The 72,089-nt window shown below is 41.7% G+C and overlaps 2 protein-coding genes across 3 annotated transcripts; both read left to right on the forward strand.

Annotated features, from left to right (window-relative positions):
- The first annotated feature begins 432 nt into the window (after positions 1-432).
- On the forward strand, positions 433-26,235 carry nmi (N-myc (and STAT) interactor). Of its 2 annotated transcripts, none has more exons than XM_060827085.1 (10): positions 433-575; positions 1,354-1,407; positions 4,892-4,981; positions 7,592-7,750; positions 12,777-12,893; positions 16,634-16,808; positions 17,881-17,987; positions 18,245-18,431; positions 21,941-22,050; positions 22,655-26,235. In XM_060827085.1, the coding sequence occupies exons 2-10, from the start codon at positions 1,366-1,368 to the stop codon at positions 22,871-22,873; spliced, it is 1,206 nt and encodes a 401-aa protein (XP_060683068.1). In that variant the 5' UTR covers positions 433-575; positions 1,354-1,365; the 3' UTR covers positions 22,874-26,235. The 2 variants fall into 2 exon arrangements, with proteins under 2 accessions (XP_060683068.1, XP_060683069.1); XM_060827086.1 differs by lacking the exon at positions 433-575 and adding an exon at positions 611-713.
- A 6,586-nt stretch (positions 26,236-32,821) lies between these two features.
- LOC132817397 (uncharacterized) lies at positions 32,822-53,446 on the forward strand. The gene is made up of 4 exons (XM_060827817.1): positions 32,822-32,928; positions 41,441-41,644; positions 46,838-46,926; positions 51,402-53,446. Coding segments are annotated over exons 1-4 (1,272 nt in total). The 5' UTR covers positions 32,822-32,927; the 3' UTR covers positions 52,380-53,446.
- The last annotated feature ends 18,643 nt before the right edge of the window (positions 53,447-72,089 follow it).

A 72,089-nucleotide genomic window follows, 5' to 3' on the forward strand; every position in this document is an offset into this window, starting at 1 on the left:
GCAGAAAGAGCGAACAGGGAATTCCCAGCTGGATTTCCGTGTCTGTCTGCACGCGTTTAAACCCAATCGTTTCAGTTTGACCCTTTTGGGGGCTGAGGCGGATTAATCTACAAAAAAAAACACTTCCTTCCAATAACAATGTGGGTCAGGGCTCTGTAAAACCTTAGCAGGAATATTACCCCGAATTCTGAATCTTTGATTGCTTAATTGGCAGGCTGGCCAGCATTTAAATCAAGAGCAATTTTAATGCTTATATTTATAGATTTGCAAAATACTTCATTTGGTACACTTGGGGTCCAAGATGAGAGTTGAGCCCTTTTTTTTGCAAAATTGGGGGTTTAAGTGAAAATAAATAAAGGTATGTGCACACGTCTGCCTCCCTGTTTAAAGTATAATATTTCGCAGTTGTCAGATGATTTCCAGTAAGTAGCTCTGGAAAGTGAAAGTAAAGTTGCGAACAAACAGCGGAACAAGGCGGTGTAAGCAGTTGTATAAAGCGCTCCGGTAAAACTCGTCGATCGCGTTTCGTCGCTTGATTTAAGGGCACCGGGAGGTTGGGTGATCCTCCCTTCAGGGTGAGAAAAACTCTATTCCAGCCCCTTCCCCAACATTTCAGGCTGAGACACGGGATTTCACGCTCGACGGCGTAATCATCGGGAATGTTTCTACTTCTGAAATGACCGGAAGGGTTTCACTTTTAAAAAAAAATAATCGTAAGCGTGTCCTTTGTACATTGCAATTCACATTTGACGATATTTTTGACATGATGTGGAGGTTGCCGGTGTTGGACTGGGCTGAACAAGGTCAGAAGTCAGGTTGTAGACCGCTCTGAACGCTGGCGATTTCAAGTAAACCTCTTCGCTGGTGTCGAACGACTTCTGGCAGTCCTTCTGAATTGAAGTTGCTTCCTTGTTTCTGATCTTCGTAACAATGCTGTTAAAATATTTTTCACACTTATAAATGTGTGGCCAGCCGAAAATACGAGTGTTTTCTCCTTCACGTTGGGCCAAATGTACCTCTAACGTTGCCTTGGGTAGGCCTGAACAAACTTGGGGTTTGGCTACTGAGCTTAGTCCTGGCCTAACTTTTCCTGTTTCTTGTGACCCACTGTTTCAATCAGAATTCAAACATCAATATGAGTCGGCATGGCTTGGACAAATTAATTACACTTAGGTGCTTCCTTTTCTGACCTCAAATTTAATCCACACTGAAAGTTGTAAGAATGCTGCCAAACCAACTATATTGACATATTCCGTTGTGGAAACATGTTTATCATCTCCTATCACATTTGATCTGTGCAAGAAATTCAATTAACATTTATATAAATTGATTTTACTGCGTTGTTTTCATCAGGTATGGAAGAGGATGACAGACATCCCAGCTGCAGAATTTAGTATCTCACATTCTGTAAGTATGATTTGGAGATGCCAGTGCTGGACTGAATGTACAAAGTTAAAAATCACACAATACCATGTTATAGTCCAACAGGTTTATTTGGAAGCACTAGCTTTCAGAGCATGGCTCCTTCATCAGGTGTCCACAACCACCTGATGAAGGAGCAGAGCTCTGAAAGCTAGTGCTTCCAAATAAACCTGCTGGACTATAACCTGGAGTTATGTGTTTTTTAAACTTTCTAAGTATATTAGTCAAAAGAATGTATTATGTTAAATAAAATTCTCTGAACACAGCATCTTTGGATGATTTGCAATATAGCAATAACCTTTTCACCATACTATAAGAAAATTAGAACTTGGAGAAAAATTGAAGGCTTTGTGCTTGTGATTAACTATCTTGCCAGATTTATGGCCAGACAAGACTGATTTTATTTCTGCACCTTCCACAGTTCGATACCTCGCTTTGTATCACTTGGTATTGAGTTTAAAAGAAAGAGAGAATACCTCAGAAATAGTCCAGAGTGTTTCACATGGTCAGTTACTCAGCAATGAAATGCCTGTTTTATGTTGATGAATATGGCAGCCATTTCACCTATATAGCCTACAATGAGATGAATTTCCAGCTGATCAGTTTTGGAAGGGATGACGGGCTTGTTGTATGAGGAGCAATTAAGGAATTTAGCTCTCAACTTAGTGGAGTTTAGAAGGATGAAGGGGGATCTCATTGAAACTTACAGAATATCGAGCAGCCTCGATAGCCTGAACACGGAGAAGATGTTTCCACTCGTGGGAAAGACTAGGACCTGAGGCCACTGCCTCAGACTGAAGTGAGGTGATAAATAATTTCTTCAACGAGGGATTGTGAATCTGACACAAAGGCTGTGGAGGCCAAGTCTTCGAGTAAAAAATGAGGTCTGCAGATGCTGGAGATCACAGCTGCAAATGTGTTGCTGGTCAAAGCACAGCAGGCCAGGCAGCATCTCAGGAATAGAGAATTCGACGTTTCGAGCATAAGCCCTTCATCATGAAGGGCTTATGCTCGAAACGTCGAATTCTCTATTCCTGAGATGCTGCCTGGCCTGCTGTGCTTTGACCAGCAACACATTTGCAGCTGTGGAGGCCAAGTCTACATGCAGTTAATGTATTTAAGACAGATAGATAAGTTCTTAATTGGTAGGGGGATCAAGGGTTATAGGGAGAAAGCAGGAGAATGGGTTGAGAAACATATCAGCCATGATTGAATGGTAGAGGTGACTCAATGGGCCGAACAGCCCAATTCTGCTGCCATGTCCTATGTTCATGCGGTCTTATGATGCTGGTTACGACATTGAAAAGCTCAATATTTTTCTTGACATAGCTAACTGGGATATTTAATGTGTATTGAACATATTGACAGAACCTTGATTTAAAATTTGAAGAGTGGTGGGACTTCCAACAGTGCAGCACTCTGCCAGTGTCAAAATGAAATAGCCACTTTGATTGAGATGCTGGAACGAAGTTTGAGCTTACAACTTTCATTTTCAGAATCAACAATTTATTTATTGAATGGAAATTGATTATAAATTGGATTAGATATGGAATTATCCATTTAAATATAACATTCTATAAGAACATTGTCCCTATTTCTGAAGATTTAAATGATCAATGGCAATATTACCATCTACTTTATTGAAAATGTTGTGACATTTTTGTCTTTAAATCTGGAATGTCAGAAATGGAGGGCTTGGAGGCCTTCGTCATGGCGGATTGATGTGTACTGGGTATTGGTCGGGTACGTGGAACAGTCCATCTTCTGCAGCTACACTGGCACCATTCCCCACCTTTTCCTCTGTTACATTGATGACTGTATCGACGCTATCTAGTGCTCCCACCAGGAGGTTGAACAGTTCATTAACTTCACTAACACCTTTCACCCTGACCTCAAGTTCACCTGGACCATTTCGAACAACCCCCTCCCCTTCCAGGACCTGTCCATCTCCATCTCTGGTTACCAACTAACCACAGATATGTACTATAAACCCATTCTCTCCCACAGCTATCTGGACTACACCACCTGATGAAGGGCTTTTGCCCAAAATGTTGATTTTTTTTCTGCTCCTCGGATGCTGCCTGATCATTTGTGCTTTTCCCGCACCTCACTCTCGACTCTACACCCCCTCCCACCCTGCCTCCTGTAAAAATGCCATTCCTTATTTCCAATTCCTCCGTCTGCACTGCACCTGTTCCCAGGATGACCAATTCCACCTCAGAAAGTAACAGATGGCCTCCTTCTTCAAAGACTGTAATTTCCCCTCCCACGTAGTCGACGGTGCCTCCAGCGCATCTTCTCTACCTCCTGCATCTCTGCCCTTGAACCCCACCCCTCCCTAAGTAACAAGGACAGAACCCCCACCCCACCCCACCCCACCGATCTCTGGATACATTACATCATCCTCCGCCACTTCCTCCACCTCCAAACGGACCTCACCACTCGAGATACATTTCCCTTCCCATCCCTATCAGCATTTGGAAGAGACCATTCCTTCCGCGACTCCCTTGTCAGATCCATGCTCCAACCTCCCCACCCCTGAGCCCACACCCCACTCCCGGCACCTTCCCCTGCCACCACAAAATCTGTGCCAACATCTTCCTCCTCACCTCCTTCCGAAACCTCAAAGGATCCTTCCAGGTCCAACAGAAATTTACTTGTACTTCCACCAATGTCATCTACTGTATCCATTGCACCCGATGTGGTCTCCTCTACATCGAGGAGACAGGATGCCAACTTGCAGATCATTTCAGAGAATATCTCTGGGACACCCGCAAAAACCACCCCCAGCGGCTGAACACTTCAACTCCCCCTCCCACTCCACGAAGGACATGCAAGTCCTGGGCCTCCTCCATCACCAAACCCTAACCACCCAACGCCTAGGTGAAGAACACCTCAATTTCTGCTTTGGGACCCTGCAACCACAAGGGATTAATGTGGATTTCACCAGTTTCCTCATTTCCCCTCCCCAACCTTATCCCAGTCCTAAGCCTCCAACTCAGCACCACCCTCTTGACTTGTCCATTGTCTTTCCCATCTATCAACTCCACCCTCCTCTCCAACCATCACCTTCTCCCCCACCTTGACCTACCTAGTGCATTTTCAGTTAACTTCCCCCCAGCCCCTACCCCCTCCCATTTATCTCTCAACCCCCCCCCCCCCCAACTTGGCCCACAAGCCTCATTCTTGATAAAGGGCTTATGCTCGATTGTCCTGCTCCTCAGATACTACCTGTCTTGGTGAGCTTTTCCAGCACTACACTCTTGACATTTAATTGTTCAGTAATTATTTCCATTAAGTTTTCAACAAGTATTGGTTTTGTACTGATAACATAATTGGTTCTATTTGTGTTTAAAGTATAGCCAAAAATAATTGATTGATGAATACGCAAAAGAAAACTTACGTATTCATTTTCTCAGTATACTTCTTCATCTTGTCCGTCAATAATCTTTCCCAATCTGTTTTTCAGGATTTTGAAATTATTCAAGAGAACGTGCAGAACAACATGAGCCTTTGCAAAACACTTCAGCAAGCAGAAGAAGAGTTAGAATTGTGGCAGGTACAGAATATCTCACAGCCCTTCTATGACTTGACTAACTGGTCCTATCTTGCTAGGTAATTCTAGATTGACCTTAATCTAATCATTAAAAACAGTTTTTACTGGTGTGTCATTAGTAAGAAGAAGAGAAAACTGAGGTTCTCCTGAATAAGGATAAGTCAGTTAACTGATTTTATGCATTTGTTGTGATCTTGTCATCATAGCTGATATTATGTTTCTCAGTCACGACTGCATTAAATTGTAAATTGCTTTTGTGAATTCAATTCATTGTCAAAAATTTATAAATAGAAAATTTAAGCAAGAAGAATTGAAAATTTCCAACTTGAATTGGTTGAACTCCTTCAGTTTATTTGTGTGAGGTGATTTTTTTTGTGTAGTATCGAATGAAACCAATATGTTCTTGTGAAAACTTTTCTGAGATTATAATAAAGACAGTATTCCTTTTGTAAAATGTAGTCCCCAATAAAGAAATTTCATGCATGACACAATTCATTAGTTATTAATATCTCCCAATTTCAAATTATACTAACAAGAAGGTGTTGATTCAACCCATTATGTCAACCAGTTATGTCTCACTTTCTTACTCTTTCCACATAACCCTACAAATTGATAAGATGAGTAGCCAAGGTCTTTTTCCCAGAATAGACGAGTCCAAAACTAGAGGGCATAGGTTTAAGGTGAGAGAGGAAAGACATAAATGGGACCTAAGGGTAATGCTTTTATGCAGGGAGTGGTGCGTATATGGAATGAGATGCCAGAGGAAGTGGTGGAGATTGGTGCAATATGACATTTACAAGGCATTTGGATAGTTACATGAATAAGAAGGATTTTGAGGAATATGGACCAAATGGTGGCAAATGCGGGACTGAATAATTACGATGGAAGACACAAGTAATATCCCAAAAATTCAAGAGAATGAGGGGGGAGAGCTGAGTATGGTGGCCATCACCAAGAAGGAGGTGATAGAAAAATTGAATAACCTGAGGTGGACAAATCACCTGGACCAGATGGACTGCCCCCAGAGTTCTAAGGGAGATTGCTGAAGGGATAACGGAGGCGTTAGTCGTGATCTTTCAGGAATTGCTAGAATCCAGGAGGGTCCCAGAAGACTGGAAAATTGCTAACGTGACACCCTTTTTAAAAATTGAATGGCCTGGATGGAGTAAATGTTGGGAAGATGCTTCCATTTGTTGGAAAGATTAGGACCTGAGGGCATAGCATTAGCGTAAAAGGGAGACATTTTTGAACAGAGATAAGGAGAAACCTCTTCAGCCAGAGAGTGGTGACTCTATGGAAGTCATTGCCACAGAAGGTTGTGGAGGGCAGGCCATTGAGTATATTTAAAACTGAGAATCGAGGGGATCAAGGGTACTGGGAGAAAGGGGTTGAGAAACTTATCACCCGTGATTGAATGGCGGAGCAGACTCTGGGTTGAATGGCTTAATATCTGCTCTTGTGTCTTATGGTCCTATTGTCAAATGTGACTAGATTCATTCAGGATTTCTGGTCAGCGTGGACAAGTTGGACTGAGAGGTCTGTTTCATGTGGTCCAACTCTGTGACTCAACCCTGAAGTATGCTTAGATTCTGTGTAACGTTATGATAAACATCATTGTTTCATGTGCTTCTACTGTTTGGCCCACTCCCTATTTTAAACTTTGGCTTAGGTCACCGCTTGAGAGTTGTTCTAGAGCCAACATGTTTTGAAAAAAGTATTCCTGCTGCGGTTCTCTGTTCCTCAAGGTCAGGTCCCTCCAAGTTACTTCTCATGCAGTTCCTAACTCTCAGTCACAGCGACTGCCTCCAAAATTTATTTGCAGATAAGGAAAGTAATTAGATAATTATTTCCTGATCTTTATCTGAATTGGAGGTCTACTCAAATATCCATATCCCTCTTGCACATGGCCATAACATACTTTGAATCTACAGAATAGATAATGAAAAGATGAGACAAAGCTCAAAGGGAATAATAACTTTAGCATTGGGGGTGGGGGGTGGAGGGGGGGGGGGGGGGGCGGTAGTTGGTGACAAGAACTCCAATTGCAGAAAGCTGAGGGAGAAACAATTTAAATTCTATGGGTTATGCAGAGGTGATGCTACTTACCTTTAGAAAAGATTGGTATGTGGAAGAATTAGGGATTGATATATTTCAACATGGTGAACTTGCCCAATTCTCCACAATTTCTGGGAATACGTTTTGGAAGTCATTGGAAGAGATCATGCAGATATCTGCCAACGTTGACCATTTTGTCCTCTGAGAAACTCCAGCAGATTGTGGCAACTCATTTCAGTGTTTTTTCTTGATGGTGGACAGATGTGTAGTATTCCATTGTCCACATCTGCAAACATTCGTTATTAGCACTCTGGGAATTAGTATTGGTAACTTCTATATGTGCACTCACTTTATTCAGGATACATGAATAGAGTGAAATAGCCCCTTGTTCATATTTAATGAAAATCGATTGGTTCAAAAGCTGGTTTCAGCCATTTAATGAAGACCTAGTCATATGAATTCTAAACAAAAGGCTTAAATGTATGCATTTTTAAAAAATGTAGTAGATGTAGAACATTTTTTGGAGTTATATTGTGCCTTGTGCTTTTTTTTTAACAGAGTAGAGTTGACAACTTAGAAAGCATAAAATCAGGTTTAATCTGTGCAAAGCTGGATGCAGAGGAAAAAAGGAAGAAAATTTCTCATGAACTGTACAAGCTGAATAATGAGCATGAGAAGCTCCAGGGAGAGATTCAAAAGACAAAGGAGTCCTTTAAGGTAAATATAATTTTTTTTAACTTTTTGTTTATATTTTGAAGCTTTAAAGTCAATTGATGAAATACATAGTTTCAAAGACTTGCGTTATAACTCAGAAAATCCAACTGGAAAAGGAACATTGTTTACTGTTGAACACCAAAATAGAGTGACGACTTGTGACTTTCATTTGCTAGTTCTAGCAAACCCATCCCTGGGTCTCCTTTATACTTATTTTTTGGTATCAACTATGACGAGTAAATGTCAGTGTAGCCAAGTGGATATTTAAAATCAAAGCCCATTACAGGCGATGCAAATCATCAAAAGTGAGGGAGGGGTTGGGAGAGCGGGAAAGGGCTAAATCAAAATGGAGTTGGAGGGGGAAATAAAGCACTGTATTCCCCACTGGCATCGAGTGTGTTTCTAGACGCTTCATGCTCCGTTTCTAAGGATGCCTGAGCATGAACATAACCGCAGAAGACTGGCAGGCAGTTGGCAGAGATGACCCCCTCCACACCCTGCTTCCTGGATTTGTTTACTGCCAGCCTGGTAGACCCAGAAGTAAATCTGCCAATTCTTCTCCACCCTAGATATCCAAAGATCAGGAGCGTGGGGCTGAAGTGCATCCAGAAAAACCACAAAACATTTTTCAAATAACTTAAAAAAAAGGTGTGCAGTCGCTCCACAACCAATATATATTTGGTTCACTGACTCCACTTCATAAACATTTGGGCTGGGAAAGATAAATTCACCACAGTCCCAGACAGCTACCCTCTAATTAGATGGAAACAACTGGTGTTGGATTTAATCTGAGGATCATCATGCTTCAGACAAGGGGTGAGGTTAAGAAGGCAGAACCTTCATGGTAATCCCAGCCAGTGTGGCAGCTGAACCCCATGCTGTTAGCATCACTCAGTACCACAAATCAATCAACTGAGTCAATTGAGCTAACCAGCTCTCACAGAGATGACTGGTTGTGAATTTAACCTGAAGGTCCCCTTGGGTAAGGGGCAGTGTTGAGCAGAGACCTTCATGGTAGCCCCAGCAATTGCAGGCACCAATGGAGTACAAGGTTAATAATTCCTAAAGGAATAGCTACTGAGCATGTACAAAGGAAACGTTGTCATGGTGACATGAGATCACATGGAACTGGAGCCGGAGACAAGAGGATTCCAGAAGATATCTCTCTTACCATCGTTTATATGATGGTATAGTCATGTTTAGCAAAACCTGTTATTGCTTACTCACATGAATCTGATCCCACTAACTGATAGCAACTGTGATTAACTGGAGTCAAGTGGCTCAAACAACTTAAAATGAAGCCTAGCAATGTCACAGTACACTGGGCAAGGGACTTTAAACCAACCCAAGCATCAGACCAGTCTGACAGCCAATAGAGACAGCACTGTGGAAAACTTGAGCTTGAAGTATGTGAGCAATTAATTCTACCCTAGCGTGCCTAAAATCTTCTAGATGATCCAGGAGCTCAGACAGTCAGAACATCACAGAGGGTGCAGAACCATAACATACAGAAAAGGCATAAAGACTCAATTAAAAGTGTTCTGACATTACACAAAGAAGGTCCACAAACAGGAAGACAGTCTCACCAGACTGCAGAATGCCATGGTTATGTACTCTTTTCATTATAGAATTCCATATTCAGAAAATACAAGGCAGCCAATTTTAAAAGCGACTGATACACTTAATGTTTTCTCCTGGGACATTCATAGACCAGGAGAGTCAAGACTGGAGTGTGAACATTGCCGTAAACAGCCAACATACACATTTTAAACTGGCTATCAGCTGTGAACGCTGTTCTATCAGCCTTAATTAGCTGGGGGTGTTTACCCTACAATCTTTGTCTGTCTAACTGCATGGCTAGGTTGAACAAAGTCAAAGGCTAGCTCCAGGCAACCTAACAACACAAAGTCAAGGAAATTGTTAAAACACAGTCTTTTATCTGTGACCAGCAGGAGAGCCTGCTTAGCTCTTAAACACTTCCTCAAAGTAAATGCACTGGTCAGTTGGAAACCAGCAAATGAGTTTAAATAACAATTTCCAAAACTCTTTAAAGGCTTGGGTATACGGAACATAGCATTTCACATCATACTGATGGCAGATGCTGATCATATCCGCTTGTTCACATCCTAGAAGGTTCCACACTAGTTACCGGTAAGAGAGGATGATTTGGAGATGCCGGTGTTGGACTGGGGTGTACAAAGTTAAAAATCACACAACACCAGGTTATAGTCCGACAGGTTTAATTGGAAGCACACTAGCTTTCGGAGGGTCACTCCTTCGAAAGCTAGTGTGCTTCCAATTTAACCTGTTGGACTATAACCTGGTGTTGTGTGATTGGTAAGAGAGGAGATTGAGATGATGCACTAAAAAGATATTTTTTTCAAAAGTCACACAGCTAACTGCATGGTGTGCTGCGATGCTGCCTGTTCCTAAATGAAGTATATCAGTGAAAATTTGTGTCAACTGAACATATTTTAAACAAAGAGATAGAATTGGAATGCAAGTGAATGTCTGAAGCTTGCAAAGTGCATAATCTTCACTAAGCTGGATGTGAACTTTTGCTAACTTCTCTCTGAGGACTCCACACTGTTGATCATGTTTATAACACCATCTGACATTAATGTTTTTAACTGTCTACCCTTTAGCATCACATTCAGACCCGAAACTTTACAGACAATGACATCTTACACGTTGGAAGACATTCTCATCCATGGTTCACTAAAGCCCAACATGATGACAGTGTAGGAAAGTTTTGAGAATATTAGAGGATTCTGGTTTCACCCTTTTATGATAAGTGTGAATTCTCAAAGCTGATAATTTTGGGCCACATTGTTCAGACACAAGAGATGACAGCAGCCATTAGGCCACTTCCACTGGCAGGATTATTACAGAACTCCAACAATTTATGGGAATGGTTAACAAGTTACCAAAAATTAGCCCAAGTTAATGAGTCCTGATAGGCAACGTTTGAAGCAAGGTCACAATAGTGTTGAATTGAGTGTCAACTACAGTGTTTGACTGAACAAACTCATATTAGTTTTGTCCAAGATCCTTGTACATTATGATCCTGACCTTTCAAATACAATAACATGGATGTATCATCCATAACTCATTTTAGGAGCAATCTTCTATCAATGATGGCATCAGGCAGGCTAGTATGATTCCAAAGCTCTTATTGGCTCAGATTACACAATACCTATTAATGTTCTCTCATCTGAGGATAGAGCTGATCGTACTGCAGACAACACATTCAAACCAGCAAGCCACCTAGAGGGACAAGGCCAGCAAATGCAGAATACGACGTGCAGTTTCTGTCTAAGCCATGCACCATCCTGATTCGGAACTGTATTGCCAGTCTTTCACTGTTGTTGGGTCTAAAGCTTGAACTCCTCCTCAGTAACAGTTGGGTATATCTACAGCAAATGGACTGCAGTGATTCAAAAGGCACCACCGTCTTCTCAAGGACTGTTATGAAGGGCAGTGCATGTTGGCATTGCCAGTAACAGCACTTGCTTCCCAGAAATGAATAAAAGTCTAAGCACAGAAATAGAAATCCTAATGGCAAAGAATCAACTTTTCTGTAATATGTTTTCCAAATTTTATTGAACATTCCCAGAATTTTAAATTAATATATTCATGGATTCAATTTCAACTGGTCAAGCTGTAAGTGTTGCAACTCATCCAGAATGTACCTGAGTAAGAAAAAAAGCTTCTAGGAGAAAGTGAGGACTGCAGATGCTGGAGATCAGAGCTGAAAATGTATTGCTGGAAAAGCTCAGCAGGTCAGGCAGCATTCAAGGAGCAGGAGAGTCGACGTTTTGGGCATGAGCCCTTCTTCAGGAATTCCTGAAGAAGGGCTCATGCCCAAAACGTTGACTCTTCTGCTCCTGGGATGCTGCCTGACCTGCTGCGCTTTTCCAGCAACACATTTTCAGCTAAGAAAAAAAGCTGCACTTTTGTCAGTGACTTTTAGAAGAGATATCAGTTATGAGCAGAATTAGGCCACCTAGCCCCTTAAGCATACCTCATCATTCAATAAGATCAAGGTTGCTCTGTTTGTATTCTAAATACCACATGTCCATCGTTGATAACCTTTGGTTTTCTTGCCTAACAAGAACTTATCTACAGTAGCATTAAACAAAGTACTCTGGATGCTGGAAATCTGAAACAATACCAGAAATTGCTGGAGAGACTGAGCAGCTCTGGCAGCATCTGTGGAGAGAAAATAGTTAATCTTCCAGGTCTAGTCACCCTTCTTCAGAGCTGAATCTATCTACTTCTGATTTAAAAGTATTGAGATCCTACATGCACTGTCTTTTGAGGTATAGAGTTCCAAAGTGACACAACCCTTTTGAGGGAAAATAAAATGCCCTCAGCTCTGTTTTAAAAGGGCAACCCAGCATTTTATAATGGTGTCTTCTATTTCTAGACTGACCCTCAAGAGGAAAAATCCTTTCAGCATTCTCCTTGCCACAAGAGTTTTCATGATCTTGCTTGGTTGGCGGGATGGTTGTTGTCATGGCCCCAACAACATGGGTTCAATTCCTGCTGAAGTGACCGCGAAGGGCTGTCCTCCTCAAGCTCTTCCCTCACCTGAGGCCAGATGACCTTCAAGGATCTTGGACAAAACTAATTTGAGTTTGATTCAGTCAAACACTATAGTTGACACTCACGCTAAAACCACCATCAGTCACCTCTTTCTTTTTCCAGTCAGAAAGCAGTCCTATGGTCTGGCAACTTTAGGCTTTCATCAAGTCAGTCCACATTCTTCTAAACTTAAGTTAAAACATGCTCAGCCTGTCCAGTTTTGCTGATAAGACAACTTCATTCTGGCTATCATTGTAGTAAACCTCCTTTGAATCACTTCCAGTAGATTTACATTTCTCCTTTAATAAAAAGTCCAAAGCCACTAACAGATCAATTTTAGGTAATGGTAGAGTTTTTTTTATTGTGAATATTGAATCTGTGTATCACTATTTTGAAAACAGATTTAATTGCAAGTTGTTTTGAAGTATGTTTCTTCCCATAGGAGAAGCTCTTTGATAAAGAGACTGAATGTGAACAACTAAAAGGACGACTGATTGAACTTGAAAAACAACTCCGAATTAAGCAAGAGGAATGTGGCCTACTACATGCTAAATTCAAGGTAACCATTACGAGTTGTGTCATCAAGAAAATTGCATCCTTGCTGCTCATTAAATCCTGCTTTCTTTTCAAATAGATGTAAGTACACCTTGTCATTTTTCATTTGTCTGAGACTGATTGGATAATGGTTGCTGGAGTTACTAAAGATTACATAAGACATACAGCACCAAATCAGGTCCTTCAGCCTAATCAGTCCATTAATGCTCCTCTTGAGCCATCTCCTATTCTTTCTTCATCTAGCAATATCTCCATTAACTGGAATCCCTTCCAGATCTTATTCCTAACTAGCCTCTACTTGAATTATCTATGGTATTCACATTAGCCACTCCCTGTAGTATTTGCGACAATCTAAATAAAAAAGATTCTTATGAATGTTTTTTAGTTTCTTAATGAGGATATGAATTTAATGGCCTCTTCTTTATAGTTGCAAGAATCCATTCTCTCTATTTTATTAAAACCTTTCGTTCTTTTAAACAACTGTATTAGGTCACCCCATCAGGCTCCTTTTTTAATGGAGAAAGTTTCCAGAATTTTTGCAGCTCAGAAAGAGGCCATTTGGCCCATTGTGTCTGCACTGGCTCTCTGAATGAGCAATTCATTTGGTACCATTTCCCCTGCTTTCACCCTACACACTCCTTGTTTCGAGTAACAGTCAAATTCCCATTTGAAAATTTCAACTGAACCTCCTCCCACTACCATGTTCACAGGCAGTGAATTCCAGAACATAGCCATTTATTGTGTGATTTTTTTTGCTGTTTTTTCTTCAGTTATCAATTGTTTAAAATCTGTGCCCTCTTGTTCTCAATCCTTTCACAAGTAGGAAATTGTCCATCACTATTCTGTCTGGATTCCTCCTTGATTTTGAATGCTTCCATCATATCTCCTCCTAGTTTTACTTTTTCCAAGACAGACCTAAGTTCTCCAAAGTATGGAATCATTCTCGTGAATCTATTTTGAGGTCTGTCCAGTGTCTTCATATCTTTCCTGAAGTGTGTGAATGTAGGAAATGTATTCAATACTCCAGTTGAGGCTGTACTAGTGTCTTATACAAGTTTAGTTTAACTTCCTTGCTCTTGTACTCTATTAATGACCTTATTAATAAAGCCAAGGACACTGAATGATTTATGAACTGCTCTCTCACTTTGTCTTACCACCTTCAATGACATAGGCACTATCAAACCAGGTCTCTCTGTTCCTGCATCCTCAAAAGAATTGTATCCTTTCTATTGTTTCCCCTGTTCTTCTTACCAATATGAATCACTTGGCGGAAAAAGGATGTAGCTTGTTCATCCTTTTCTGATAGGTTTACTCTCCACATTTCTGGTATTGCCCTTGTAAACACTTATCTTTCACTTGCTCCATTGCTCTGTATCCTTTTTTATAATGTGCTGATCAAAACCATACACAGTACTTCAGGTGGGATGCGATCAAGATTGAATACAGAGCTTGCAAAACTTGTGTACTTGTCATTTCATTGAAGCTGTCTACTCTTCCCTGCTGAACATTTTGAACTAACATTTGAATTTTAGCAAACAGAGGTGAGTGGAGGAGATTTTATTGTGAAGGAATCTGTGTCATCTTTTTGCCCTTCTACTTTCTCCCTTTTCTGTTCGCTCATTTAAGTGAATGCAGCTGATAATTCCCACCTTAGTTTTATATAAATGAAAACAAAGTCACTACCCAATGTTTGTGGTTACATACAAACTAGAGAAACCTGAACAGACCAGCTTTACAGATGAAGTCTTGTGCCTCAGTGGTAACGTTCTTTCCTTTCAGGCAGAAGCTCTAAATTGAAATGCCAGCTACGGACTTGATGTCTTGTGTTTTAATATGAATAAAAGGTTAATTATCAATCTGTAAGTCCATCCAATAAACCGATGGCAAGTGGTCAGACTAGGAGAGTTTCCTGGATAGCCTGAACTGTGTGGTAGCTACACAGCAGTTCACTCCATGTATTAAAAGGCCATATTAAAAGACCATGGGCATGTTCCATTTTTCAAGGAAATACTTCACGCACATCCATTTTACTTAAAGCATCCCAGTTTGTTTTCGCGGGCCTTAAACATACATTCGGGCCCTCATTCATATGTGCATGAGGACTAATTCCTGTTTTAGGGTGACCACCAACAGAATGTTTTTGCTTGGGTCATTTTGTGATGCAGAACACTGGTCCTTGAAATTGTGCTGATTTTGAGTTCATTTTATATCAGTGAAACAGATCTAACTGGGTCAACTTTCTAGCCCCACATCTACATGGATGTAAACATTCTTGTCTTTCATTACGTACAAAACAGTTTAAACCTGGATTTAGAAACCATTAAGGATGAGGTTTCTAAATTCTTGGAAGAGCAGAGTCTGATTAGAACAAGTTAACATGGATTTAGTAAGGGGAGGTCATGCCTGACAAACCTGTTGGAATTCTTTGAAGAGGTGACAAGTAGGTTAGACCAGGGAAACCCAGTGGATATGGTCTATCTAGACTTTCAAAAGACATTTGATAAGGTGCCACATGGGAGGCAGCTGAGCAAGGTGAGGGCCCATGGTGTTCGAGGTGAGCTACTGGGATGGATTGAGGATTGGCTGTCTGACAGAAGGCAGAGAGTTGGGATAAAAGGTTCTTTTTCGGAATGGCAGCCGGTGACGAGTGGTGTCCCGCAGGGTTCAGTGTTGGAGCCACAGCTGTTCGCATTATATATTAATGATTTGGATGAAGGGACTGGGGGCATTCTAGCGAAGTTTGCAGATGATACGAAGTTAGGTGGACAGGCAGGTAGTACTGAGGAAGTGGGGAGGCTGCAGAAGGATCTAGACAGTTTGGGAGAGTGGTCCAGGAAATGGCTGATGGAATTCAACATGAGCAAATGCGAGGTCTTGCACTTTGGCAAAAAGAATAAAAGCATAGACTACTTTCTAATTGGTGAGAAAATTAGTAAAGCCAAAGTACAAAGGGATCTGGGAGTGCTAGTTGAGGATTCTCTAAAGGTAAACATGCAGGTTGAGTCCATGATTAAGAAAGCAAATGCAATGTTGTCACTTATCTCAAGAGGGTTGGAATATAAAAGCAGTGATGTGCTACTGAGACTTTATAAAGCTCTGGTTAGGCCCCATTTGGAGTACTGTGTCCCGTTTTGGTCCCCACACCTCAGGAAGGACATACTGGCACTGGAACGTGTCCAGCGGAGATTCACACGGATGATCCCTGGAATGGTAGGTCTAACATATGAGGAACAGCTGAGGATCCTGGGATTGTATTCATTGGAATTTAGACGATTAAGGGGAGACTTAATAGAGACGTACAAGATAATACATGGCTTAGAAAGGCTGGACGCTAGGAAATTGTTTCCATTAGGCGAGGAGACTAGGTCCCGTGGACACAGCCTTAGAATTAGAGGGGGTAAATTCAGAACAGAAATGAGGAGACATTTCTTCAGCCAGAGAGTGGTGGGCCTGTGAAATTCATTGCCACAGGGTGCAGTGGAGGCCGGGACACTAAATGTCTTCAAGGCCGAGATTGATAGATTCTTGTTGTCTCGAGGAATTAAGGGCTATGGGGAGAACACTGGTAAGTGGAGTTGAAATGCCCATCAGGCATGATTGAATGGCAGAGTGGACTCGATGGGCCAAATGGCCTTACTTCCTCTCCTATGTCTTATGGTCTTATGGAACTGCTGGAGAAGTTTATTTTAATCTTCTTTAAACCTTTAGGAATCTAATTGTCAGTCTGGTCTTTGTTCTGTACAGATGAAGGCAACTTTGCCTGACAAGAATATCAGATTCACCAAACTCAAAGAAAGTGTGCCAACAGCTGAAGAGGGAGAAGACTTTTTGAAGATCAAGTGCTGCTATGTCATCTTACCTCAAGTATCACTGGCTCTTCAGAATGGACAAGCCTTAATCACCTTTGAAAATGAGCAAGGTAATTAGCTACCCTTAATATAAGACTACAAGACTCTGGGAGTTCTCGATTATCCTTTCACAGTATGCAAAAATGACATTCCTGCGCTAAAAGGATATGGGCCTCATTTTATTTAGAGAAATATAAACCATTACATAATGGGTTTGCTGCACTGGAGAGAATGTGACGCAGTAATAATGTCACTGGACAAGTAGGAGAAAGTGAGGACTGCAGATGCTTCTGATTCTCCTGCTCCTCGGATGCTTCCTGACCTGCTGTGCTTTTCTAGCACCAGACTCTCACTGGATAAGTAGTCTAGTAGGGCTAGGGTTCAAAACCCACCATGGCAATTGGTAGCATTTAACTTCAGTGAATTAACAAATCTAGAATAGGAAGCAACTCTTCAGTAAAGATGAGCATGAAATGGTTAGGATTATCAAAACCTATCTGGTTCACTAATGACTTTATAGAAGGAAATCTGGTGCCCAACATTCACCTAGTCTTTACACAACTCTAGATACACAGCAATGTGGTTGACTCTTAAATGCCCTCTGAAGTAGACCAGCAAGCCACTCGGTTCAAGATGAGTTGGGGATGGGTGCCAAATGCTGGACTTGCCTAGCTCAGTTCGCCGGGTGGCTGTTGAGTGATGTTAGTGACATGGGTTCAATTCTAACACTGGCTGAGGTTACTGTGAAGGTCTCACCTTCTCAACCTCTTCCCCTCATCTGAGGCCTGGTGACCCTCAGGTTTATGTCACTGACAGTCATCTCTTTCTAATGAGAAAGCAACTTATGGGAGTATGATGACTTTACATTACCTTTTTAAAGGCACAGATAGATTGATTTTTGAGCAATAAGAGAATTAAGGGTTCTAGTTAGAGGGCAGATAAGAGGAGCTGAGTCCACAAAAAGATCAGCCATGATCATATTGAATGGCAGAGTAGGTTTGACAGGCCAGAAGCATTCTCATGCTCCTATTTCTTATTTTCTTATAGGTCTCTAATCTTATCTCTTCACTCCTTCTTGAAGCTGCTGAAATGATATCTTCCCATTTAATTCTCTCTAATTTTTTTTTAATCTTACATTTAAAGTTGCTAATACAATTCTGAAAATACCCAAACATCACATAAACCTGGATCCTGGGAAGCTAGATGTGAAGCTTCATCCTGTCAAACTGGGCACAGCAAGGAAGTTTGAGGTAAATGCATGTAAAGCAATGTCAGAATATTGCCGATTGAATTGTCCTGAAATATTCTCAGAATTTTAGGTCTTCATATGGTCTCTTATTGAACTATTCTCTATTGTCTGTTATAAGATCAATACATATATAATGAATAAAATCAATTGCTTCAGACATATGTTCATTGATTTCTCGTGCATTCAGAGCAAGGACAGTTAATTAATCCACCCCTTTGACTCAAAGTTTTACTTAAAATATCTTTATAATACTTTCAGGTACATGTTGACATCTGCAGGAAGACGGTTAAAGTTTCCCAAATTCCAGACAACCTTCCCGAAGAACAGATGAGAGACAAGTTGGAAATTAGCTTTTCAAAGCCCAGTTTAGGTGGAGGGGAGGTGGAGAATGTAAGTTATGATCGTAATACTGGAACTGCCCTGGTCACCTTTGTTGAGAAAGGAAGTAAGTGAAATATTTTCCCTTTTCACTACAATTGTTGATTGGATGTGTGAGAGAGAAAGGCCCCTATAGCAATTCAATTTGCTGTTATTGAGGATACAAACAGGGAGAAGTGAATAGAGAGTCAGAGCACATCTTTAATATAGAATTACTTGCCAATGTCATGAAGTCACATGATGCAATAGAAACATAAAAAGTAGGGGCAGGAGTAGGCCATTCGATATGCTCACGGTTGATCATCCAGCTCAGTACCCTGTTCCCACTCTCTCCTTTGTTCCTTTTAGCTGTAAGAACTATAGCCAACTCCTTGAAGACATTCAATGTCTTGGCCCCAACCACTTTCTATGACTGACTCACCACTCTCTGGATGAAGACATCTCTCCTCATCGCAGTCCTAAATAGCCTACCCTTAGACTGTAACCCATGGTTCTAGACTTCCAAGTGTTCAGGAAAATCCTTCCTGCATTTAGCCTGTTAGAATTTTAAAGGTTTCCATGAGATCCTTTCTCATTCTTCTGAACTCCAGTGAATATAGTTCTAACTGAATCAGTCTCTCTTCATGTTTTTCCTGCCATCCCAGGATTATTGATCACACAAGACAATAAATCTCAGTTGATTACTTTCCAACACAACCAGAAATGACTCAGGGAAAATCCAAATAATGGGGGATTTTGGAAACCATAGCTTTAAAGTCCTTCCAAAAATGCTACATTTACCACATGGATTGTCTTAAATTACTTTTATGCTGTATACCAGAACGCTATATCTATTTTGTTTGCATCTGAAATGAATTAAAGTCTTCTCTGACCATCTCCTGAGAGAGTTCTGCTCCATAGATTGACCACCCACTAGTCAATGGACACAGATTTAATTCACTGGAAATCTACTTACTTAGAATTAAGTTAAGCCTGTTGTGACTGTGTGTTTATTCAAACACAAACTATATATGCTGGTTCTGCAGTTTCAGGACAATTTAAGATAGTCTCTTATAACCTGCTTTATCTACTCTGCCCAAAATCTTATAAAGTTAAAAGCAGCAATCATCCTGTCCCTCAACTGCTTTACCAGGTCTGACTTAAACACTCCTGATCTCAAGCTTCCCAGTAGTAGAGTTAACTGGACAGATCAGTGATAATTAAAGTGCGGGTCTCAATTATTAATTGAAGATCCCAGAAACCTTTTTTCTTTCCAATTTTGTGTCCTCATCCTATATTTGGTGAATAGTTCAAAAGCAACATTTGTAATTGGGCCCAGGGAATCACAGGATAGTCCTCATGTGTTAAACAGTAAATGTGTTAATAGAACTGATAGCAAGCACAGTGTTCCCCCACCACAAGCTTTGACTTGAGTCTAATAGAAATACAGTGAGGATCTTCCCTTCCTGGAAAACAGTTGGGAAGTGGAAAATATTTGAGTAGGTTCACGCCAGGAATCTGTAGCATTCTATCCCAGGAATTAACATCTCAACCTTCATTGCAAAGATTGAGTAGTGACCATTTAGAAGACTTCGCACCAGCTGCACTAGGATGGCACTGTGGCTCAGTGGTTAGCTCATAGTGCCAGGGACCCAAGTTTGATTCCAGCCTTGGGTGATTGTCTGTGTGGGACTTGCATGTTTTCCCCGTGTCTGCGTGGGTTTCCTCCAAGTGCTCTAGTTTCCTCCTACAGTCCAAAGATTAGGTGGATTGACCATGCTAATTTGTCCTGTAGGTGAGTTAGCCATGGTAAATACAGGGGTATGGAGATAGGGGGGGCTATGGGATGCTGTTCAGTGAGTCGGTGCTGACTTGATGGGCTGAACAGTGTCTATCTGTATTATAGGATTCTATGATCAACCTCACTGCAGGCAGCCCTTTTGGCAGAGCCATTGAAAACCATCTCTCTGTCCTTGCTGCTAAAGGCATTCCCCCTGCAATTCCAAAAAGTCAGCTACTTTTCCCTCTGCTCCCAGAATTCCACGTTATGCCAACAGCAGCCGTGGTCTCTAAAGTGGTGTGGAGGCTGATTGTAGCTGCTGGCTTCTCATTGGCTGACAGTTATAGGCAGAGCAGGACATCGCTGTTTTAGGGAAGTGATCTCAGCAAAAAGCCCAACTAATGGTGAAGACACATACAGAGGATGCTGGACATCTAAAGTAAAAATAGGAAATTGTTGGAAAAGCAGCAAATATGGAGAGAGAGAGAGAGAGAGAGAAGAGTTTGTGAGCTTAATACTTAGTGTATAGTAAGGCCAGAAGAATTGAAGATTCCAACAAGGCTGAAGATGACAAAGTCCTGCCGAGCTTAAAGCAGAAAATTGCTATCCTTTCTTGAATTTATTTCATGCCTGCCAACCAGCCAAACTGAATGTCAGTGACAGGAGGCTGCAGCAAGGGAACCATGTGGATGTTCATAGAAACAGAGAAGGATTCACAACATGAAATTTCTTTGTGTCTATACTGATTCCTGGCAATCAGATGAAGGAAGCTGAGTGATATTCCCACCACCACTGACGTTTTACCAGTGGCACACAGTGGATGGCTGCAGCTTACAAGCAAAGTGAGGCCTTTATGTGGCCAATTATGAGCCATCTTTAAGGTCATCTTCCCACTGCCATTGTCATTCTACGGTAGGCTACACCCCACCGGCATGTAGGGTTAAATGCTGACAGCATCCTTCATGGGAATGTCCTCCTTATTGGCCATCCTATGACACACGGAGCGTTCACCTAGTAGTAAAGACCAAACCCATAGTAAACCCACACCCCACCTATGCCCTTATCAACCAGTAAACCCCAACCCTTCACATTGATGGTGTCTATCTGAATAGCCTCAGTGATCCTGACCCCACCAGCTTTAGTTCTGCTCCTGGTTAGGTGAATTAGCAGTGGTCAACAGTTGGCCAGCAAGCTACATGAAGCACCCTTTAAAAGGACAAGATCCCTCTCATCAAGTAGTTAATTGGTCAATGGACATATAATCCAGATGTCACTCTTGGAAACAGCAGAGGCAGTCTCATTGATGCTGCCGTAGAGTCTTAGAAAATCATGAGGGGCATACATAAGATGAACATCAAAGGTCTTTCCTGACGGTAGGGGAATTTAAACTAGAGGGCATAGGTTTAAAGTGAGAGGGGAAAGGTTTAAAAGGGACTTGAGGGGCAACTTATTCACATAGAAGGTGATTTGTATCTGGAATGTACTGCCAGAGGAAGTGATGGAGGCCAGTACAATTACATTTAAAAGTTATTTGGACGGGTACATGAATAGGAAACGTTTAGAGGGATATGGGCCAAACGCAGGCAAATGGAATTAGTTTAATTTGGAAAACCTGATCGGCCTAGACAGGTTGGACCAAAATCACGCATTGCCACTATTTCCATCGATATGGATATCAAACTGAATATTGGATAGTTCTTTTCTTTGGGAGCAATTGTAAGTTTCTAAGAAAGCGCTGAAGCTTTGTGTGAATTTGGCCACCCCTATGTCACGTATTAATGTTGAAGAATTCCTCATATCTTGGATTTTTCTTTCAGCTGCCCAGCGTGTTGCGGAAAAGAAGAAATTCACAATTACCCTAAATGGGATAACAACCTGTTCAGTGTCTGTTGAATCTGTGCAGGATTATTCATTAGAGAAGTTTCAGGTGAGTATGTTGTTGTCACCTCACTAAGGTACATGTACAAAAACTGTATCTGTAAAAATTCAAGTGTGATGAACCGAAGACTCAGAAAATTGTTTGTTGAACGGTTAATCCTTGTAGTCTAAAAATGTACCCAGCTTTAATTTATTAGTGAGCAATGTATTCTGCAACAAAAGCACCAATAACTGGGATTTATGTAGTGCCTTTAATACAGTGCACTCTCCCAATGTGGGAGAGGGGCTATCCCATGGGGGGGCTATATTGGTGGCTTAATGGTTACCACTGCTGCCGACCAGTGACAGGGACCTGGGTTCAGTCCCAACCATGGGTAACTGTGTGAAATTTGCACATTCTCCCTGTGTCTGCATGGGTTTCCTTTTGGTGATCCAGTTTTCTCCCACAGTCCAAAAATGTGCAGGTTAGGTGGATTGGCCATGCTAAATTACCCATAGTCTCCAGGGATGTACCCGCTAGGTGGAAAAACTGACTGTGAATGTGCAGGCTTCAGTCAGAATCTGGACTTTATTAACATTATTATGTCTGGAGTGTTACCCCAATACTTTTAAACATTGTAGTGACAAACCTCATCCTTCCAATTTTCTTTCAGACATTTAATGGAATTTGCAAGCGAACTGTGATGATATCAGATATCAAAAATGCCATGGAAGAGGAAGAATTACAGGACAAGCTTGAAATTCATTTCCAGAAACCAAGCAACCATGGTGGTGAAGTTGAGAACATAAAATATGTCCCACAAAATCAATATCTAACCGTGTACTTTGAAGAAAACGAGGAAGCCATCCAGCCATTTGGTTTCAGTCTCTGAGCTGCATGTTCTTTTTAAGGCCACATTTCTCTTTCTGTCTGTTGAAATAGTTTATTTTTGTCACTTCTGGCAGGACATTTTATGCATGGTGCAATAAAAGTTATGATTATTGTTATCATTATTTTTGCTTATGTATGTATATTTAGTTTAATCACTCACGGAGATGTTTTGTATTCTGTATAAAACCATTCTGTTTGTGCTTCTACCTGTCATACAAGGAGTATGACAGGTACCTAGATTCCCTGCAATTAGACCTACCCCAGCTCAGGACAACACTCTCACAGACTTGCAAAGGACCTCGACTGTTCTTCATCCACAGAAGAATCCTTACACTAAACAGTTCTTTCTAGCCATATCGGAAATTAAAGACAGTAAGTACCAAAAACTTTCATGTACTTACCCCCACACTCTGGTTCTTCAACCGTTCCAGAATCTTCCATCAGCTTCCGAAATCATTCTGGCGCTATTAACCATGCGGCTGCTACAGCGCCTGCCACGAACCATGACGTCACTTCCGCCCCCACCGACCTTGCAGCCTCCGCGATCGCCACCCAGACAACTGCCTCCAAGATCACCAGGAAGACCATCGCCGACAGATTCGAGGCCTCCGCGAGGTCCACAGCTGTCAGGAACACCATTTCTGCCCCCAGTGACATCACTAACCTGCACGACCACCACGCCGCATGCGTCTCCGCCCCCATGCCAATCTCTGTCACCATGACTACGCCCCACGCTGATCGCTGTCACCATGCCTAACCCCGCCCCCACGTCAATCTCCACCCCCGCCCGCAAGTCTAACCCCGCCCCCACGCCCAACACTGTCCCCACTCCAAGCTCCAGCCCCACAGCAGGTCCTAGCTCCCAGCCCTGCCATGTTTTCACCATCCCTCCAGACCTCCCCCTCTCTGAGGATGAAAGATCAGTCCTCAGCCAAGGCCTCACCTTCATTCCCTTATGCTCTCGGGTTAACGAGTTCAACACGCGGCAACATATTGAACAATTCTTCCGCCACCTTTGCCTCTGCGCGTACTTCTTCAATCAGGATTCTTGCCCACCCTCTGACGACCCCTTCTCCTGCCTCCAACACACCCCATCCACCTGGACACCCCATGCTGGCCTGTTACCTGCCCTCGATCTCTTCATAGCCAACTGCCACTGCGACATTAACCTCCTCAACCTTTCCACCCCTCTCATCCACGCCAACCTCTCACCCTCGGAACATGCAGCCCTCCACTCCCTCCGTTCCAACCCCAACCTCACTAGCAAACTTGCAGACAAGGGAGGCGCGGTGGTAGTTTGGTGCACCGGCCTTTACACCGCTGAGGCTAAACGCCAGTTCATGGACACCTCCTCCTACTGCCCCCTTGACCATGACCCCACCTCCCACTATCAAACTGTCATCTCCCAGACCATCCATAACCTCACCACCTCAGAGGATCTCCCATCTACCGCATCCAACCTCACAGTCCCACAACCCCGCACCGCCCGTTTCTACCTCCTGCCCAAAGTCCACAAACCTGACTGCCCTGGCCGACCCATTGTCTCAGCCTGCTCCTGCCTCACAGAACTCACCTCTGCATACCTCGACACGGCCATGTCCCCCTTAGTCCAAGAACTCCCCACCTACGTTCGGGACACCACCAATACCCTCCACCTCCTCCATGATTTTCGCTTCCCCAGTCCCCAACGCCTTATCTTCACCATGGACATCCAGTCCCTGTACACCTCCATCCCCCATCACGAAGGACTCAAAGCCCTCCGCTTCTTCCTTTCCAGCCATACCAACCAGTACCCTTCCACTGACACCCTCCTTCGACAGACTGAACTGGTCCTCACCCTGAACAACTTCTCTTTCCAATCCTCCCACTTCCTCCAAACCAAAGGAGTAGCCATGGGCACCCACATGGGCCCCAGCTATGCCTGCCTCTTCGTAGCATATGTGGAACAATCCATCTTCCGCAGCTACGCTGGCACCACCCCCCACCTTTTCCTCCGCTACATCGATGACTGTATCGGCGCTGCCTCGTGCTCCCACGAGGCGGTTGAACAGTTCATCCACTTTACCAACACCTTCCACCCCGACCTCAAATTTACCTCGACCGTCTCAGACTCCTCCCTCCCCTTCCTAGACCTTTCCATTTCTATCTCGGGCGACCGAATCAACACGGACATTTACTATAAAGCGACCGACTCCCACAGATACCTAGACTACACCTCCTCCCAGCCTGCCCCCTGTAAAAACGCCATCCCATAATCCCAATTCCTTCATCTCCGCCGCATCTGCTCCCAGGAGGACCAGTTCCAATACCGTACAACCCAAATGGCCTCCTTCTTCAAAGACCGCAATTTCCCCCCAGACGTGATCGACGACACCCTCCACCACATCTCCTCCACTTCCCGCTCCTCTGCCCTTGAGCCCCGCCCTTCCAATCACCACCAGGACAAAACCCCACTGGTCCTCACCTACCACACCACCAACCTCCGTATACATCGTATCATCCGTCGTCATTTCCGCCACCTCCAAACGGACCACCACCAGAGATGTATTTCCCTCCACTCCCCTATCAGCGTTCCGAAAAGACCACTCCCTCCGTGACTCCCTCGTCAGGTCCACACCCCCCCACCAACCCAACCTCCACTCCCGGCACCTTCCCCTGCAACCGCAAGAAATGCAAAATTTGTGCCCCCACCTCCCCCCTTACTTCCCTCCAAGGCCCCAAGGGATCCTTCCATATCCTCCACAAATTCACCTGCACCTCCACACACGTCATTTACTGCATCCGCTGCACCCGATGTGGCCTCCTCTATGTTGGGGAGACAGGCCGCCTACTTGCGGAATATTTCAGGGAATACCTCTGGGACACCCGGACCAACCAACCCAACCACCCCGTGGCTCAACACTTCAACTCCCCCTTCCACTCCACCAAGGACATGCAGGTCCTTGGCCTCCTCCATCGCCAGACCATAGCAACATGACAGCTGGAGGAAGAGCGCCTCATCTTCCGCCTAGGAACCCTCCAACCACAAGGGATGGCACAGACTGGGAACACAGGGAGCCAACACCTTCAACATCTCAACATCTTATCTGCGCTGACACCAATTGTTACAGTTAACCTGAGAATGTAACTTTTTAAAAAGGTTTTGTGATTTACATATGATAGAAGTGAAACTATCATGGCCATTCTAACAGATGGGAGACTTAACAAACAATCAAAGTATTTTTCAATGTATAATTTCAGTTACATCACACTGTAAATTTTTGCTATAAATTCTGTCTCTTACAACTGTGTACTCCACAACCACCTGATGAAGGAGCGTTGCTCCGAAAGCTAGTGCTTCCAATTAAACCTGTTGGACTATAACCTGGTGGTGTGTGATTTGTAAACCGTTGATGAAGCACTATCAGAATGCGGATTACAAAATTCTGTCAAAGGTTATCCCAACCGTGTCAGGTCTGCTCTGGAGTCGGTGATTCACCCTGACCAAACCTGTGTTGTACCGGGCAGGAAGATCGCTTAAGAGTCTCGCACTCCTCAGGGATATGATCGCCTATGTGCAGGACAGAGGGTTGGACACGTGCCTGATCAGCCTGGACCAGGAGAAAGCCTTTGGCAGGATATCACACAGGTATGTGAGAGATGTTCTCTCCAAAATGGGCTTTGGGGAGGGAATCTGCAATTGGATCAGACGGCTCTACACCAACATTGTCAGTGCGGTCTCAATGAATGGGTAGGAATCAGATAGCTTCCCAGTCAGATCTGGAATCAGGCAGGGCTGCCCTCTCTCTCCTGCCAATTTTGTGTGCTGCATTGAGCCATTTGCTGAGTCCATCAGGAAGGATGCGAGCCTGAGAGGGGTGACTATTCCTGGCAGCGGCGGCCTGCAGATTAGGGCCTCCCTGTACATGGATGACATTGCTGTTTTCTGCTCGGATCCGCTGTCCGTGTGCAGACTCATGTGCAAATGTGACCAGTTTGAACAGGTCTCAGCGGCCAAGGTAAACCGAGGCAAGAGCGAGGCCATGCTCTTCAGGAACTGGGCCGACCAATCCTTGAACCCCATCACCGTCAGGACTGACCACCTGAAGGTGCTGGGTATTTGGTTCAGTGGGGCTGGGGCATGCGCCAAGTCTTGGGGGGAGCGTATCAGCAAAGTGAGGCAGAAACTGAGCAGATGGAAACTACGGTCGCTCTCCATCCCGGGAAAAAACCTGGTCATCAGGTGTGAGGCACTGTCATTGCTGTTATACGTGGCACAGGTCTGGCCTATTCCCAGAACCTGTGCCGCTGCAGTCACCCGGGCCATCTTCCAGTTTCTATGGAGGTCAAAGATGGATCCGATCCGAAGGGACTCGCTGTATAAAGATCTGGGCAACGGGTGAAAAAAATACCAATGCCACCCTCACCCTAATGGCCACCTTTGTGTGTGGCTGCATCAAGCTGTGTGTGGATCCCTGGTACGCAAACACCAAGTGTCACTACGTACTGAGATTCTACCTGTCCCCGGTGTTGTGAAGGATAGGCCTGGCCTCGCTGCCGCGGAACGCTCCAAGTAGTTGGGCCGTTCTGTATCACCTGTCCTTCGTGGTGAAGTTTATGAAGAAAAACACCTTTGACCACAAGTCCGTCAGCACGTAGTGTCCTTGAGACCCTTCGGGAAAAGGAGAGGGCGGATCCTACCGAGCGGTTCCCTGAGCAGACTGTCAAAGCCATTTGGCAGAATGCCTCATCGCCAGAACTTTCCAACAAGCACCAAGACATGGCTTGGCTGGTGGTGAGAAGGGCTCTGCCTGTGAGATCCTTTATGCACGCCCGGACTCTCAGCCGCACCGTGCGCTGACCTCGAAGCAGCTGGGGGGGGGGAAACAAGACTGTCACACACCTCCTTCTGAAATGTGCCTACACAGAAGAAATCTGGAGAGGAATGCAGTGGTGTTTGTTGAGGTTCGTCCCGAGCAGCGCCGTGGCGCAGGACTCCGTGCTCTACGGTCTGTTCCCCGGGACGCACACTGAGATGAACATCAACTGTGCCTGGAGGATCATCAACTCGGTGAAGGGCGCTCTCTGGGCGGTCCGAAACCTGTTGATCTTCCAGCTGAAGGAGTTGACCCCGACTGAGTGTTGCAGACTGGCACATTCCAAGGTCCAGGACTACGTGTTGAGGGACACTCTGAAGCTTGGGAAAGCTGCCGCCAAGGCGCGGTGGGGAAAGACCACCGTATAACATCTGCCTGCCTAACGAAGAACAGGGGGCCCACATAGTCATTTGGGCTCTGCTGACGCCTCAGCTAAAAAATGTAATCGTACAGACCTGTAAATAGGAATGATTACTCTGTTTCGGTTTGCAAAGAAATGGAATGTTTACATATGTATGGCATGTCCAACAGTACAGACCATCAAAGTATTTTAAAGTATATTTTTGAAATAAAAAAAACTATCAGCCAATAGTGCATTTCACCAGTAAAAGGTCTCACCTGTTACTGGAGCAAATATACTTTCCATTATGCTGTTGGTAAGAAAGTCGAAAAGGCCGAGTTTTAGTTACAATGTTGGGAATGATGATATGGAGGTGCCGGTATTGGACTGAGGTGGACAAAGACAGAAGTTGCACAACACCAGGTTATAGTCCAACAGGTTTATTTGAAGTCACAAGCTTTCGGAGCGCTGCTGCTTTGTCAATTGAAATAGAAGGAAGCACACAAGCACAGAATAGAGAGGCTGAGAGATAATGGAAAGAAAATTCCAGGTAGTTAAGAGTTTCAAGGTAAGTACAAATGTCGACAGTTTGAATAACAAATCTTTGCAGGTGGTCAGAAGTGTTAACAGTATGAGTAAAGTATCAACAGCTGAATAATAGGCAAAGGGATGACCTATGAACCGATAAATTGACACTCACTCTCACTCCATACCTCCTCCCCCCCACTATTTTATAAATGCTGCCCCCTCCACATTCAGCTGTGATGAAGAATCGTCTAGACTTGAAACGTTAGTTTGCTCTCTCTCCATGGATCCTGCCTGATCTGCTGTGATTTTTAGCATTTTTTTGTTTTCAGTGATCATTAAGTCATTGCTGGCACTTATCAGGATGAGGGCTTTAGCTCCTCAATCCTGTTTCAACATTTACAGAGTATTTTGGTTGATCTATTACCTAACTCCAAATAAACCATCTCTGTCCAATGTCCCTTAAAAGATATTGTCAACAATAATCTGAGAATATAAGAAATAGGAGCAGGAGAAGGCCGTTCAGCCTGTCAAGACTGCACTTGGATTTTATCAGATCATAGCTCATCTGCCCCAGGTCTTAACTTCTGTTTCATGCTAGCTCCTCAGAGACCTCAACTTCCTAATATTTCAAAAATCCATCCACCCCTTTGATTACTTTCAGCGATGTAGTCTCCAGAACTCCCCATATTAGAGAATTCCAGATATTCACCAATCTTGGAAAGATGAAATTCTTCTGCAGCTCAGTTTTAAATGGATGTCCCCTTATTCTGTCACTTTATCCCTTAGTTTTAGATTTCTCCAAAGTGGAATTACAATTTTAAAATCAATAATTTCTCTGGCATCGATTGCTTTTTATTGTTGCGGTCACTCTTTGTGTGAAGAAATGCTTCCTGTTGTTATTCCTGAAATGTCTAGCTCTCATCTTTCTCCTTTACAAGTAGATCAGATTACTTACAGTGTGGAAACAGGCCCTTCGGCCCAATAAGTCCACACTGACCCATCGAAGCGCAACCTACCCAGATCCATTCCCCTACACCGAACACTATGTGCAATTTAGCATGGCCAATTCACAATCATTGGATTGTGGGAGGAAACCAGAGCAAACCCACGCAGACACAGGGAGAATGTGCAAACTCCATGCAGAGAGTCATCTGAGGTGGGAATTGAACCCAGGTCTCTGGTACTGTGAGGCAACAGTGCTAACCACTGTGCCACTGTGCTGCTCCTTTGATCATGGCTTGCTAACTAGTAGAAATGGTTTAGATCTATTGACCATATCTGTTCACCCTAATATCCCGCACACTTTGGTTAAATCACACCTTAAGTCTGGGGACACATTCCTGGTTTGTTTAATTTCTCCTTGCAACTTGCAGTGTCCATGAAATCATTCTGATAAACCGATACCACACTTCCTCCAAGGTCAATACATCCTTATTATGGTATAACCCAACCAAATCCTGCAAGTGTGGTCTAACCAGAGCTTTCTACTTGGCAATCAAACCAATAGTGAGCATGTCTAATATCTAATCATCTCTGTAGTTATGAGATAATGAAGATCTGGCTAATCAATGAATATGTTGACAGCACACACTGTTAATATTGCAGGCAATAAGTGTATTGATAAATAATAGCAAACATGATCTTCTAATTACATCAGTGCCAAATGAGAGGACCATTTCTTTATGAATATAAATCCATGAATAACACAATGCCATGTCAAAATATGTTTATTTTATTACAAATGTTAACAAAACAAAGAACCTGAACATTCAGGGCATGGTTGTTGTGGCAAATTGGTGCTCATAGAGTCACAAAGACATATAGCATAGAAACAGGCCCTTCCACAATGTGCTGATCAACCAAGCTACACTCATCCCAGTTACCTGCACTTTGTCCAAAGCTCTAGCATTTTAAGTGCTCATCCAGATGCTTTTTAAATGTTGTAGTAGAAAGTGAGGACTGCAGATACTGCAGAATTAAGAGTGTGGTGCTGGAAAAGCACAGCAGTTCAGGCAGCATCCGAGGAGCATGGGAATCAATGGTTCATGCATAAGCCCTCAATCCTGATGAAGGGTTTATGCCCCAAATGTCGATTCTCCTGCTCCTGTCCTTGGATGCTGCTTGACCTGCTGTGCTTTTCCAGCACCATACTCTCACTTCTTAAATGTTGCAAAAGTATTTGGCTCCACAACCCTCTCAGTCAGCTCATTTCATATTTCTATCACACTTTGAGAAAATTCTCTCCTCAGATCCCCTCTAAATTACTTACACGTCACGATAAACTTATGCTCTCTGGCTTAGATATGCCTTTCATGGGGAAAAGATTCTTATGGTCTAACCTGTCTATGAGATCAATTTTGTTTATCTCAATCAGATCCCCACTCAGCCTCCTCTACTCCAGGGAAAACAAACTCAGCCTACCAATATGAGGTAGGTTTCTCCTCATAACTGAGACTTTCTCAGGCAACATCCTGGTGAATCTCCTTTGCACTGTCTCCAGTGCAAACACATCCTTCTAATAGTGTGGTAACCAGAATACACTGTTCTGGTACACTATTCCATCTGTGGCCTACCCAATGCAATATAAAATTTAAACAAGAGTTCCCTAAATTCTACAACCTGGTAAATGAAGGCAAGCATCTCTATGCCTTCTTCACCACCCCTGTGGACCTGTACTGACACTTCACAATATCTACAGACTTGTAAGCCAGCATATCTACACCTGAGCCACCAAGTTCAGATTCAAATCCCACCTGTCCTAGAGATCATAGTAGTTCCAAATTAGTTTATTTGTTCATGGGATGGGAACATTGCTGGTTTTGCCAGCATTTATAGCTTTTCCCTATTTGCCCTTGAGGAGATGGTGGTGAACTTTCTTGAACTGTTGCTGTCATGGGGAGTGTAAGTAATGTACTTACAATGAAAGGAGTACCAGGATTTTGATCAAGTGATAGTGAAGGACTGACAACATCGTTTCAACTCAGGATGGTGTGTGTTTTGGAGGGATGGTGTTACCACCTCTCTGCTGGCTTTGACCTTCTAGGAGATACAGGTCGTAGATTTGGCAGGTGATGTTGGAGCAGCTTACATGAGTTGCTGAAGTGCATCTTGTAGATGGTGACATGTACATCTTTGAAGGGAGTGATTGATGATAGAGGAGAGTGTGGTGCTGGAAAAGCACAGCAGGTCAGGCAGCATCCGAGGAGCAGGAAAATCGACATTTTGGGCAAAAAACCACACGGAATGTCAACTTTCCTGCTCCTTGGAGGCTGCCTGACCTGTTGTGTTTTTTCCAGCACCACACTCTCCACTCTAACCTCCAGCATCTGCAGCCCTCACTTTCACCTTGCTGGAAGGGTTAAACAGGGTACCTATTAAGCAGGCGGCATTGTCCTGGGTGACTTTGAACATTTTGAGTATTGCTGGACCTGCACTTATTCACACAAGTGGGATCTATTCCTTCACGTTTGGCATGTTCAGTGTAGATTGCGGACAGTGTTTGGTGTGACTCATGCCATGCTAGCCCTGAGTCCATGCTAATTCACATTTGGCAAACTGATAAGGCCTAAACTGTGCAATTCACTCCCACCGAGAGCACCACAGTAGTAACAGGTTACAACGATTATAGGCAGCGGGCAGGAAAATTGGGGCTAGATGAGATCAACCCAAGATGTTGAGCAGGCTGCAATGGCTAAATCACCTATTCCTACTCCATTGGCAAAATGGTGTGAGAACTCCCTAAAATCTAGAGTGCAACAATTCAGCACGATATGGCAGGAACAAAATATATCCGAAATCCGAAGTGAAAACAGCAAATGCTGGAGACACTCAACAGGCCAGACAGAGAAAAAGAACTAATGTTTCAGGTCATGAAAGCCCTTTCATCAGCACAGAGAGAAAAAAAATAGAGATGTGGTCAGCTTCGAGCGAGGCGGCAGCAGAACAAGGAGGGTCTGCGGCGGAGGTAAATTCTCCAGCATCAATTTTCCAGGCATTTGTACCCAGTACTGTTGCAATACTGGCGAACACTATTTCCTTTCCTTTCACTGCTTCCTGTAATAAGAAACATGCCCGGTTACTTGTCCCAGCCTGCACGGCGCTGTTTCCCCTGAACCCAGGAACGAAGGAGGCTCACGCAGCGATTGTGAGATGACAGTGAGATTCCGCTGAAAACTGGGGACATTTCGGCTAAACAGTTTGAGCTGGAGGCGCCGGCGGTATGTATAAAGCAGCGTCCGTGCAGGTCTGGGACACAGACGGCGTCCACTCCCAGGTCAACACAGTCAAATGCAAGAACGTTAAATAAAAGGAAACACGCACAAAGGAGCAAAAGTAAATGGATTCTAGTCGGATTTAAAACACTTTCGCAATTTTCGAATAGATTCCGCACTATTTACACGGCGACTTAGTGAAAATAATTTGAGTTTTCAGTCGCACCGTCGATTTTTATTTTTGGTTTCGGTTTTGTTTCTTCGCTGTATTTGGCCCACTGACAAAAAAAATTCAGTATTCCAAACGGGTCTTCGGCCCATCACCCTGGTGCTGCCTCTTTTAACAGCTGCTTTCCAATTAGTCCAACCCTCTTGCTCTTTCCCTAACATCCTGTAAAGCTTTTCTTTGGGATAATTAGGGACAGCTATTGACCCGAAGGTAGAAAGTTAACTCTTGAACGCCGAGCATCACAGCTCAGTTAACTGCCACTCAAAAATTGAGAGTTCAAGTCCCATTCGAGAGACTGAAATGCACAACAAAAAATTAAGACCGACTCTCCAGCTCAGTATTGGGGAAGCTAGAGGTGCCATATTGTGAATGAATTGTTAACCCACACCGCTACCTGGTCTCATGTCAATGTTAAAATATCCCTTTACACGATGTTAAAATGTTAGCATTGCGTTTATCCCCTATGTTCTCACGAACATCAGCTCCTCAATCAATGTCGTAAAAAGAGAACGTCAGATTATCATAAATAGCTGTCTGCGGGAACTTGCTGTGTCGAAACTGGTTGCCATGTAACTCAAACTATGACAATATCGAGACTTCATTCGTGCTGAATGGGCTCTGAAATGCGTTAGAACATCCTCTGATCATGGCAGGTGCTGTGTAAACGTTTAAAAAGGAAAGAAAGTGTGATAATAGGAGCAACTCCTGCAGAGAACTGGCGCAAACATAATGGCCACCTTAACGCCATAACCTACTCATTGTGTGTTTTAAATAATATTTTACTCGGTTCCCTAAAATCTTAAACAGTGACTATATTACTGGTTAGAGAAGAGAGACGAGGTGCTGAAGATTTTGTTTTAATTAGTGATTTTCTCTATTATTGTCATGAATGAAAGATAATTTTTGTTATGGGCTAGACTAGACCCCCTCAAAATATTTTAAGAAGGTGGCCTAGACCCTAACTTTTACTTATTTTAAAGCTAGGTGTTCAAGTAGATGTTCCAGATGTGCTGCAACTAGTCATCCACTTGACATTAAGCAAAACAATTTATTTAAACACAATAGTTAAAGTACAAACAAAAGAAAGAGGAATTTAGAATAACTTAACTATTGGAAAACTTAACTGAATAATAGTTACAGTACCAATTACTAACAGCAACATGCCATAAATACACAGCTTGGCAAAAAGGTGAACTCAGACACAGATTCTTGTGTGCAGTTTCCCAGTCCAGGAGGGAACAACATCAAGAGATTTCAGAAAGTCACAGTCAGGAATTATTTTACTGAAGCTTGCAAATCTTCTTGGACCCAGACAGCTTCCACTGCTACAGCTGAAAAAATACTAGAAAACCTGATCTGGAAAAACTGGGCACTCCCCTGCCAATGTTACATCTTTTAAAAATAACTGGAGGCCTCGTCTGATTGCTAAATTAGGTAGTCTCCTACAGCCACTTCAGTGCCTCTGCCTTTACAACCTCTCTTTAAAAAAAACCCAAGACAAACAAAACTTTTAAAAGTGAGAGCATTGTAACACTGCAAATATGGATACTGTAGAACCATTTAAGAAATAATTGGATGATATGCTAGGGAATTTGAATATTATTGTGGATGATTTTGTAATAATATATGTGTATTCTGAAATATCCCCAGAAATAATTTTGCACATTCTCCCTGTGTCTGCGTGGGTTTCCTCCGGGTGCTCCGGTTTCCTCCCACAATCCAAAGATGTGCAGGTTAGGTGAATTGGCCATGATAAATTGCCCATAGTGTTAGGTGAAGGGGTAAATGTAAGGGAATGGGTCAGGGTGGATTGCGCTTCGGCGGGTTGGTGTGGACTTGTTGGGCCGAAGGGCTTGTTTCCACACTGTAAGTAATCTAATCTAATCTAAATATCTGCTACTGCATCTGTATTCACCTATTCTTTATACTAATTTGTAAATCCACTTTATCCAATTCTGTCTTCATAGTTGTCCTTACTTAAGTTCCTTAAAAAGCAGTCTGGTACCCACTTGCCCTTCCTTCAAACTGAGAGTAAAATTCAGTCTTGTGATGTTTGACCTAAGGACACCTTCAGTGTGAGAACATTAATTCTATCTCATTGCACAAAGCCAGATCTAGTATAACCTGCTCACTGGTCAGCTCCAGAACGTGTTGTTCCAAGAAATTATCCAGAAAACAATTCATAAGCTCATCATCAAAGCTAGCTTTGCTCATCCGGGTAATCCAAGGTGGAGAACGGGAAAAATTTCTGACTGCAATAGGCTGTTTCTTTTTTGAGGTGTTGGAGTTGATTTCCTCAAATTCCACAGCAGCAATTATTGTTTTTATATGCTGTTGCATTGTTTTGGAACTTTGGGGGAAATAAAAGTCAAAACAATGTCACTTCTAAAAGGGAGAGGAACAGACAAAGGTAGCACTTTGTGAGGTCAATGCAGGAGAGAAAGAAACACACACTGCTAACTGACACATGTGAACCTGCACTGTTACTGCCTTTGTTGTTGAATTCATGTATTGCTAGATATTGGAGTGTGTCTGGGAAAATGAACAAACAGTGAAATTCACAACTGATCTTGGAGGAACCGTTTGGGAGCAGTCACAGCACAGAGACAGATAAGTCAACAGTTTTAAGTGTAGCCTTGCGGCCTTTCTGTAAGTCTGCAGTAGTGAGTAGAGTGGGTTCTTTCTTGATTATATGTTTTATTGAGATATGTCTCTTGATTAAACTTAAAAATATAAGCCACAAGTATTAAGTTAGCCTGGAGTAGTATTTTGTAGAGGAATAAGCCAGTGTTATTTTCTGGGTCTGCAGATTGGAAGAAGAAAGAATGGCCTTTAGTTGAGTGATATGCTCTTCTTCTCAGATGTGGGAGTTCAGGGAGAGTTTATGTGTTACTGAGGATTATATCTGCAAGAAATACCATTGGTTGCGAATCCTATCAGATCGAATAGAACAGTGGGAGCGACAGATAGAGGCAATGAGGAATTTACAAGAGCAAGGGGGTGTGATGGATGGCAGTTATAGGAAGGGTGAAAAGCCACAGATATAGTCACGTAGATGTGTTAACTCCAGGAAAGGTAAGAGAGGTGGCACGGTGGCTCAGTGGTTAGCACTGCTGACTCACAGCACCAGAGTCCCAGGTTCGATTCCAATCTTGGGTGACAGTCTGTGTGGAGGTTGCACATTCTCCCCGCATTTGCGTGGGTTTCCTCCTGGTGCTCCAGTTTCCTCCCACAGTCCAAAAATGTGCAGGTTAAGCGAATTGGCCTTGCTAAATTGCACATAGTGTTAGGTGCATTAGTCAGAGGGAAAAGGGGTTTGGATAGGTTGCTCTTTCAAGAGTCGGTGTGGACTTGTTGGGCTGAAGGGCCTGTTTCCACACTGTAAGGAATCAAATCTAATCTAAAAAGAGAGGTAAGTAGGTGGTGCAGCAGTCTTCTGTGGCTATCCCCATTTCAAACAAGTATGCTGTTTTCGAAAATGTAGGGGGTGATGGATTCTCAGGGGAACGTAGCACGAACAGCCAAGTTTCTGGTATTGAGACTGGCTCTAATGCAATGAGGGGTGCTTCGGGTTCTAAGCAATTGACTGTGTCAGGGGACTCTCTAGCCCGAGGTACGGACAGACATTTCTGTGGCCAGCAGTGAAAAATCAGAATGGTGTGTTGCTTCCTTGGTGCTAGGATCAAGCATGTCTCAGAGAGGGTGCAGAATGTTCTCAAAGGGGAGGGGGACCAGCGGGAGGTCATTGTACACATTGGAAGGGAAAGGGTTTAGATTCTGAAGGGATATTACAGAGAGTTGGGCAGGATGTTTAAAAAAAAAGGTCCTCGAGAGTAGTAATATCTGGATTAGTCCCAGTGCCAAGAGCTAGTGAGGGCAGGAATAGTAGGATAGAGCAGATGAATGCATGGATAAGGAGCTGGTGTATGGGAGAAGGATTCACATTTTTGGATCATTGGAATCTCTTTTGGGGTAGAGGTGGCCTGTGCAAGGATGGATTGCACTTAAATTGGAAGGGGACGAATATTGGCAGGGAGATTTGCTAGATCTCGGGAGGATATAAACAAGTAAGGTGGGGGAGTGGGACCCAGGGATATTATGAAGAAAGCGATCAATCTGAGACTGGTACAGTTGAGAAAAGAAGTGAGTCAAACAGTAAGGGCAGGCAGGGACAAAGCAGAGAACAAGGTAGGACTGATAAACTGCATTTATTTCAATGCAAGCAGCCTAACAGGGAAGGCAGATGAACTCAGGGCATGGTTAGGAACATGGGACTGGGATATGATAACAATTACTGGCTCAGGGATGGACAGGACTGGTAGCTTAATGTTCACAAATACTCCAGAAAGGACAGAAAAGGAGGAAAGAGAGAAGGGGAAGTGGAGTTTTTGATAAGGAATAGCATTACAGCTGTACTGAGGAGGGATATTCCTGGAAATATATCCAGGGAAGTTACTTGGGTGGAACTGAGAAATAAGAAAGGGATGATCACCTTATTGGCATTGTATTATAGACCCCCAAATAGTCAGAGGAAAATTGAGAAACAAATTTGTAAGGAGATCTCAGCTATCTGTAAGAATAATAGGGTTGTTATGGAAGGGGATTTTAACTTTCCAAACATAGACTGGGACTGTCATAGTGTTAGGGTTTAGATGGAAAGGAATTTGTTAAACGTGTACAAGAAAATTTTCTGATTCAGTATTTGGATGTACTTACTGGAGAAGGTGTAAAACTTGATCTACTCTTGAGAAATAAGGCAGGGCAGGTGACTGAGGTGTCATTGGGAGAGCACTTTGGGGCCAGCGACCATAATTCTACTAGTTTTAAAATAATGATGGAAAAAGATAGACAAATTGGAGAAAGGCTAATTTTGATGGTATTAGGTAAGAACTTTTGAAAGATGATTTGGGGCAGATGTTTGTAGGTAAAGGGATAGTTGGAAAATGAGAAGCCTTCAGAAATGAGATAATGAGAATCCAGAGACAGTATATTCCTGTTGGGGTGAAAAGAAAGGCTGGTAGGTACAGAGAATGCTGGATGACTAAAGAAATTGAGGGTTTGGTTAAGAAAAAGAAAGAAGCATATGTCCGGTAAAATCAGGACACATTAAATGAATCCTTGGAAGAGTATAAAGGCACTAGGATTATACTGGAAAGCAAAAAGGGGACATGAGATAGCTTTGGCAAGCAGAGTTAAGAGAATTCAAAGGGTTTTTACAAATACATTAAGGACAAAAGGGTAACTAGGGAGAGAATAGGGCCCCTCAAAGATCAGCAAGGTGGCCTTTCTGTGGAGCCGAAGGAGATGGGGGAGATACTAAATGAGAATTTTGCATCAGTATTAACTGAGGAAAAGGACATGGAAGATATAGAAAGTAGGGAAATAGATGGTGACATCTTGAAAAATATCCATATTACAGAGGAGGAAGTGCTGGATGCCTTGAAACACATAAAAGTGGATAAATCCTTAGGACCTGATAAGGTGTACCTAGAACTCTGTGGGAAGCTAGGGAAGTGATTGTTAGGTCTCTTACTGAGATATTTGTATCATCGATAGTCACAGGTGAGGTGTCGGAAGCCTGGAGGTTGGCTAACATGGTGCCATTATTTAAAAAGGGTGGTAAAGACAAGCCAGGGAACTATAGACCAGTGAGGCTGATGTCAGTGGTGGGCAAGTTGTTGGACGGAATCCTGAGGGGCATGATGTGCAAGTATTTGAAAGGCAAAGACTAATTAGGGATAATCAACATGGCTTTATGCATGGAACATCAGGTCTCACAAAGTTGAGTTTTTTGAAGAAGTAACAAAGAGGATTGATGAGACCAGAGCGGTAGACGTGATCTGTGTGGATTCCAGTAAGGCATTCAACGAGGTTCCCCATGGGAAACTGATTAGTAAGGTTAGATCTCATCGAATACAGGGAGAACTAGCCATTTGGAGAACTGGCTCAAAGGTAGAAGACAGAGGGTGGTGGTAGAGGGTTGTTTTTCAGACTGGAGGCCTGTGACCAGTGGAGTGCCACAAGGTGCGGTGGTGGGTCCACTACTTTTCATGATTTATATAAATTATTTGGATATGAGCATAAGAGGTATAGTTAGTAAAGTTTGCAGATGACACCAAAATTGGAAGTGTAGTGGACAGCGAAGAGGGTTACCTCAGATTACAATGGGATCTTGATCAGAGGGCCAAATAGGCTGAGAAGTGGCAGATGGAGTTTAATTTAGATAAACGTGAGGTGCTGCATTTTGGGAAAGCAGCTTTTCGCAGGATTTGCACATTTAATGGTAAAGTCCTAGGGAGTGTTATTGAACAAAGGGACCTTTGGAGTGCAGATTCATGGTTCCTTGAAAGTGGAGTCGCAGGTAGATAAGATAGTGAAGAAGGCATTTGGTATGCTTTCTTTTATTCGTCAGAGTATTGAGTACATGAGTTGGGAGGTCATGTTGCAGCAGTACAGAACATTGGTTAAGACCCTTTTGGAATACTGCATGCAATTCTGGACTCCTTCCTATTGGAAGGATGTTGTGAAACTTGAATGGATTCAGAAAAGATTTACAAGGATGTTGCCAGGGTTGGAGGATTTGAGTTATAGGGAGAGGTTGAATAGGCTAGGGCTGCTTTCCCTGGAATGTCAGAGGCTGAGGGGCTGACCTTAGAGAGGTTTATAAAATCATGAAGAGCATGGATAGGGTTATTAGACAAAGCCTCTTCTCTGGGTGGGGGAGTCTAGAACTAGAGGGCATAGGTTTAGGGTGAGAGGGGAAAGATATAAATGAGACCTAAGGGGTAGCGTTTTCATGCAGAGGATAGTGCATGTCTGGAATGGGCTGCCAGAGGAAGTGGTGGAGGCTGGTACAATTGTAACATTTAAAAGGCATCTGAATGGGTGTATGAATAGGAAGGGTTTGGAGGGATATCAGCTGGGTGCTCACAGGTGGAACTAAAATGTTTGGGATATCTGGTTGGCAGGGGCAAGTTAGACTGAAGGGTCTGTTTCCGTGCTATACTTCTCTAAGACTCTTTGACTTTATCTGACTTTTCAAATGTTTTTTCAGCTGAAATTGAGGTGATAATTTGCATGGATATAGTTTTCTTAATGTAGCAAAATACTTCAACTTCACACAAATAAATTGAGCTTATAGTTAAGAAGAATTAGGAGGGACTTTTGTAGAAGTGGCCAAAGCATTGTCAAAGAGAGGTGTTAAGGTCTTTAGGGAGGGAATTCCAGAATATGGGTAAGATAACTGAACGTTCTGTCATGGATGGAAATTTACATTGTCCAAAATTAGACTTAAGGTTTCAATGTCATGTATTGATTAAGTAGAGTCATAGAGTCATGGAGATGTACAGCATGGAAACAGACCCTTCGGTCCAACTCGTCCATGCCGACCAGATATCCCAACCCACTCTAGTCCCACCTGCCAGTACCCGGCCCATATCCTTCCAAACCCTTCCTATTCATATACCCATCCAAATGCCTCTTAAATGTTGCAAAAGTACCAGCCTCCACCACATCCTCTGGAAGAATTTGAAGATATGTATGATGGTTTTAAAATTCTATGCACTGGGGAACAAGGAGGCAATAGAGTTTGGAAGTGATCAATTGTTTGTGAAGGTGGGGGTGGCGGTGTTGGACTGGGATTGACAAAGTCAGAAGTCAAATGACACCAGGTTCTAGTCCAACAGGTTTCACCTGACAAAAGAGCAGTACTCTGAAAGCTCGTGATTTCAAATAAACCTGTTGTGTTAATAGCTGGTGTCATGTGACTTCTGACAATATGAATCAAGGTTGTTTCAGAGCATTCACCAATGAACAGAGCATTGGAAAGGTCTGGAGCTAAAAAGATGTGAATTTCTGATTCACTGAGAATGAGGTATTTGGCGGAGTGAGGTGTGGTTGGAATTGATGGTATTTATTGACGTGGAAATAAATAGTGATAGTGATAGGAGGTTCCAAATTCAATTGAAAATTGATCGGGAATACGGTTGTGCATTATCTTCCTGATTGACTTTGAACAAAGATTGTGAACCAGGCCTAGGGAGTGGTTGTCTGCTTGTGATTTATGAGATTGCCTTCAGAATTGATCTAACATATCCACACACTACTGCCCAGCATAAGTGCCAAGACAATTGCCAGGACATTTAAGAGATTTGACCATATTTCTGAATAATATCGTAATGCAAACCATATAGGCATAATGTATCTATTCGAATCTTGGTCGAGAAGTATCTAACATTTTTCTTTCCTATAGTCAGTTTTGGCCTCAAATCTGACTACTGCAAAACACTAATGAATGTGAAAGTGGTGTGTGTTTTTGCAGCAGTTGTTAATTGAGTGGAGGTGAACCCTGAAATGACTAGCTTTACACGTAACATTGAAATACGGGCTTCTTGTATCTTTGCAGTGCCCGAGGGAATGGAATCAAACTTCGCAGAGAGGACTATCGCTGTATCAGGCTTTCCTGAAGATGTTCTTCCAACTACTGTAATGATTGACAAACTCACCATTCACTTTTTGAGACCAAAGCATGGTGGTGGAGAGGTGGAATTTGTTTGCTATCCAACCAGTGACCCTGGTATTGCTTATGTCACCTTTGAAAAGGAGGAAGGTAAGATTCCAAAACCGTGAGTCAAAACAATTCTTATCTCTGCCTCATGCAAACATCTCAAAACATGGGTTGATCATGGTGTTGTCCACGAAAGTCAAAGAGAATTTCCAAAACAGTACATAAGTGATGTTGTAAGCATAGGTATATATTGTATTTGTGGATCGAAAGATGATTTTTGCCTTTCCTTGATTGGGTCTAATGGCCTATTTAATTTACAGAAGTGGAGGAATAATCACTAATGAGCTTTCATAAGAAGAATTAACACAATGTAGTTTCTTTGGATGATAGCAATGAGACTTTGGAATATTGCGTGCAGTTCTGGTCTCCTTCCTATCAGAAGGATATTCTGAAAGATTTACAAGGATGCTGCCGGGATTGGAGGATTTGACGATAGGGAGAGGTTGAATAGACTGGGGCTGTTTTCCCTGGAGTGTCAGAAGCAGAGGGGTGACCTTACAGAGTTTTATAAAATCATGAGGGGTATGGATAGGATAAATAGACAAAGTCTTTTCCCTGTGTTGGGGGAGTCCAGAACTAGAGGGTGTAGGTTTAGGGTGAGGGGAGAAAGACATAAAAGAGACCTAAGGGGCAACCTTTTCATGCAGAGTGTGGTATGTGTATTGTATGAGCTACCAGAGGAAGTAGTGGAGGCTGGTATAATTGCAACATTTAAAAGGCATCTGGGTATTTATACGAATAGGAAGGGTTTGGAGGGATATGGGCCGGGTGCTGGCAGGTGGGACTAGATTGGGTTGGGATATCTGGTTAGCATGGACGAGTTGGACTGATGGGTCTGTTTCCGTGCTGTACATCTCTATGACTCTAACTTGCTTTATCTAGTTAGATATTGTTACTAAGACTATTGTGAGACATAGATAGCACATCTGTCCCCTTTTGAGATCCAGAACTGATCTCCCAATTTCACCGCTCATGACAATATGCTTCCATCAGAATGAGTTAAGCTTAATGCAATCTTCAACATTAACTTTTTCAGAAGCAATAACTTAGAAATGAAGATATGAGGATCTTCTGCAATAGAGTGAGAGTTATACCTCACAAAAATCTATCGATTCAAAGAAGGGTACTGCGGCAAGATTGACTTGATGAATGGTGATGTCAAAATATATGTGACATATATTGAAAATTTGTTGTGTTAATGATTAGGCCTAGTTAAATTGAATTAGAAAGTGCATGCATTCTGTTATTACATTCAGTAAGAAAGACAAGCCAGGCCATTCTCTTCTGGAAAGTTTTGTAACTTTGCTTTGTGCCCTTTCATTGCTTCTCACTTCAATGAGGTCTTGACAAATGGAATTGTTAATTTTTGGTGGACCTTATTCTATGGCCAGTTGTAATGTATACCATGGAGTGTACATCTCAAATTCTGACTTTACTGAGCCTTGTGAACCAGAATTGGCTTTAGCTGCCCACTGCTGAGGACTTTTGTGATCAGTCCATGATTTTTGATAACTTCCTTTCACTGTACTTCTGCTTTTCACTGATGATATGTCCCTTTGTGGTCTTTTTGATCTGTGCTGCATATGAGATACAAAGAAGTATAAATTATTTGCAACCTAGTAAAAGTTCTTAGAAAATGGGTAAGGGTATTTAGGTCAAAGAGTGAAAGAAATGCTGTGCTATTAAGAAAAGTCTATTTGAAAGTCTAGCTTTAGCTTACAATTTTGGTCCTAATTGGTGATTTACTATAACTTGGACTTCTCTGGATGTGTTAAAACAGACTTCTGAAGGTTTAGTACTCAAGCACTGATCAATGCAATGATTGTGGAGCAGAGAGTATGAGCTTCCACCCCCCCCCCCTCCCCCAACAAAAAGTGAAGTTTGAGATTTCTGGCCGACACACTGCAGGCTGGTTCGTGGTCCCATGGAGATGTTCAATAGGTTCTCGCATGTGGGACTTTGGGTGCTGGGAGAGCTGATATAGAGAAGGATGTCCTGTACCCTGAGGAGATTACAGTCCACCTTGGCATCCTTCTTCCCTGAAGCAGCTGGTGATGCTATGTCTAGCCTCATGTCCTCCTCCTATTCTTCTAACTGATCAAAGAGACCCTCTAGCAAGATGCCAGAGTAAAATACTCTATCCATTGGTGACTCCACTAAGGGGTTCAATAAAGTAGGACAGCACAATACTCGCTATCCGAGGTTAAGCTCATGGAGAGAATTTCAGTATAAATGTTTATTGAATATGACTGAGATCTTCACAAAATGTTTAAGGTAATCTCCTGATGTCCTTTTATATGTCTTCATGCCTTTGGCAGCAAGCACAGACTGCAAGGTCAGCATGGCTTTTAAATTCTGTTGGAAATTCTCAATATTGATTTGTTTATTCAGCAGCTCATTGTTAAAGAAGTAATCAAACGAACTGTTAGTGAGCTAAATGGTACACCATTGCTTTCTGAAGACCTGGCATGCAATTAAATGCCAGTCTGCTCCTTAACAATCTCCAGGCAATATTACTAAGGCTGGCTTCAATTCCTTTACCAAGGTGACATCTTGACTAAATGCAGGCAAGTCTGATTGTAATGTTAGGGGATTTGACATAGACTGGAACTGTGATAGTGCTGAGGGTTTGGATGGGGGGGGGGACTTTAAGTGTGTCCAAGAAAACCTTCTTATTCAACATGTGGTTGTACCCACTAGAGAAGGAGCAATACCTGACCTTCTGTTGGGAAATAAAGCAGGGCACGTTGCGGAGGTATGAGTGGGGAGGCACTAAATTGAACCAAGGCCAATTTTGATGGCATTAAACGTGAACTTTCAAAAGTTGTTTGGGGGAGACTACTTGGAGGTGAAGGGATAATTGGGAAGTGGATGGCCTTTAAAAATGTGATATTGAGAGTTCAGAGTTCCTTTCAGTGTGAAGGGTAAAGTTGGTAGGTGTAGAGAATGCTGGATAACTACAGAAATTGAGGCTCTCATAAAAAAAAATAAGGAGGCATATATAAAGTATAGACAGCTAGGATTGAGCAAATCCCTAGAGAAGTATAAGGGCAGTAGGAGTGTAGTTAAAGAGGGAAATCAGAAGGACGAAAAGGGGACATGATATAGTGTTGGCAAATAGCTAAGGAGGATACAAAGAGATATTAGGTTAGATTACTTACAGTGTGGAAACAGGCCCTTCGGACAACAAGTCCACACCAACCTTCCGAACAGGAACCCACCCAGACCCACTCCCCTACATTTACTCTTTCACCTAACACTACGGGCAATTTAGCATGGCCAATTCACCTAACTTGCACATCTTTGGACTTTGGGAGGAAACCCACGCAGACATCGGGAGAAAGTGCAAACTCCACACAGAAGTGGGAATTGAACCCGGGTCTCTGGCGCTGTGAGGCAGCAGTGCTAACCACTGTGCCACCCAGAGATTCTTTGAATTAAGGGAAAAAGACTAACTAAGGCCCCTTAAAGATCAACATGGCAATCTATGTGTGGAGCCACAGGAGATCGGTGAGATATTAAACTAATATTTTGAGTTGGTATTTACTGTGGACAAGTAAAGAGATGCTAGGAACTTGGGAAAACTTGAAAAGAGTTCATATTACAGAAGAGGAGGTGCTAGAGATCTTAAAATAAATAAAGGCAGATAAATCCCTAGGACCAGATCAGGTGTTTCCCAGAAGTTTGTGCGAAGCAAGAGAAAAGACTGCTGGGCCCCATGTTGAGATATTTGTATCATAGACAGCTACAGATGAGATGCTGGAAGACTGGAGGTTGGCTAATATTTTGCCATTATTTGAAAAAGGCTGCAAAGAAAAGCCAGGGACCTATAGACCTGTGAGCCTGACATCAGTGGTGGGTATTGGAGGGGATTTTGAGGGATAGTCAACATGGCTTTGTGTATGGGAAATCATGTCTCATTAACTTGATTGAGTTTTATGAAGAGGTGACAAATAGAAGATTAATGAAAGCAGAGTGGTCGTGGTTGTCTATCTGAACTTCAGCAAAGCATTCAACAAGGTTCTTCATAGTAGACTGTTTTATAAGATTTGATCACATGGGATCCAGGGATTAAAAAATTGGATTGAAGGTAGGAAACAGAGGGAATCGTAGAGGGTTGATTTTTGGGCTGGAGGCCATAAGGATCAATGCTGGGTCTATTGTTTTTTGTTATTTAATATAAATTATTTGGATGTAAATATAGGAAGTACGGTTAATAAGTTTGCAGATCACACTAAAATAGGTGGACAGTGAACAATGATTGTCTCAGAGGACAATGGGACCCTGATCAGTTCAGCCAATGGGCTGAGGAGGGGCAGATGGAGTTTGATTTAAGTAAATCTGAGTTAAGACAAACCAGAGCAGGACTTTTATAGTTAATGGTAGGGTCCTGGGGAGTGTTGCTGAACAAAGAGATCGAGGGTGCAGGTGCATAATTTCTTGAAAGTGGAAATGCAGGAAGACAGGATAGTGAAGGGGTGTTTGGCACGCCTGCCTTTATTGCTCAGAACATTGACTATAGGAGTTGGGATATGATATTATGGTTAAAAAGGATGTTGGTGAGGCCACGTTTGGAGTACTGTGTACAGTTCTGGTCATCCTGCTTCAGGAAGGATATTATTAAATTGGAAAAGGTGTGGAAAAGATTTACACAGATGTTGCTGCGACTGGAGGCTTTGAGATACAGGGATAGGTTGTGACATTTTTCCAAGTTGTGTCAGAGACTGAGTGCTAACCATACAAAGGTTTATGAAATCATGAGAGGCATAGATTGGATGAAAAGCCAAGGTCTTTTTCCTAGAGTGGGGGAGTCCAAAACGAGAGGGCATAGGTTGAAGGTGAAAGGGGAAAGATTTAAAAAGGACCTGAAGGGAAACATTTTCATGCAGAGGGTGGTGTGTGTATGGAATGGTGGAGATTGGTACAATTGCAACATTTAAAAGGCATCCGGATGGGTATATGAATAGGAAGGGTTTAGAAGGATATATGCAAATGGGACTAAGACAGATTGGGATGGCTGGTCAGTGCAGACAAGTTGGAATGAAGGCTCTGTTTCTGTGCTGAATGACTCAATATTGTTGCCGCTTAAAATCTAATCCTGGCTACCTCGAACTCCTTGACACCTGAATATTTAGTGAAAGTTTTCTCTGTGTTCCTGTGATATTATTGAAATAATGTTATGACCTTCCAAAGTCTACCGTTCAATGACTAAAAATGCAAACTTTTGTTTTCAAGTTGCGAACAGTGTCCTAAGCAAGAAGGAGCATGTGCTTGAAGACAAACAGCTCTCAAAGAAATATCCATTGCAAGTTTCACAGTGTTATGTAAGTGTATGTAGCTGTGAGTGCTCCCTGACACATCTTGGCTCCTGGTCCTCCCAACTCCTCAACTGAGAATTCTCATCCTTGTTTTCAAATGACCTAGCCTTCCAGTTTCTTTAACCCACACCCATTCTATAACATTCTTACAACTCTGTGTTACCAGCTCTGACATTTTGTACATTCTGTGCTCCCTTTGCTAGCTATTAGAAGGTGTGCCTTCACTACCTAGACCACAGCACTTACATTCCCTCCCTAAACCTCATCCCTCACTCAATCCTTAAGAATCCACATAAAGCCTTCTCTGTAAGCAAGAGTCTAAGTATGTATTCTAATGACTGTTATTTGTCTCTGTGTCAATTTGTGACATACCTTGGGGATATTTCCACACATTGAAGGTGCTATTTAATAGTTTTGGTTTGATTGAAAAGTGCTGATGGCATGAAATAGAAAATAAATTCATTTACAATGTTAAGCTGTAAAGCAAGCTAGATTTAAAACTGTCTTTCTCTTTGCAACTTGTACCATTTTCTGGTGTTATGTAGTTTTGCATTTAATGTGTCAAGACCCATCAAACAAGGCACACATTCATGGCAGCCTGCAGTAGAGAAACTTAAGTTTAAAAAAATTATGACAACATTGTTTCAGTGCGTCTTCCAGCCAGTCTTTCAGGATAAAGCTATAATGTTTATTTCTGTTATCCCTCTAGTCTCAGTCATAGAGCCATAGAGATGTGCAGCACGGAAACAGACCCTTCGGTCCAACCCATCCATGCCGACCAGATATCCCAACCCAATCTAGTTCCACCTGCCAGCACCCGGCCCATATCCCTCCAAATCTTTCCTATTCATATACCTACCCAGATGCTTTTTAAATGTTGCAATTTTACCAGCCTCCACTTCTTCCTCTGGCAGCTCATTCTATACACGTATCACCCTCTGCATGAAAACGTCGCCCCTCAGGTCTCTTTTCTACCTTCCTCCCTCACCCTAAACCTATGCCCTCTAGTTCTGGACTCCCCAACCCCAGGGAAAAGACTTTGTCTATTTATTCTATCCATGCCTCTTATAATTTTGTAAACCTCTATAACTTCACCTCTTAGTCTCTGACGCTCTAGAGAAAACAGCCACAGTCTGTTCAGTCTCTCCCTACAGCTCAAATCCTCCAACCCTGGCAACATCCTTGTAAATCTTTTCTGAACCGTTTCAAGTTTCACAACATCTTTCCGATATGAAGGAGACCAGAATTGCACGCAATATTTCAACAGTGGTCTAACCAATGTCTTCTACAGCCACAACATGACCTCCCAACTCTGTACTCAATACTCTGACCAATAAAGGAAAGCACACAAAACGCCTTCTTCACTATCCTATCTACCTGCGACTCCACTTTCAACGAGCTATGAACCTGCACTCCAAGGCCTCTTTGTTCAGTAACACTCCCTAGGACCTTACCATTAAGTGCACAGGTCCTGCTTTGATTTGCTTTCCCAAAATGCAGCACCTCACATTTATCTGAATTAAACTCTATCTGCCACTTCTCAGCCCATTAGCTCATCTGATCAAGATCCTGTTGTAATCTGAGGTAACCTTCTTCACTGTCCACTACACCTCCAATTTGGTGTCATCTGCAAACTTACTAACTATACAAATCTTATGCTCACATCCAAATCATTTATATAAATGATGAAAAGTAGTGGACGCAGCACCAATTCTTGTGGCACTTCATTGATCACAGGCCTCCAGTCTGAAAAACAACCCTCCACCACCACCCTCTGTCTTCTCCCTTTAAGCCACTTCTGTATCCAAATGGTTAGTTCTCGCTGTACTGCATGAGATTTAACCTTGCTAACCAGTCTCCCATGTGGAAACTTTTTGAACGCCTTACTGAAGTCCCTATAGATCACATCTACCACTCTGCCCGCATCAATCCTCTTTGTTACTTCTTCAAAAAACTCAATCAAGTTTGTGAGACATGATTTCTCACGCATAAAGCCATATTGACTGTCCCTAATCAGTCCTTGCCTTTCCAAATACATGTACATCCTGTCCCTCAGGATTCCTCCAACAACTTGCCCACCACTGACATCAGGCTCACGGGTCTATAGTTCCCCGGCTTGTCCTTACCACCTTTCTTAAACAGTGGCACTACGGTTGCACTGACCAGATTTCCAAAGCAGATAGACCTAAAAATGTATTCATTTTGCGGGTATCATGCTTTGCCGACTCACCAACGTAAACATAAAATGGTTGTAAATCAGTTTAACAATTGGGACCAAGGGATTTGTTGACCCAAATTTCTTCTGTATATACAAACATTCCAAGTTTCATCTTAGTCAGAAACTGTATGGCCTGCCACCATGTTTTTCATTTCTAAAGCAACTCTGCTTTATTTAATAAGTATGAGAAAAAGAATGTACTGAGGCAAACTCTGTGGATGTATTTAAAAATACTCAAAAGTTGCAGTAAAATTCCAGGAAAGTGAACCTAGATTCCTGTTAACACCTTAGTGTATCAGAGGTTTAGCCAGACTGATTTCTGGGATTCTGGATTAGTGGTGCTGGAAGAGCACAGCAGTTCAGGCAGCATCCAAAGTGCAGCGAAATTGACGTTTCGGGCAAAAGCCCTTCATCAGGAATCTGGGATTTCTGGGATGGCAGGAATGACATCTGAAGAGATCTATATTCAGTTAGAATCAGCTTTATTGTCACATGTACTGAAATGAGTACAATGAAAAGTGTATAGGTTGTTGCTTGTGATGCCATCTTCGGTACAAGGTCCTTAACAACAGTTTCTTCGGTATCAAAGAGTATGTGGAGAAAGCTGAAATTGGTTACTGAATTGGATGATCAGCCATGTTCATGTTGAATGGTGGAGCAGGTTGAAAGGGCTCAATGGCCTACTCCTGCTCCTATTTTCTCTGTTTCCATGTTTCTAAAAATCTGGTCTCAATTTTGGGAATCTCCGGTATGTGAAGCTTTGTAAGTTGAGATATTTTATGAATTGGTAAATGTAGAAAAGTTATAAAAAGGTTGAGCCTATTGACCCCCGACCATTCTAAAGATTATTTCCCTCACGGACCATAGCTAGTCCATCTGCACTTGCATCCAGAACTCCTGAATCTCTCAGGATTTGTAATCAGAGGTGGCTAACCGGATTTTAAACTCAAAGAGTAGAGATCACAAATAATCCTAATTTTTTTTAACAGAGAGAATCAATAAAGTCCGAGTTGCCATTGTGAATTTGCTAGTCTTTGTAAAACAATCTTCTAGGAGAAAGTGAGGACTGCAGATGCTGGAGATCAGGGCTGAAAATGTGTTGCTGGTTTGTAAAACAATCTGTACACTATTTAATCCACAGTGGGTCCAATGCTTGCTTGCTTCCTAGCTTTCAGAAAAAAAGGATGAAAATTCAGAGAAAATCTGGGAGAAAGGAATTTTTCTTTAGCAAAGGTATTGAGAGATATGGGGGGAAAAGGCTGGCATATGGAGGTAGGCCACAGATCAGCCAATTTCTCCTTGACTGGGAGAACAGGCTCAAGGACCTGAATGGTCTACTCCTGTTCCTATGTACCTAAAATGTCTACAAAAATCAAAAAGTGCCTAAATGAATATAAAGGACTAAGATATGGAAGGTGACCATGACATAATGTCCTGTATTTTCTGATTAGAAAGTGTTACCCTGCAATTGACAGGACTTTATACAGAAACAAGTCATTTGGCACAACTGAGCCAAACCGATCTTTGAGTCCCTTCTCCTGTCCCTTTTTATTTAAACTGACACAACTGCTCAGAGTCGTCACATTGCTGAGATAAAATCTTAATTCTGCATCCTACATTCGTTTTTATCATTGGAACGGTAAACAAGTCTGGATCATGATAATGTGTTTCAGAATCTCCAGGTCAATCAGTAGAAGAGATAAAAGTGGATATGGATGCTGCCATTTTAATATCGGGTTCTTTTCTTTATGATCATGACCCAGGTTTTCTGATGGCCAGATAGTTGTTTCTGAAATGTAGATGGGAGGTGTGCATGGGGACCCTGTGGAATCGCCAATAAAGCAGATCTCAAAGGAAATTGAAATTCTGTTCAATAATTCCCCTCTCCCTGAAAGCCTGTCTTTAAATCAGTGAATTTAGTAAGTTCTACAGCAGTTAAGTAAAAGGTAAGTCTGGAAAAGTTACTTTAATAAATATCTAGTCTAACTCCTGAGTAACTATTCAACTTTATCTCCGAGCATACCTCTCAGACCCCCAAAGTTACCTCCCATAGATTCCTTACACCTGCATAAACAGCCCACCATCACCCTACTCGACCCTGTTCCCCAGCCCTCCCTCACTTACACACGCATGCATATATGCAAACACGCACGGGCATGTGCACACGTTAGAGATGGGCACACACAACATAGATAGGCACAGTCACAGACAAGCACAAACCATTATGAATTGAATAACAGATGAAATGTTCTGCTTTTCACAGATCTTTACCAAGGTCTCAGTTGATTTGGATTTGTCAATATTTGGTGAGTCGTCTGGCGTAGTACGAGAGCTTGAAAGCAACAATAAAGGCTTGCAGTTTTCCACATGCCCTGACGGAAGATTCCATGTTGAGGGTTCCTTCTCAGCCATGAAAGATTTGAGAAAAGATGTTCAGAGAAGAATAAATGACTTTCAAATATTTCATCTCCCAAGTTCAACGTCAAAATCTGGAGTGAAAGCCTCTGAAAGAAGGCTCGCAAGGTGTGCATCTGAGGGTGAAACCCAGATGACCAAGCAGCAAAAGGTTGCAGCCGAACCGAGTGACAGAGTTGATGATGTCTTGTGTCCTCATGTACTTGAGAATGAAACAGTAATTATTCTGGATACAGATATTTTTGAATACATTAATGCACTTTACAAAGAGCAATGCGAGAATGTGCTTTATCAATATAATGCAAGAGTGGAGGTGGTAAATTATGATGGCATAACTACTCTTCAGCTGGTAAAAGCTAATGATCAGTGTGAACAATTGCACCTGACAAAGGCTAAGTTTGAAATGGAGAGTTTAGTTAGTGAATTGCAGCAGTTGTTACTCTGTGAGAAAATTAGATTGGATGGTGGCAGTGAGCCAAGCCAAATACTGGAGGTGTGCAAGGAAACAATGCAAAGCTTCCCCAAGGTTTTAGTTCGCTCTACTGGCGACTATGTATCCCTCATAGGCCGTGCTCACGATTGCACTCAGTTTAAGAAAGAAGTGGATGAGAAATTGAAGTCCAGGCAATCAATGCAGAATCCGGTCTTCAGTGGGCAGTCAAATGCATCTGGACGCTCGCACCATTTTGGGGCGAGTTTAGATTCAGGTGCTGTCTGTGGAAAATATGTGTCTAAGAGAAATGAGCGCAGCCTAAATCAGAATTGCCACTCTGGTCAATATACAAGTAGTCATGCTGCCCATTCACAAACTGGTTATAGAAGGTAATGGGAAGTTGGGAAGTTCTCATTGTGGTGCTGGTGCATGACACAGTGGACCATCTTCTTTGCCAGCATTTTCAGTATGGCCTCAAGCACCAGACAGCACCGAAAGTTGGAAAATGCTTCAAAGATTGCCAAACAATAGGTTCATTTTTATGATTGAATAACATTTATTTGTTCCTTATGTGTGGCATTGTCTTTATTCAGTAACTACAAGAAAGGGTTAGCAACTCATTTATAACTGTGATACTTTATGGACTGTGTACACTCTGATGTTATCTCCAGTGCCCGAATCCTGCAAAGTATGGCCTTAACCAGAACAGGAATGCTGATGTAATGTGTAACAAAAGCTGTTCTGGTTATGGAAGGCTGATTAATCATTTGTATAGAGTGGTAAAGCATCTGTATAAATGAATTGTTGTCAGATTTTCATGCAGTTACCATCTTTGATATTGCCAAGTACATATTTTGTGTAAAGTAGATTTCACTATAAAGCTTGGAAAGGCTGTGTTTGAATCAATGAGTTGGGGACTGATTGGTTTATAATGATCTTGAATTGAAATTCTGAGTGTTAATTGTTTTTGCAGTCTGCACTTTAGAAATGAGTTGTACATGCTACTGATTATTTATGATCTCAGCAAGCTTGCTAATCATCTTGCCACTTTTAAAATATTTGCTTTTTCTTTTGTTTGGCATCTAGTGGTAACATTAGCACAAATGTTGCGCATGATAAAACCCATAAACAGTAGTTAAACCGTTCTTCTGATTAAGTAATTATTTTGAGGTTTAAATTTCCAAATTAAAACCAGTGACAGTACATTGTTGGGATGTAAGGTTTCTTGTATTGGGTATAATGGTGTGCTTGGATTGTGCTAAGTAATGTATTTTCAGAGAGGAAAAGATGTTAATTTCTATAAATGCATTAAATTTCTTAATATTCTCTGCACATAATATTATCATTTTTAAAAAAAACTGAAATTCAAACAGCAATGTACACTAAATATTTCATGTTGTAAAATGTCTCAATAGTACTTCACAGATGTGTTTTCAAATAAAATTTGATGCAAAACCGCATTGGAGCAGATGATCAAAAGCTTGGCTCTAAAGATAGGTTTCAAGGAGCATCTTAAACAAGGAAATCACAATAGGGAGATGGAGTGTTTTAGTGATGAAATTCCTCACAATCTTGGCAACTGAAGTAATAGAACGTCAGCAATGTTTAAGGGCTTGGGAGAGTGTAGAGATTTTGGAGTATTGCAGATTGGAGGAGATTACAGAGATCGGGAAGGTGAAGTCACTGAGATAACTTGAAAGCAAGGGTGAGAATTTCAAAATAGTGGTGGATGTTGGTTGCTGGTTAACCATGTAGGTTGGTGAAACAATGATGACAACTGAGACGGAGGAGGGGGGAGTCATCCAAGTTTTAAGTAACCTGAGGCTTTTAGTGTGTAGAGTTTTGGATGCTAAAGTCTTGGACAGTTTTCAGGGAGAAATGAAATCAGTGGTTGGGGAGCAGTGTGTGAAATGGGGACTGGGAAAAATGGGATTGGTCTTCTTAATATGTAAGTGGAGGAAATTTCTATTCTTTTTTTTCTGGTGGGAATTACAATTCTGATGATTTTGAGATTGTAGCCAAATCAAGTAATTTATGAGGTAAACTGTGGTCCTTCAATTCTGTTCTACCATTCAGTATAACTGTGGTTGATCCTTTATCTCAATATTATACACCTACTTTCTCTCATACCCCTTGATGCCTTTAATCTCTAAAAATAATCTTTCTTGAATATCTTCAGTAGTTTGGCCTCTACAGTCTTCTGTGGTAGAGAATTCCACAGATTCATTATACCTTGAATGAGGAAATCTGTCCTCATCTCAATCCTAAATCAACTACTCCATATCCTCAGATTGTGACACCTGCCCGACCGGGTCAAACATCTCTGAATCTTGTTTGTCCGGACATGTTAGACTTCTAAATATTTAGTCACATCCCCTTCATCCTTCAAAACTCACAGTGACTACAGGCTCTCTGATGATTGTCTATTGCTCTCCCTGTATGGTTATATTTCTTTAGGTAGGAAGACCAAAGCTTGTATATAATACTTCAGGTGTGGTCCCACCAAGACCAGGTATAACCGCAATAAGACATCCCCATTTCTGAACACAAATCCTCTTGCAATGAAGGCTATATAGTACAATTTGCTTTCCTTTTTGCTTGCTGCACCTGTTTCCTTACGTTGACTAGTATACAAGGACACCCAGATCCCATTGTGCATCCACATTTCCCAATATATCTCCATTTAAATAATACTATGCCTTTTTGTTTTGCATACCAAAATATATAAGTTCATGTTTAGCCATGTACTGCTTTGCTGTACATTTGTTCACTTGCTCAACTTGTCAGTCCGTTTGAAGACTCATTGCATTGTCTTCACAACTCTCAGTCTCACTCAGTTTTGTGTTGTCAGCAAACTTTGAAACGTTGCATTTCAATCTGTCATGCAAATTATTTTTATACATGTCATGAATTGCTGGAGCTATTAATTGTGGTATCTCACTTGTCTACCACTTGGAAAACTTATACTTTTCATGTATTTGAATTTCTTACAATTTTTTGTAAATACATAGTAAACTCAAATAGCATTATCAATATTAAAAATAGGTCAGACCACATTTGGAGCATTATGCACAGTTTTGAGCTCCATATCTTTGGAAGGATGTACTGGCCATGGAGCCTGTTCAGACGACCATGAGAACGGTCCCAGGGATGAAAAGCTTAACATATGAGGAACATTTGAGGACTCTGGGTTTCTACTTGGAGTGTAGAGGGATGAGGGGAGATCTAGTTGAAACATACACAATGCTGAATGGCCTGGATAGAGTAGATGTTGGGAAGATGTTTCCGTTGGTAGGAGAAACTAGATCCTGAGAACATAGTCTTAGAATAAAGGGAAGACCTTGTAGGATGGGGATAAAGAGAAACTTCTTCAGCCAGAGAGTGGTGAATCTATGGAATTCATTGCCACAGAAGGCTATGGAGGCCAGGACATTGAATATATTTAGGACGGTACATGAGTTTTTGAATATCAAGGTGATCAAGGATCACTGGGAGAAAGTGGGAGAGTGGGTTGAGAAACTTATCAGCTATGATTGAATGGCAGAGCAGACTTGATGGGCAGAATGGCCTAATTTCTGCTCTGATATATTATGGTCTTATATACTGTGAAAAATTGGTACTTGCCTATCTCCAGTGTTGTTTAATTGTCAGAAATCTTGTGTAGTTTTGTTTTCAAATGTGGCAATTCAAATATCATCAACTGGAAATGTTTCTGTAATTTCAGCAATGCTGCTGTTAGCAAAGTCAATGCAGTGATGCTAGGAACAACCAATAACAAATATGTTCCATACAAACTGGGATAATTGTCAGAGTGGGAATATGTCATTGAGAACAAAGTGATTGTCTTTTTGCTGTTGTGTCTATAACTACAAAGTATATGTAAAAGCAATGAGTCTAGTAAACCCTAAGTAAGAGTACATAGGAAAAATTGAGAGGTAATTGGGGCAGAAATGTGGTAAATATACTTCAACATAGACTAAATAAATAAAGGGCCATATTGAGCTCACGACGTTGTGAGCAGGAGACAAAATGATAGCAATAGTATGGGGCATGTAGGGGTCAGAGGTAAGAAATGAAATCTCATACTTAATGCAACAGAGGGTTTCAGAGATGTGATATACATACCTAAAAGTTGACTAACAGATTTATAAAGTTTCAAAACTACAAATCAGATTTTGACTTTCATGTACAGTTGCAGGAAAGTAGGTGCTAAGAAATACACGATAAACTTGTTGCAACATTTACTACCTTAGGCAATGTTCTCATTTGTTAGTAGCCTGCACAAAGTTTACTCATTTATTAACACGTACATTAATTTCTCTAACTGTGAGGCTGGTTATGTTGGAATTGTTGGTCCATATGCCAAAAATGCCAATGTCCTTACCCACACTGACACTTGAATCCATTTCATTCTTTATACTTGCAAAGATTCATTCTTTGGTTTATGGCAAGATGATTGACTAGAAAGATTGCCATTCTCAATAGACTTGCAGTTCCCTGCTTTTTGAGGCTACCTGCCAGGTTGATGTTTGTGCTTACATTATGGTCATGGCCTATTAGATGTCGTGTCTTTTCCTATATCCCAATATTAGTAGTTATTCCTTCAGCTACTTTTCCCCATTCTCCATAATTTTCACTTTATCACATTCTTCTCAACCTTCCAAAGTGTACACCCGACTCTCACATTGACCTTTTACTATCCTGACTGATTTGAATTATTTCAATTTCATTTCAGGGCTCTTCGGGAGCCTAAAGCTGGAGGCCTTCAAACAACACTGGGAATAATTCTTTAAAAAAACACGAAGAGCCACAGATGCTGGAAATGAGAAACAGAAACAGAAATTGCTGGGAAAACTCAGTTGATCAGGTCTGGCAGCATCTGTGGAGAGGAAACAGAGTTAACAATTTGGGTCCAGTGACCCTTCAAAAAGATCTGACAGATCTTATTCCACAGAAAGGTCAGTGGACCTGAAATATTGACTCTGCTTTCTCTCCACAGAGAGGCCAGAGTTGCTGAGGTTCTCCAGCAATTTCTGTTTGTGTATTTGTGAATAATTTTTTTTTGTAAAAAAAAATTAACAAAACAAGGAACCATTTTAAGGGGTTTAAGAGGCAACAACCAATAAAGATTCACAGATCTGTTTCTTAAAGTTACACAGATCAAAGGTCTATTTTATACCAAAGCCCAATAAATTTGTACCTGAACTGCATTTAGGCTGCGTCATCTCATTTTTCTTTTCATGAGTGATGTATTAAAGTAAATACACCCAGGTAGCTGACAGAAACATGTTTGGATAGATAATTTAGAGAACTGTATCAGTGCTGGACTAAACTTTACATGAATTATGACTTTATTGATATTACAGCTGCTTTGAAATAATTACACAAAATTAATGGAATCTGACCATTAACAGGCTGTATCTGTCTCTATTTGCTGATTTTTAAACAAAAATTGATAGAAATAGATTGCCAATTTCAATTAAAGCTTTCTTATTCTCTGCTTCACTGGCTAAAAGAACCCACAGCTTCGCTAATTGGATAAGTCAAAAGGTAGTAATAGACCAAAGGATTTAATTAACCTTCTGAGCTTACTGGATAACTGAGTGAGATAAGGCAGCAGACTGGGTACTTGTGGTGCAGCGGTGGTGTCCTTACCTCTGAGCCAGCAGACCTAGGTTCAAGTTCCACCTGCTCCAGAGGTGTGCCATAGCATACCTGAACAGGTAGATTAAAAATACCTACTTGTAGACCTAGCTCTAAATTAACCAATGGATTCAGAACCCAATGCGTTAAATTGACATTACTCAGCAACATTTGTTAAAAGCAGATTTTATTACATTGATAGGTTGTCATGATTATATATTATTACATTATTGGAAATTTCTGTGTAAAACTTGAGTTGGAATTTAATGGTCTGAAATATTTGAATTTTGGAAACCTTTCATAGTCATGTATTTAGTGCTGCACTGTTACTGAAATATGAATTAATGAAATTTGATCAGTTTTTATGCATTTGTGCACATGTATTTTTGTGCACTGATGGATTTATCAGATCCACTATGTCACAGTTGGCTTTGTAAGATAAAACGCTTATTGATTTTTTTTCATGTATACTATCATATATAGAAGTGCTATTTTCCCAAACCACTGATCTGAAGCCTTACTTAGGAATTATTTGGATGTTTATGGTTGGGGAGAGTGAATTAATATAGTGGAATAGTTATAAGAATTGATAAAGAACATGCACCAATTAGAGTTAACTCACTGGCAAAGAGCGGTCTCGTTCTCAAGAGCAGTCTCTTACTTCAGTAGGTTAAAGTGTAAATTATAACGGACCTGAAGGAATCTTATGGCAACAGCCTCAGGAGGAGAAGCAATTATCAGGATAGTAGGCATGCTAGAGCCAGACATGCTGCAACCGAGTGAAACTCATTCTGCAGGGCATTTAGAGAAAAGAGAATTGCCTTCATCTAAGTGAAAGCAAGTTGACTGGTAAGACCAAAACACTGCAAAATTCTGCCATCTTCACTGGTCACAGTCTTGCTTTGCCAGTGCTTTGTCTTCATTCTCCTGTTTTGTGACATGAAGTATATACACGCACATATGAACTAGGAGTAGGCCATTTATCCCCTCAAACCTGCTCCATCATTCAATAAAACCATGACTGATCGACTTACAATCTCAAATCCACATCTGAGCCCATCCTGATGATCATTTGCCCCTCACTTAACGAGCATTTATGTATATCTGCCTAAAAGTATTTAAGCATTCTGCTTCCAGCACCTTTTCCAAAGACTTTCGACCCGCTGAAATAAAACAAAATGCTTAATCTCTCTTTTAAATGAGTGACCCCTGACTTTTGTCTTCTATCGTGCGAAAACGCTTATCAATGCTTGATTCGATACCAGTTTGAAGATGCGCAATACACAAGCACCCAAGTTACCCATTAAAACTGCAGAGGAAATATACAATGTGATGTATTCTCAGCTTTGCTGTGCCGACCAGAGAGATCATCCATAAATAATGTGAATTTCAGATTATAGAATGTGATAATTAAGTACCAATGCTTACCACAATAAATACAGAAAATAGTCTACATATTCAGCAAGTCAGACTGCACATCTGGAGAGCGATGGACTTAATAAGTTAGCTAGATGGCTGGTTTGAGATGCAGAGTGATGCCAACTGCACAGGTTCAGTTACCACATTGGCTGAGATTACCATGAAAATTCAATCTTGTCCCTCAGATGACCATTAGATTAAAACACCAGCAGTCATCTCTCTCTCTCTCTCTCTCTCTCTAATGAGAGAGCAGCCTTAGGATTCTTTGGGACAAGAGCAATTTAACCTCAATTGATTTTGTTCCAATGCTTATCATATCTCTCTTAAATTCTCTATTTCATGGTATTGATGTTAAGATGATTTAGTGGCTTCAGTTAAACACTGAAGAAACAAATAGAAGAGAAATGTATAAGTGCTCATTCATTACCATCATGTGATGTAATGATAAGACAGTGAGACATAGTGAGTTGTTATCTGAAATATTAAAATTTCAAACTCCATTTTAAAGGTCACACAATTGTTTTTTTCCGTTGCCAACTTCCTTAATGTGTTTCAAGCAGAATGTTCCAAAGTGGCAGCAGAGTGGTTTTGTTACTGAACTCAGAATCAAAAGTCCAGGTTTAATCACCTTATTATGTGTCTTCATTGGGGGAATTTAATTTCTGTTAATTAAAGAAATAAAAGCAAATGTAATTGAAAAAAAGCTAGTGTTAGCAGCAGTGACCATATGCCTATCAGATTGACAAGCAGATTGATTTTTAATGACAATGTCCTTTTGAGAAAGAAACCTGACATCCTTACCTGCTATGATGTACATGTAGACTCACAGCAATGAGGTTACCTCTTAAATACTCTCTGAATTGACCACACAAGCCAAACAGTGGTACTAACCTGTCCTGAAGAAGGGTTACACCCAATTTGTTGACTTTCCCACCTCTTGATGCTGCCTGATTTGCCGTGTTCCTCCAACCTCCTGCCTGTCAACTTTGAGTTCCAGCATCTGCAGTTTTTTTCTCTCATGACAAAATGAATAACATACTAAAGTTCAAACCTAATGGGCCACCTTGTATCCACACAGATAATGGATTTGGATATCAAGCTCAGCAGATACTGTAAAGATCTCCTCGCCAATATCTGGAGACCAAGACTCTGAAAGCCAAGCAGCATCCCCATACAATGATAACTTCCAGGCAACATGATTGATTCCTCCATTGCCATCCTCTGCAATGTCCTGCTCCATTGGCAGAACAGAATGATCAGAGGTGGAGACACAGTGATATACAATCTGAGCATCCTCAATGTTTGCTTTGGACTTCAATAAGTCTCAAGGCATCAGGTTAAACATAGTCAAGGAAATCTCCTGTTGCTTGACTCTTTAGCTGATAGATCAAGATTCTTGCACATTGAAAACCACTTGGAAGGAGGATGCAGGGGAGCAAGAGCATAGAATATACTTGGGTAGGGGACTTCAATGTTCATCAATGAGAATGGTAACTTTCTAAGCAAAACCTGCTGACTCCTGAATGGTCTTTCTGTCAGACTAGACTTGGACGATGATGACAGAGCCAACATGAACGAGAAAAGGTCTGACTTTATCTCTACAAATCTACTTGTGACAGATTCATCTATCTATGACAATAGTGGTTGGAGTGAATACACAATAAGTCTTTGTTGGGGTGAGATCTTAGCTTTACAATGAGGATACCCTTATTGTGTTGTGTGGTAGTACTGTACTAACTGGAATGTTAGGTTAGCTTTAGTTGGTTGGATGGCTGATCTGAGATACAGAGTGATGCCAATAGTATGGGTTCAATTCCCAGACCAGCTGAAATGAACATGAACAACTCTTCTTCTTAACCTGTCCCCTCACCTGAGGCATGCTGAACCACCACCACCAGTCATTTCTTTCTAATGAGAATGGAGCCCTATGGTCTGGTAAGACTATGTCAACTTTGCCTTTTACGAAGTGGGATGGATTCTGTGTGGATCTAGCAGCTCAAATAATGATTCAATCAATTCACACCAGGTGCTCTGAAGAAACAATGAATGCACTAGCTACACCAAAGACTAAGGTGACAATAACATGTCAATTTTAATGCTGAAGTTTCGTGCTCAAAAACTAACTCCATTTCTAAGCAAGTTGTTAGAGGACAGCTATGATGCTTGTTTCAAAGGAAGATTGCCTGAGTGTTGTCTGTCCACAAAAATGGGATCAATCACATCTAGTTTTTGCTACTGAACTATATCATAAACAAAGCAATTGAATGGATTGTTCATGTTTAACAAGTGGGAACTATCAATAATATGTTCACTATATTAAAAAAAATGCTCTCCAATGATCCGTTTGAGCTCTAGCAGGGCAAATATCTCTAGACCTCCAGTTTTGATTTGACCATTGACAAAATGGTTGTATTCTTGAGGTGAGATGAAATTGATTGCCTTTGACATCAAGGCAGCATTCCATTGAGTGTGGCATTAAGGAGATCTGGCAAAATTAATCGTTATCAAAGAGAAAACTGTCCACTGGTTGGAATGGTACATGGCACAAAGGAAGATGTTGTGATAGTTGGAGATCAATGATCTCATTCCCCCAGACCTGCAGAGAAGTGACAATGACAATCAGGCAATGACAATCACCAACAAGAAACATTAATATCCTCTCCCCTTGACAGTGAGTGCTATCACCAGTGCCGAATCCCTCATGATCAGTATGCTGGGATCAGCATTATCCAGAAATGTAACTGGATATGCCACATAAATACAGTAGTTATAAAAGCAGGTCAGAGGCTGGGAATTCAGCAGGGAGTGATTCAGTTCCTCACTTGCTGTACCTTTTCAGCGTCTGCAAGAGCTAAATCAGAAGCATGATGAAATCTTTTCCATAGGCCTGGATTTGTGCAGTACCATCCAGGAGACATGATTGACACTCTGTGCACCATCTTAAACATTTGCTGTCTTCATCCCTGCGTAGTGGATTACAACTGAATGTGGAATCCCTCCAACATCAGAGACTCAATGCAATCTTGCTAATGAATTGGGGTAATCTGGTCCCTTTGACCAGCAAAGAAACAAGGCAAAGTCACCAACAACCAACTCGTGCTATGCTCAGGAAAAAGTCAACATGGTTTTGTGCATAGGAAATCAAATAACTTTATTGAGATTTTAAAGATGTAATAAAGAGGACTGATGAGGGCAGAGGAGTGGACATGATCTATATGGACTGCAGTAAGGCGTTCAGCAAGGTTCCTGCATTTTGGAAAGGCAAATCAGAGCAGGATTTATATTCTAAATTGTAAGGTCCTGGGAGTGTTGCTGAACAAAGAGATCTTGGAGCGCAGGTTCAAATTTCCTTGGAAGTAGAGTCCCAGGTAGATAGAATAGTGGAGAAGGTGTTAGGTATGCTTGCCTTTATTGATCAGTGCATTGGGTTTAGGAGTTTGAAGTCAGGTTGTGGCTGTGTAGGACATTGGTTATGCTACTTTTGGAATACTGTTCAATTCTGGTCTCCCTGCTATAGGAAGGATGTTTTTAAATGTGAAAGGTACAGAAAAGATTTACAAGGATGTTGCTAGGGTTGGAGGGTTTGAGCTATAGGGAGAGGATGATTCAGATGGAACTATTTTCCCTGGAGTGTCACAGGCTGAAGGGTGACCTTATAAAAGTTTATAAAGTCATGAGGGGCATGGATAGGGTAAACAGACTAAGTCTTTTCCCCGAGGTGGGGGAGTCCAAAACTGGATGGCAGAGGCTTGAGGTGAGACGATAAAGATTTAAAAAGGACCTAAAGGGGAACTTTTTCATGCAATGGGTGGTGTGTATGGAATGAGCTGCCAGAGGAAGTGGTGGAGGCTGGTATAATTACAACATTAAAAGCCTTCTGGATGGGTATATGAATAGGATGGGTTTAGAGAGATATGGACCAAATGATGGCAAATGGGTCTGGATTAATTTAGGATATCTGGTCGGCATGTTTCTATGCTGTACAATTCTATGACTGGATGACTCTATGACTTCAGCTGCCATTGTGAATGCCAGACCGAAATCTCAAGCAACACTGCCTCTGAAAATTTGGGTTACAAAGTGAGCAGAATCATATCCCCCTCATATTAGTGGTTGCACATGTTACAATCGGCATTACTGGGTCACTATCAAACTTCACTCTTCAGATACTGTGAACATTATTTCAGGAATTCTTCTTAGGCAGGGGAAAAGGTTAATCCTGGCAAAATCAGCAAGGCTATCAAACTCTTTTCAATCTGACAGATATTTACTCTTCAGAGATGTTGAATACGGAGCAGATGGGATTTGGACATGAGTCTCTTGCCTGAGGAGTAGTGCACCACAAAAGCCCCATTCTTGTTACTGCAGTCAACTTACTCAGCTTATTAACTTTTACAAAAGACTGGCTGGTGTTAACCCTGACTTCTCTTGAGTCACCTTCCACCCTATCCATTAACAGTGCTGTTTGCAACCACTGTTGAAGGTTAACATAGAACATAGAATGTTACAGCGCAGTACAGGCCCTTTGGCCCTCAATGTTGTGCCGACCTGTGAAAATAATCTGATGCTCATCTAACCTACACCATTCCATTATTATTCATATGTATGTCCAGTGCCTACTTAAGTGTCCTTAACGTCGGCGAGTCTACTACTGTTGCAGGCAGGCCATTCCCTACTACACTCTTAGTAGTACAACCCTATCAACCTGGGTGGCAACTTTCAGGGATTTTTGCACCTGGACAATGAGATCTCTCTGTTCATCTACACTGCCAAGAATTTTACCATGAGCCCAGTACTCTGCATTCCTGTTACTTCTTCCAAAGTGAACTACCTCACACTTTTCCACATTAAACTCCAATTCCCCTTCTCAGCCCAGCTCTATGTCCTTCTGTAACCCACAATATCCTTTGGCACTGTCCACAACTCTGCTTACCTTCGTGTCACCTGCAAATTTACTAACCCCTTCTTCTACGCCCACATCCAACTCACTTATAAAAATGATTAACAGCAGTGGCCCCAAAACAAATCCTTGCGACATACCACTGGTAACTGACTCTAGAATGAACATTTCCCATCAACCACCACCCTCTGTCTTCTTTCAGCTAGCCAATTTCTGATCCAAACCACTAAATCACCTTCAATCCTGAAACTCTGTATTTTGTGCAATAGCCTACCGTGTGGTACCTTATCGAATGCCTTACTGAAGTCCACATACACCACTTCAACCACTTCACCTTCATCCACCTGTTTTGTCACCTTCTAGAAGAACTCAATAACTTTAACTTTGGCAACGTCAGCAACCTAGGATGAATGATCAAAGTACACAGAAATCAGTCCTGTAATTGTCTCTCACTCTCTTAACACTCTCCAGAATGACAATGGATGGACATCTTTTTCAAAGCCTCTCTCCAGTATTGTCACTGGCTAACTAAGTTCTTGCTCCACGCTGATAGCTGAATGCAATCTCCAGCACCTTGAGGCTGTTGTGCTGCTCGAGCTGCTGCCTGAACTGCTGTGCTCTTCCAGCACCATTAATCCAAAATCTGGTTTCCAGCATCTGCAGTCATTGTTTTTACCTCACATAAATAGCTGACAGCTTTGTGTTTTAACTCAGCGGGAGTGACCAAATTCTTCAGTGTTTTATATACTTCTGAGCCAGTTTTCGTCAGACTCATCACCCTTTCCCTTTTGTCACTGCTTGATTTACAGCTGAATGATCAAGGACGTCCATTGTATCATTAACAGTGAAAAACCATCTCAAACCCTGAAAGTCTCTCAGTTGTGACTGCACTCTCCCAGTCTCCTAACAATACACTATTGATGTTTCCAACTTCAAAGGCCAGTCCAGTCATGTGTACAAATGGAGTAGAGTGGTGCTGGAAAAACACAGCAGTTCAGGCAGCATCCGAGGAGCAGTAAAATGGACGTTTCGGGCAAAAGCCCTTCATCAGGAATACATCTGGTTTCCAGCATCTGCAGTCATTATTTTTACCTGTGTGTACAAATGACCTTTCCACGAAGACCATATTTTAAAAACTATTACTTAGCATAACAAAAACAAAACTTTTAATTCCTCTGCTGGCTTGCTCTAAACATGTCAAATCCAAATTTGTTTGGTGAGGGTATTCATGTCTCTCATTACCAAATGTGATTTTGTTTTGCAGGGCAGAATAAGATTTGTGCCGCAGTCACAGAAACAGGGACAGAAATCACACTGCTTGTGATCTGGGCATCTGACCCAAATATAGTGGTGCCTCCCTGGCCCAGCACAATGGATCCCCGGAATCCCTGACCCTGGTTATTGAGCCCTCCCCCACCCATCTAAAACATCAATCCAACACGGGTTTATCTGCTATGTGCATACATACAAGACCACAAGAGGGTGCTATGATATCAGTGCATCACACCAGCCCAAGTCAAAGTTGGCTCATGATATATCACAACTTTTAACTTTGTATATGGAGTTGAAAAGATTGGATATAACTCTCGGAACTTCAATCAGAGGGAGCCAGACACAAAGAAACTCAACTAGTCCCACTGGATCCAACCTGCCTCCCAGCAAAGATATTAGGATCATAATCTCAAGGAACAGAACTAGGCCATTGAGTCTGCCCTGCCATTCCATCATGGCTGATATGATTTTCAACCCCATTCTTCTGCCTTCCTCCCCATGAGCCTTGGTCCCCTTACCAATCAAGAGCCTACCTATCTCTATATTAAATACAATCAATGACTTGGCCTACATAGTCTTCTGTGGCAATGAGTTCAACAGATTCACCACCCTCTGGCTGAAGAAATTCCACTTCATCTCAGATCTAAAGGGTGGTACCTTCACTCCTATTACTAGAAACATCTGCCCCACATTCACAGTATCCAGGGGGCTCCATATCCTGTAAGTTTCGATTAGATCCCCCGTTGTCCTTCTAAACCGCATCAAATACAAACCCACAGTCCCCAATTGCTCCTCGTATGACATCCCTTTATTCACCAGATCGTTCTCATAACCCTCTTCTGGACTCTCTCCAACACAAGCACATTGATTTCTTCAATACAGGACTAAAACTGCTCATAATATTCCAAGCACGTTCTGACCAGAGCCTTATAGAGCCTCTGTTCTTGTATTCTAGCCCTCTTGCAATGAATGCTGACACTGCATTGCCTTCCTAACTGCCAACTGAACCTACATGTTAACTTTAAGAGAACCCTGAACTAAAACTCCTAAGTCCCTTTGCGCTTCAGATTTTCAAACCTTCTCCTCATTTAGAAAATAATGTGTGACCCTATTCTTCCTACCAAAGTGCATAATAAGGAAGGAAGCTAGCCAAGACTTTTACCCTCTTCATGATAGTTTAAATTTCAACTAAATTTTACTGTGATTTTAATTTTCTTAGCTATTATGAGGAATAGGATGAAACTCCATGGTAAGCATTCCCTAAACAAAAAAGATTAGGATTTGGGTTCAGTAGTACTTTGATTCAGAAAATTAAATGAGATATTGTAAGTTTGAAGTAAAGAAGCCATTAGGAGGTAGTGAACATAATACAATAAGCTTTAATCTGCAGTTTGAAAGGGAGAGGGTAGAATCAGAAGTGACAATATTTCAGTTGAATAAGGGGAACTATGGAGCTATGAGGGAGGAGCTGGCCAAAGTTCAATGGTGCAGTACCCTAGCAGGGATGGCAGTGGAGCAACAATGGCAGGTATTTCTGGGTATAATGCAGAAGATGCAGGATCAGTGCATTCCAAAAAGGAAGAAAGATCCTAAGAGAAGGTAGGGGTGGCTGTGGCTGATGAGAGAAGTTAAGGACCATATAAAGACAAAAGGGAAAAACTATAACATAGCAAAGATGAGTAGGAACACAGAGGACTGGGGAAGCTTTTAAAGAATTATAGAGAATAACTAAAAAGGAAATACGCAAAGAAAAAAATAAGGTACGAAGATAAACTGGCCAAAAATATAAAGGAGGATAGTAAAGGCTTTTTTAGGTATGTGAAAAGAAAAAAAAGGTTAAGACTAAAATTGGGCCTTTGAAGATAGAAACAGGTGAATTTATTATGGGGAACGAAGAAATGGCAGAAGAGTTGAGTTGGTACTTTAGATCTGTCTACACTGGAGAAGACACGAGCAATCTCCCAGATGTAATAGTGGCTGAAGGACCTGAACTGAAGCGAATTTGTATTAGACAGGAAATGGTGTTGGAGAGACTGTTAGGTCTGAAGGTTGATAAGTCCCCGGGGCCTGATGGTCTACATCCCAGGGTACTAAAAGAGGTGGCTCTAGAAATCGTGGATGCATTGGTGATCATTTTCCAATATTCTATAGATTCAGGATCAGCTCCTGCAGATTGGAGGGTGGCTAATGTTGTCCCACTTTTTAAGAAAGGAGGGCGAGAGAAAACAGAATTATAGACCAGTTAGTCTGACCTCAGTGGTGGGAAAAATGCTGGAGTCAATTATAAAGGACAAAATTACAACACATCTGGATAGCAGTAATAGGATAGGTCAGAGTCAGCATGGATTTATGAAGGGAAAATCATGCTTGGCTAATCTTCTGGAATGTTTTGAGGGTGTAACTCTGAAAATGGACAAGGGAGATCCAGTGGATGTATTATACCTGGACTTGCAGAAAGCCTTTGATAAAATCCCACATAGGAGGTTAGTGAGCAAAATTAGGGCACATGGTGTTTAGGGGCAAAATACTAACATGGATTGAAAATTGGTTGGCTAACAGGAAACAAGGAGTAGTGATAAACAGCTCCCTTTCGGAATGGCAGGTGGTGACCAGTGATGTGCCACAGGGATCAGTGCTGGGACTGCAGCTTTTTACAATGTACATTAATGATATAGATGATGGTATTAAAAAGTAATATTAGCAAATTTGCTGATGACATAAAGCTGGGTGGCAGGTGAAATGTGAGGAGGATGTTAGGAGAATACTAGGTGACCTGGGCAGGCTAGGTGAGTGGACGGATGCATGTCAGATGCAGTTTAATGTGGATAAATGTGTGGTTATCCACTTTGGTGGCAAGAACAGGAAGGCAGATTACTACCTAAATGGAGTCAAGTTAGGTAAAGGGGCAGTACAAAGAGATCTGGGTGTTCTTGTACATCAGTCAATGAAAGCAAGCATGCAGGTACAACAGGCAGTGAAGAAAGCTAATAGCATGCTGGCCTTCATAGCAAAAGGAATTGAGCATAGAAGCGAAGAGGCCCTTCTGCAGCTGTACAGGGCCCTGGTGAGACCGCACCTGGAATAATGTGCGCAGTTTTGGTCTCCAAATTTGAGGAAAGACATTCTGGCTATTGAGGGAGTGGTGCGCAGGTTCATGAGGTCAATTCCTGAAATGGCAGGACTATTTTATGTTGAAAGATTGGAGAGACTTGGCTTGTATATGCTTGAGTTTGGAAAGCTGAGAGGGGATCTGATTGAGACGTATAAGATTATTAAAGGATTGGACACTCTGGAGGCGGGAAACATGTTTCCGCTGATGAGTGAGTCCCAAACCAGAGGACACAGTTTAAAAATAAGGGATAGGCCACTTAGACCCAGAGAGTGGTGGGTGTATGGAATGCTCTGCCCCAGAAGGCTGTGGAGGCCAAGTCTCTGGATACTTTCAAGAAAGAGTTGGTTAGAGCTCTTAAGGATAGTGGAATCAAGGGTTATGGGGATAAGGCAGGAACAGGATACTGATTGAGGATGATCAGCCATGATCATAATGAATGGCTCGAAGGGCATAATGGCCTACTCCTGCACCTATTGTCTATTGTCTATTGTCTATTGAAGCACACAGAAAGTTATCATAATGAAAAACACTTGCAGTTCAGTAGCTGTATGTAAAGCATAAATCCTAAAGAGATAGCCAGTGCTCATTTCTATAAGGTAATCAAAAATTAAACCTTTACTTGTTACAGATATAAGTTTTTTTTAAAAGAAAGTAAGGTAACCATCAACTATTCAAGTTACTATAATCCTCGAGTGTGAGGCTTCAGTTTGTTATAGATCTGTCAATGTAGTGCAGGTGGAGTCATTCAGAGCTGATGAACAGAAAGCATGTCACTATTCCCCTTCTCTTGGTCTGAGTAATTAGACTGAAAAACCTATAAGAAAGAATTCTAATATAGGAAAAGACCTAAGTCCAACTGGTCATCCAACAGAGTAAAGAATGAACATTGCTTTAGACAGGCGTGATTGTGAAAATCAAAAGAAGCATTGAAAGACAATTTTGTTCATTCTTGAGATCCAGACTTTTGATCTTCAGGATTCTGTTTCTCATGTCTATATTTATTTGTCCATAATATTTGTGTCAAATCATCTGTCTTTTGTCAATTTTATTTGTGAATGAAAGTGTGAGTGTTTGTGTATGTTTGAAGTCTTAAAGGGGTCCACTATGCGTATTAATAGGGGTATGTAAGCTCAATTGGCTGGATGGCTGGTTTGTGATACTGAACGATGCTAACAGCATGGGCTCAATTCCCACACTGGCTGAGGTTACCATGAAGATTTACCTGAGGTATGATGACCCTCATGTTAAACCCACTGCCAGTTAAAGAGTCATAGAGTCATAGAGATGTACAGCATGTAAACAGACCTTTCAGTCCCACCTGCCAGCACCCGGCCCATTCTCATCTAATGAAGGAGGAGCCACCTGGAACTCCGGCTTTCTACTGTGTATGTTGTATAATCATCGGCTGCGAGTCCTTCTTCTCTTGCCATTTGTTAAAATGCAACATGTTTGCAATAAATAGATCTGTTAATAATGAAATCGGGTGTGAATTGCTTCTGTCTGGAATAGCAGTCAGTCAGGCACATTGCTCATCTTGGTGGATTAATTGAGTATTTACACATTTGTGACGCCTTGTGGAACAGCAGGGCTCATTGTCAATGTGCTCGAGCTATTGGCAATGTGACCATTCCATTTCAAAAAAATGTTATTTTGAATTCAGCCTTGAAAACTAGAGTTAGGTGACAATGTTGTTGGCCAATTTTGCTTAAGCGAACTACAGCAACCAGGAAGACATTAGGAATTGGTGGTCGATTATTCTTCAGTTTAATTGTGGTTTCACTTACCAGAACTACCTTTGTTTGTGTTTTTACTAGTGCTATAACAAAAAACATAGGACAGTTTTTTCTATCAGTGTGAATCAGTAACTTTACATTGTTATGGGAGAAGCTAACCATGGCATGTTTCCAAGCTGGATTTCCCCTCTTTTAAAAAAAAATCTTAGGTGTATGTTTTACCGAAAAGTAAATGTTAACCTAATGTTCCTGTGTTAATCCCATATATTACAATTAGACTTAGAATTAGATTTTATTGCCATGAGTACTCAAGTACGGAATTACAGGGGGACAATAAAAAATAAACAATGTCGCCATCTTAGGTACAAAGGTACCTAAGTCCAAAATCTTAGGCTAAAAAAAACACATAGTTAAAAGCTAAACATTACAATCCTTCTTGATATAAAGTATAAAAATAAAGAAATAAAATTAAAAGTAAAAATTTTTAGAATAGAACAGGCTAAAGATTAATTCAAGCACCTAATTTAAACTGAAACAATCAAATATTTCTCAACAAAAATAAATTAGGTTATTATATTTTATGTTATGTTTACATTTATGTTATATTTTATCTTATATTTATAATATTTTAAACTGTCTTCCTGGGAACTGAGCTCCGGTTGGATTTGTTCCAGTTGTTCTGGTTGCATCAGGCATTCCAGGCAGAGGCAGTTGCTGACACAACTGGTTCACCAACTTCACCAACAAATTTCAGGAGTCTCGATGGCAGGATCTCGAGCCTCTGAACACTCTGTGGCCAAACCCTCTAACCTCACTGATGGTGCAAGTGCCCCCATGCCACGATTGCGCACAATTGCTTTGCAAAGCAACGAGTACCGTCTCTGAATATTAAACTGCCTACTGAAGGGAAGCCTCTGCTGACAGGGTTATCAAGATGCTGACAGACCTAGGTAAAATATACTATAATTATTAGCACGAATTTGGGTTGAGTGCCCTATTTCTGTTCTGCAAATGCAATGTAATTCATATGTATATTCATTTAGATTTTTATGGCTGCCATCAAAAATATATTGACATAACCCTCAATCTGCTGAACAAAGACTACTGTCCTAATAGGGGAGACAGTGGTGCAATGGTTAAATCACTGGACTAATAATCAAGGACCTAGATACTGTTCTGGAGATAAGGCAGGTTTGAGTCACCATGGCAGATAGGTTGAATTCCAAATAAAATAATTTGGAATTAAACGCCAGTCTAAAATAATCAAGCATCCTTAGCTGATTTTCAAATAAAAGACCCCTTTGCTTCATTAATACCCAAGGAAGGAAATCTCCTATTCTTACCAGGCCTGGTGCCTATGTGACTCCAGACACACAGTGAGGCGATCAACTTTTAATTACTCTCTGAAATGGCTCAGCAAGCCCCTCACTTCCAAAATATCTAGGTCATGCTGACTTAACCAGTGTTGCCCACTTCCTACGCATGATTTTTAAAAAATCAGTTTATTCAAATGATTAACTATTACAATCCTTGTGATTAGATACAACACCATGTTGCTAACAATTCAGGAGTTGCCATGGCAATAGTTAATGGCTGGATTTTGCATCTTCTGATGCCATCTGCTGGAAAGTAGAATTTTAAAAATAAATATAAAATAATCCTGATTTAAAATTTTTCGCAGTTAGATAATAGAATTTGATTGTAATGAAGACCTAATTAAGATACTTCCAACATCTGCTGATCTAAAATGTATCTAATATTGCCTAGTGAATGCGAATTAGCCAGATTGGATTCAGTCTTTGTTGCTTTTTCTGACTGAATCTGTTCTGCAAAAGGCAGCTGCCTTTTACAGAACACATTTAACAGCCAAATAACAAGTCTATACATTATCATCAACATTCCTTATGGTGAATTTCTCGTTATTTGCATCCACAGCTATATCTGGTGACATCACTTCTTCATTCTTTTAACAGGATTGGTTGGAATCACCATTTATGCAAACTGTTTGCTGGCTCACTTATGAA

The sequence above is a fragment of the Hemiscyllium ocellatum genome, chromosome 7 (genome assembly GCF_020745735.1).
Source record: "Hemiscyllium ocellatum isolate sHemOce1 chromosome 7, sHemOce1.pat.X.cur, whole genome shotgun sequence".
NCBI lineage: Eukaryota > Metazoa > Chordata > Chondrichthyes > Orectolobiformes > Hemiscylliidae > Hemiscyllium > Hemiscyllium ocellatum.

Coding starts and splice junctions, on each gene's coding strand:
- nmi (XM_060827085.1), top strand. CDS start 1,366: ATGACAGACATCCCAGCTGCAGAATTTAGTATCTCACATTCT. Junction 1,408..4,891: donor AATTTAGTATCTCACATTCT/GTAAGTATGATT, acceptor TCTGTTTTTCAG/GATTTTGAAATTATTCAAGA. Junction 16,809..17,880: donor CACCTTTGAAAATGAGCAAG/GTAATTAGCTAC, acceptor TTACATTTAAAG/TTGCTAATACAATTCTGAAA.
- LOC132817397 (XM_060827817.1), top strand. Junction 41,645..46,837: donor CACCTTTGAAAAGGAGGAAG/GTAAGATTCCAA, acceptor TTTGTTTTCAAG/TTGCGAACAGTGTCCTAAGC. Junction 46,927..51,401: donor TGCAAGTTTCACAGTGTTAT/GTAAGTGTATGT, acceptor TGCTTTTCACAG/ATCTTTACCAAGGTCTCAGT.